We start from the raw sequence: 72089 nt of genomic DNA on the forward strand, positions 1-72089 counted from the left end.
GTAGGTGACCTAAGTAAAATTAGAAAACAATGTTTTGGGCCACATGGAGTGGGTCCTACCTCTAATCCAAACACTTTTGGAGGCCGAGGCAGAAGGATCATTTGAGCCCAGGAGCTGGAGATCAGCCTGGGCAGTATACTGAGACTTCATCTTTACAAAAAGTTAAAAAAAAATAGCCCAGTGTAGTGGCCAGCACCTGTAGTTCCAGCCACTCAGGACTCTTGAGATGAGAGGATCTCTTCAGTTAGGTAGGAGGTGGTTGTAGTGAGCTGAGATTCTGCCTCTGCACTCCAGCCTGGGCCATAAGGTGAGACCCTGTCTCAAAAAAAAAAAAAAAAAAAAAAAAAAAAGGAAGAAGAAAAGGAATAAAGCTAAATATAAAACCAAACAAAAAATTAAAAATGGTATATGAAAACACTGTATTGTACTTGTATTTTTCTGCATTTAACATGCAGAACTTGATATTAACTACCAAATGAATTGTCACTAATATACTCCATTTGGGCTCTTTTTATCCATTTCACACAAACGGTTAGAAAATATCTTCAGATCTGCAGGGTATTTGGGGTTTTGGTGTGACAAACTTATAAACTACAAGATGAGCTATAATAATCAAAACTATTTTTGAAGAATCCTAGGAAGCACCTTCATTAAGACTGAAGTGCTATGGTTATGATGTGATTTTACAGTGTATATCAGTTAAGATGGGGATAGATACAAGATCATTGGTAGTGAGTAGGTCTAGTAACTGACAAGCAGAACTGTTGGAAGGATGCTTTTAATGACATTACTGTGGCATGATTTATGACAGAAGTAAAGGTTACCATATGTGTTTTTTGCAATTGAGCATTTTGAATTTGTTGTATATTTTGAATATTAATATTTTATCAAATTTGTAGTTTGACAATATTTTCTCCCATTACATAGATTGCCTTTTCATTCTGCTAATCATCTCTCTTGCTATGCAGGTTTTTAGTTTGATGCAATCCAACTCGCCTATTTTTTGTTATGTTGCTTGTGCTTTTGGTGTCATATCTAGCATAACTATAATAAAAAAGACAAAGGCTAACAAATGTTAGAAGGGACGCAGAGAAACTGGAACACTTGAGCACTGTACATGGAAATGTAAATTGGTACAACCGTTTTGGAAAACAGTTTGGAGAGTTCTCAAAAAATTAAAAATGAAACACGAGGTCAGGAGATCGAGACCATCCTGGCAAACACTGTGAAACCCCGTCTCTACTAAAAATATAGCCGGGCGTGGTGGCGGGCACCTGTAGTCCCAGCTATTTGGGAGGCTGAGGCAGGAGAATGGTGTGAACCCGGGAGGCTGAGCTTGCAGTGAGCCGAGATTGCCCCACTGCACTCCAGCCTGGGCGACAGAGCGAGACTCCATCTCAAAAAAAAAAAAAGAAGAAATTAAAAAATTAAAAAATGAAACTATCATATGATATAGCAATTCCACTTCTGGGTATATATCCAGAGGAAATTAAATCTGAATCTTAAAGAGATAGGTGCATTTTTATGCTCATTGCAGCATTATTCACAGTAGCCATGATATGGAAACAACCCAAATACCTAAATGTTTGGCAATAGATGAACTGGATAAACACAATGTAGGGTGTGTGTATATGTGTGTGTGTAATTGAATATTACTCAGCCATAAAAAAGGAGATTCTGCCTTTTGCAACAATATGGGTAAACCTGGAGGACATTATGCTAAGTGAAATAAGCCATACACAGAAAGACAAATGCTGCTTGATATCAGGGATACGTGTAATCTAAATTAGTTCAATTTATAGAAGCAGAGAGCAGAATGGTGGTTGCCACGGATAGGAAAGAGGAAATGCTGAGATGCTGGTCAAATGGTACAAGGTTTCAGTTATGCAAGATAAATATGTTCTGGAAACCTAATGTACATCATGGCTACTACAGTTAAAAATACTGTATTGATCACTTGCAGTTTGCTAAGAAAACAGATCTTAAATGTTCTCATCACAAAGAAGAAAGAAAGAAAGAAAGAAACAAAGAAGAAAGAAAGAGATGAAAGAAAGGAAGGAAGGAAGGAAGGGGAAAGAAGAGAGAAAGAAAGAAGAAAGAAAGAAGAAAGAAAAAGAAAGAAAAAGAAGAAAAGAGAAGGAAAGAAGGAAGGAAGGAAAGAAAGAAAACTATGTAAAGTGATGGATATGTTAATTAGCTTGGTTGTGATCATTTCACAATGTATACATATATTAAATGATCAAGTTGTATGCTTTAAATATATGCAATTTCTATTTGTCAATTATACCTCAATGAAATTGAAAAAAAGAAAGCAAATGTGGTTATATTGAGAGACCTGAGAGTTGTTAAAGCCTAAGAACAAGAACAGCAATTAGAGCATATAGAGGAGGATTGAACTTCCCCAAATTGTCTTTGTTCATGTGGGAACACATTATAAAAGTACAGCTATTTATTTATAGATAATAAAAGTATCACTTTGATAGACCTTATATTATCAGTGTTAAATAATTCCATAGGAAACAATTCTTATAACGAACTTCTTAGCCAAGCAAAATATTCAAATCCTGCTGATAAGAAAAAGCAGAAACTATATTTGTTTAAAGAACATAAAATCTGACTCCAAGGGCACATTTGTCTTTGCTGGAAGAGAGATTTACCTGAACAGATGCTCTGGTACTTTTATTTGAAGTAGCAAGTGAGGCCACATGTATTTGCAGAATTAGCACATATAAAAGATGAAAATTGGAAGTTGTACCCATTTTCACTGTTATGGGGATTGTATTATGAGACACTCCAGATGTTACTCTTTGGCAAACAGTTGTTATTTTTTTTTGGTTGGGGCTCAGAAGATTATCTTATGATTCTGGATATGTACCAAACTTACTCTCCAAGTGTCTGGCTTAATTTAGTCAAGCAGATAATATAAATGGACTTCCTCACTAACAAGGTTATGTGTAAAATGACAGTTCACGTGGTTTGGGAATCCTTCATGAATAATGCTGCCTTTCCCATGCAGGCTGATGTACTTCACTGTTTAATGAATGATGGCTGTTTGTTGAACAGAAAGCTCCATGTTCAACACAGAGACAAATTTCTTAATTTATACTGTGTGTTACAACTTCCTTTGGGCTCTGCTTGCTTTTATTATAGTAGGAGATTTTCATAGATGCTGAAAAGTAGGCTGATTTTGATCCAACAGCATTATTTGGTTAGTTTTATTTTTATATACATGTGTAAAAAGTCACATTTTTCCATAACTTCGATTTGTATTTTTAATATTATTTATAATAGCTTTTAACTTATTTGCTTAGCATTCAACCTATTTATTGAATCTTGGCAATAAACCAGATAGGTGCCACACATATATCCATGTTCCGTCATTCTCCCATCTAGGTCCAATATCCAAAGTTGGTTTCATCTAGCCAAAATATGTCATGTGGAAACTTTATTTTTGCCTCACTAATATTCTAAAGAGATGATGCCTCACTTTTCATTCCAAATACTTAAAAGTTATCTAGGCTACTGGATGAATGTTTTCTCACATAGGTCAGATGGCCACATTAAAAGAGCCTGAAGTTGTGCTCATCTGTTTCAATTAAGAAATCACAATCAGCATAACGCCCAGTACTATAATTACCACTTAATTAACATCATACTAGTCCATTTGAATCTATCATGATCCATCTATTTTGGCACAGGTCATGCAGGTAAAATGAATAGAGATATGTTGGGAATCACCACTTTGTACATAAGATTTTAAACGTGGCTCTAATCTCTGCAATGCCACCCTACATGTAGTGTAGCTTCTCTTGGGTAGGAAGAGAAAGCAGTTTCAGGAGTTTCCATTTCACTATTCTTAATGTATGATTCCTACAGATTAGGGAACTAAAATAAGAATTATCTTAACTTCAAAGCATAACCATGCCTATTTGGTACTCAGAATGCAGACAAATAACATAGGTTGGGACTAGAGATTCGTTGGACAATCTGAGAGACATATTTTGGCAACAGTACATATATCAACTGTACTTCAGAGTCTGCCAACTTAACTTGGGGGTCATGGCAGCATTTCATATAATCTAGTATTAGAAACTATTCACACGTGTATGCAAGGACCTTCAAAAGATCTGGGTATTCTCTCTTCCCCCAGAGTATACATTTAGTCTGATAATGACACTGGGTACATTTGGAGAAAGGTTGGGAGAATATTCACTTGTGGTGGCATTATGGGGTTCTTTTTAAAATTTCCATTTTAATTTGATGGTCTCTGACTCAGAACTGACCCAATGTTGGAAATTAGATGGAACTTCCACTCACTAGGGTTTTTGTTGTTGTTGTTTTTTCCTGGTTCTACAATTAAAGTTAGTCATTGTTGCCACCTAGCTATCCTATACCAAGTTTATTAATGGACTCCTAGTTTCCATTTCAACCTTGCTTCTTATGACAGTAATTATATCCACCTTGCTTCTGAAATGTAAGTAGTATAGTGCCTTTGCTTTTCTAAATCCAGAATTCTATATCTCATATTGAACTAATGAGGTCAGTTCCAAGACATCATCTCATTCTATCAATCCTGGGGTTTAGGAGGCAGCGCCACAGAGCTCGTCAACTATGCTGCCACATTTGTTCACTCCTTATTGTCTTAATGAAGAAAGTGTATTCTCTTTTATCCCAAATAAAAAACGCAATTTTAACATGCCCATCAGACTGAGCCTTTAGATGTCTTTACAATACACTAGGACTTACTACTTAAAAGAAATGAGGTGGCACTTATTGTTACGTACCTGGTGAGTGATTAATTTCTAGAATGCCATCACAGAAACTGCTTTTAATAATTTATTGTACAAACTCACTTAGTTTGGGTGTTCCTGAAAGCAGAACCTGAGATAAGTGCTTAAGTGGAGTTCAAATTATTTGGGCTGTGACTCCAGGAAGTTAGAGTGGAGAAGAGGAAAAGTAATTAGGGAAGCAGTAGAGCCAAAGAGTGCATTACTGAGCTACTACCATGAGCAGTGGAGCTCTAATTTACCATACTTCCTGAAGCATCTTCAGAACGCCCACCAGAGGTGTCTGCTTGAAGGGGGGGACGCTTAAATATTTATCCACAACTCCCATTGCCGTTTGTTTGAGCTTTTGCCTTCTGGTCTGTACTTACATGTTGAATGAAGCATCAAGGGAACTCTGGAGGAGAAAACGAAAATGTATGAATGGTCTGCACTTTGGGACTAAATTCTTGGTGCAAGGTAAGTCTGAGTTTGCAAGCAACTATGCATTGGATATGTGACTGAAATAAAAAGTAAGTTAATGTACATGAGGCTAGACACTTTCCTAATGCCAAAGAAATTAAAAAAAAGTTTAATGTAATAACTCAGAGAACACTGTACTTTTGAGCTCTTTTTGAAGAATATTTTATAGGATGAATTTCACTCAACAAAGAAAGAACTGGGAAAACTTTAACAACAACAAAAATTAGCTAGTGAGAATTAAATATATTTGATTGGAGAATCAAGACTAACATTAAATGGGAACAAAGGTGAAAATAGCAAGTAAATATTGTACATCCTGAAGAAAATAACACAACTAGGTAATAGGTGGGAGCTAAAGTGTATCATTTGAATACGACAAGCCAAACTGTAGGAGCCAAAGAAAGAAAGAAAAGGAATTAGAAATAGCAACTAGGAAAAAACTAGAAAACCTTTCAATGCAAAAAAGAAATTGAACCACACGAAAAAAGAATAAGCAAATATGAATAATATGGTAAAGTTTTGAGCAAACATTTCAGTCCTCTCTGTTAATGTAAATAGGTTTTACTCATATATCATGAAAGAGATTCTCATAATGGCTCTAAAAAAGAAAAGCCAGACTCCATTCTGTGTATAATAGAAAGATCTAAGAAAAATTGTTCAGAAATTTAAAGAATAGATAAACGTGTATGTGTACTTACACAAACCCAGATGGTATAGCCTACTCCACACCATGGTTATGCGGTATAGCCTACTCCTAGGCTACAACATGCTTCTGTAAAGCTTGTTACTGTACTGATTACTGTAGGCAATTGTAACACAATGGTACGTATTAGTATATCTAAACATAACTAAACTTAGAAGAGGTACAGTAAAAATATTGTATTATAATTTCATGGAACCATATGTGGTCCGTCATGGACTAAATGATGGATATTTAGGGGCACATTGTTATGTGGCACATGACTCTGTGTGTGTGTGTGTGTGTGTGTGTGTGTGTAGTCCTAGCCTGTTTCATTAAAGAAACTAAAAACCTACCAGCATTAACACCATGATATCAACAGCCACAGCTAACATTCATGTTTTCTTTCTAAATTCAGCTTTCTACTGAAAAGAACCAGGGATTTAGAGAAATGGCTATCAGTCCTAAGACAAAGAAAGAGCAGGGTGAGTCTGAAATAATCTTAGGAGCAAAAGCAACGGCATATTCCAAAAACTGACAGAGGCATGTCAAAAGTTCAAGTGCACCTTCTTAAGGCCTCCTACCTGCCAGATTTCTATAAGTAAAGCATTAAAATAAAAAAAGATGGTAATTAATTAATTTAGTACAAGAGAATTATTAATGAGTCCATGACGATATTCAAAATTAAAGTTGAGAGAAATCCTATTTTTGGAAGAATACCAGCAATAAATATATAGTATAAGGGAATTTTAAAAAATCACCATTTCATATCCATCAATGTAATTAATGATACTGGTAAGACACCAGTAAGGATAATCAATAGATTCTTAAGCCATTCGGTGAAATGTTTGGGAGGACAAATATATTCACATGGTCTCAACTATAACCTATGGGTTACTCATGTATTAATTGCAAAATTGAAAATGTGCACTACCTAAACTAAATCATCTAATTTAACATTATTGACATGGGACAAACTGATATTGTGTATCTCCTGGTGGAATATAATGTCAAGTACAACATGTCACATAAATGGCATTCTTGTCAAAAGATTTAATCTGAAGTTCATTATTAGAAGTCTATCAAATCCAGACTGTGGGACTTTTACAAGATGCCTGGACAAGACTTTTAAAAAAGTCAGTATCATCAATGTATTAGATTATACATATGTGTGTATATATGTGTATATATAACATATACGTTACATATATGTGATGTATTTAGGGAATATAAAGAATGTTTTCTCAAATATATAAGCTATATTTGGGAGAACCTGAAAAATTTTATATATATTGCATATTAGATAATGTTATGCCAATGTTAATTTTTTTGTTTCTGATTTGATTGCATAGAACATATAATCATGTGGAGTGGTATCCTGTTCTTGGGAAATACATGTTGAAGCATCAAGGGAAGAAGCTCCATAGTGTTTTGGACTTATTTTAAATAATTCAGCAAAAAGGCACACACACATGGATGATGTATATGTGTGTGTATTGTTTGTGCACATGTACATACAGAGATTGAGAAAAAGAAGAGAATGAACAAAATGTTAACATTTACTGGATCTAGATAAGATTTACGCAGTTGTCAGTTATATTGTTCTTTCACATTTTCTGTAGGTTTAACTTTTTTTTTTAATAGTTGAAAAAAATTTCAGTGTTAGGAAACACATCTATGAGTAATTTGCTTTATCATCCCACCATGAAAATATCATAATATAGCACTGTGGCTATCCTTAAGTGTTCTCAGTCTAAGTCATCTTATATGCTGGAAATGCTTTTATTTTCAGAAACAGAAAAGGAATTGTGAGCAATCAATCATAGGTCTCTATGCATTTAGCAAATATGTCTTTTAGTTGAAGGACAATGAACTACGTGAGAAATCAATAAAATTTTAATGTTGCAAGCAAAATAAAATAAATATCTTTTAAAATATTTTTGTATTATTCCTTAGCCACACATTTTCTGACATTATTCATACTTTCAGTGAATAAAGCATGATTTCCCTGTGTGGTTTATGCAATACATTGAAGTTTTAATATTTCTTAGTTTATTTTTGATTTTATGAAGTATATTACTATGAGTCTATTAACTCATATAGCCATTAAAATTATGAACTTAATATTAGATATGTATAGATATTAGATATCCATCCTTTGAGACAAATCTCTGCCATTTATAACCTTACTGAGTTTCCTCTCAAAATCTCATTTTTTTTTTCATCTGTAAGATGAGGAAAATAATGTTATCTATATCATATGTGATTAATATTTTTAAATGTCCATCTAAAACACATTGATTAGGATTTAGCACATTATACACACTCAGTAATCTTATCAACAGTTACATATCTTATCAATGGTTATATAGGTATTATTTACCATACCTGTAGTTTGAATTTAACCCGTTTACATATATCCTTATTTGTTCTGTTTTCAAATGTCAAGATAATTTTCACCTATCATCTGTAACAAATGCCCATCTCTAAATAAATAACATAATCCATGTTCAAGATAATTCCATTTGCAGACTAATTATAAGTTATGAAGCTGTTTCTTGCTGGCTTTTCCAGTTGCTGACCACTAGGGTCTTAGATTACACCAAAATCTCTGATCAAGTATTGGGCACTAGAAAGAAGGTTATTGAAACTGCTGGATTGTAATTAGGGCAAAATGTACCCTTAGAGTGAAAACTGCTTCTGTTACTTGACAAGAAACTGAGTAGTTCACACCCTTAGGAATGCTCTTTCACTTCCTTCCTTGTCTTCATCTGACAATTTGGGCGCAACTATTGCTGAGAACAATTACGGTCCTGGTTGGGCAACATGAGAAAACCACTTCAGTGAAGGGACTGCTCATTATCAGCCTACATTCTGCTGGGGCTGCCTGGATTTATTATCTGGATCCATATTTCTAATTTTCTATACCTTTTATCACTCCAGTCTTTTATCTTGGGTAATTGATATATGCCTATTGTCTCAGTTTGGGGTTTCCTTGCTTGCTCTCCAAACAAATCTACCAAGGCTAACTTAGAATAAATATGTACATATATACACATATGACATGTTTGCATATGTATCTCTATATGTGTATATGTGTGCGTATGTTAAAGTAAGCTTCTAATACTGAATAAATTTGTCGAAGCTTATAGAATTGTTGGTGGAGGGAAATCTAAAGATCTAAGTCTAGAATCTAGGGCTATTTTTCTGTGGCCTAACACTGCGTTGTTATGTACAACACATCACGTTGCATGTATTACTCACATAATTTTTGGCCCATGGAAGTTATAATAATAAATTTTGAATTAATGATAGCTTAATCTGCATATATGTTATAATCATAGAACTTGAGGTAGGGGTGGGATTTAAAAGTTATTTGGTCCAATCTTTTCTGTCAAGGCAGGAACTCTGTCTGGCACATCCCTGACAGAAGTTAATTTAAACTTTTATTTATAGTATGCAAGAAAGAGGTCCCTCAAAACCTCATAAATGAACACATAAGAAGAAAATGCTATTCACGTAGAAAAATACTTATCTAATCTAAACATGCACTTTAAACACACAAGATGCCAAGAACACTAGAAGAGAATGAAGGAATACAAAGCTCTTAACCACATTTAAATTAAAAAGCTTCATCATCTAATTTTGCCTCACAGAGGAAGGCTTAAATACATAAATAGCTATTTTCCACCTGACAAATGTGACTACTAACAGAGCACCCTTTATAATTTTAATTCTTACATGAGCTTTCAAGTACCCTGAGCTATAATAAATGACATTTTGGTCTCTGTCTTAAAGCATTTGGAGAAGGGCTTTCTACATGATTGTGCTATTTTTCTTATTTGCTGAAAAATAATAAGCTATGGTGTGTATATATATTTCCCCAAGATTTACAAGACAGATGCCTGCCTTTATCATTCCCAAACACAATCTTTTACAGTACTTATGTTTATCATTATAATGCCTGTCAATTCTTCTTGTTATTATTACATATTTACCTCAAAATTTTGATGCATCACAGAGAGAGCATTTCTATTGAGCCAGACTCAGTTTAAAAGTATAAAAGGAGAATAAAAAGTAAATAAATAATATATGTTTTGTTAAAGATTTTAAATCAAACAGGAGAGTGTGATATGGGCATCTATTCTAAAAAAATTCCAAATATTTCTTATAAAATGTGCTTACCTTTTACTATTGGAATTGTGAAACTTAGGGATTCATTAAATCAATGCCATAGAGGTGAGGATATCTCCTACATTTAAAGAGCACAGAAGCTTTCACATTAGGATATAGTGTATTCATTATAATATACCCTTTCTTCAGCATATCTAAGGCTTTGAACTTCAAATAGTTGCAATAAAGAGGTGAGAAGAAAGGGTTTAGGGAAAAAGTTGACATCTTGCCCATACCGTGGTAGGAAGGGCAGATAAGAACACAATGGACTCCCTTGTTAACAACTATATCTCCTCTAAATAATGGAAATGAGGATCTGATATATTTTATAAGCATTTTATTTATCTCCTTATTCAAAAATCTCAGCAGGATCACATTCTTCCAGAATAAAACACTCTCATCAATACTTAGAACACTGAATAGAGTGACGATACAGTGTAATACAATAAATAATAAGTTAAAGAAAAGATCCCTGATGTAACTATTTTTTCCTACAAAGTAACTTTTTTTTTTTTTACAATTGTGCCATTTGCTGAACATATTTTATGCATTTAAATAGAAGCTGTTGACCTCTCTTACCCCAATAATGTTCACTCACTACCTAATCAAAACCCTCTATGCAATTTCTTACATTTGTTTCTTCCTAGAATTTGTAATTTATTTCTTCTATATGGTGGCTCAAAGAAGAGATTCTTTAAAAAATGTGTGTACTATTAAAATTTTATTTGCAAAATAGTCAAGCAATGTTAATTTTTGAAAACAACTAATAAGTTTTATTTATGTAGTTCAATTGATCACGGAGATGGAATAACATAACAGAAACTTTTGAATTTCAAATTATCTATATCTAATAATTTTGAACTATAACAATATATTACTGTAGAATAAATAAAACACACAATTCAGCTAATGATAAAGGTCTAGTTAAAGGTCATGCCTTCTCCATTGCTCATAAAACATACCCAACCTATATACACTTAAGTGGGAGTTTTGCTGTTGATTTATTTCCTAAGTGGAATTATACTATATATAGTATCCTACCTTTTAATCTTATCCATTTTTAATGGATATCTCTATAGGTTAGTAGATAGAGACATAACTCAATATTTTCTAGTCCCTTGTGCACATAAATTGGTATACATAGTATCACATGGTTTCACACATGTTAATGCATTTAGTTTTCTTTTCTCTTTTATTTTTTTTTACTTTTTTTAAAGAGTTCCTCTCTTCTTTCATCTGCTCAAGCCTTTTTAAAGCCAATTAACCTTAGTTAACAATTCAGTATATATTCTGTAGTACTTTCCAACACATTCAATCTATACTTCTAGAAACATGCACAGACAGTTTTTTTCTTCACTGTGTAATATCTTATTTAAAACAGTCTAATTTTCTATATGGGTCACATGGGTGCGGCATATAATTTGTATTGGTTAGTTCCACCATCATTCTAAATCCTTTCAAGCATGACTTCTTGTAATGAAGCAGTGAAACAGCTGACACCGTGTTTTCCTGACTTCTCTGTAGCTAGTGTTCTGATGTAGGAAAGAAGCTGAACAGAAGGCAGTCATTTTGCTGGCATGTTTCGAGGTGGAGACAGTAAGCTTTTGGAGTGGTAGCTTTGGCAGAACCCTTGTGATTCTTAAGGTTCTTGACTGTGGCTCTCTGACCTTGCCAGTTGAGCAGTGTGGTTTTGGAAATCACTCAGTGGTGTGCTGAAAGCCAGCTCACATCAGCTGATGAGGGCTTATTTTGCATATCTCATCTCTACCTTGTCATATTGGTGGGTTAAAATGGGCCATGGTGGGGGTGTTTGCACTGCTATCTACAATGGACAAATTATATGAGGAAATTACTGGCTTCATGATGTTTTTTTTTTTTTTTTTTTTTTTTTTTTTTTTTTTTTTGAGACAGAGTCTCACTCTGTTGCTCAGGCTAGAGTGCAGTGGTGTGATCTCGGCTCACTGCAACCTCTGCCTCCCGGGTTCAAGCAATTCTCCTGCCTCAGTCACCCAACTAGCTGGGATTACAGGAGCACACCACCACACCCAGCTGATTTTTTTTTTTTTTTTTTGGTATTTTTAGTAGAGATGGGGTCTCGCTATGTTAGCCAAGCTAGTCTTGAACTCCTGACCTCAGGTGATGAGCCAGCCTCAGCCTCCCAAAGTGCTGGGGTTACAGGCATGACCCATAGCACCCGGCCTGTCCTCAGGGTTTTAGTCTTTTAGCTTAATGTGGTTGTAGAACAATGGAGGGGCTTTTTTTTTTTTTTTTTTAAATATTCTGGGATGTAATTCATTACTTCTTTTAGAGATACTGAAACTATAATTAGGAGAATTTGTGTCTCTCTGCATGGAGTTTAATTTTCAGCATCTTCTATTTCATTATGTGACAAGTGGAAAATGAATAAGAAACATTGGAACCCACAGAACTAAAACCATGATGCTTGGAAGAATTGGAAAACTTCAAGGTATTCCATATTCCCAGACTCCCTTGAGCTTCCATTAGGGACAAAAGTGGCCTTTTCTCACCTGTCTGAGGATGCCAGTCTTGTCTTCCTAGAAGACCATATAACAACCATCTAAGTCAATAATCTTGTAAGAGGATACCAACTTCCTTAATGCCCCACCACTACCACCTATCACTAACTCCAGATCTATAACTTGGAGTCAGATCCGTGCACGGCCCAGGGACAAACTATGAAGCATAATTAATTCTGAAGAGGAGAAACAGATTTTCTTAACTTAAGTCACTCTTGAGCTGAAGAGTATATACAGGAAATGAATTTAGAGTTTACTAGACAAAAGTGGATGATATAAAGTAGTAGTTCAGACTGAATTTATTACTACTGATGTACTTCCCAGGGACTACTAATTAATCTATGTGTGATCTCATTATGTGTTTGGCTGATTGGCCAAATCTACACCCAGGGTGGCCTATAATGAAAATAAATTTCAGAGGAAAAAGTTATTTGGTTGTTGTTTAGTGTAGAACACATTTTCTCCTATTAGAATCCACGTGTGTGGTGATATTCATCCACTCAGACCACAGTGTAAAAGTGTGAAGGTGAGATAGGGTGGCTGGAAGTCCAGCATGGCAGCCAGTATTATCATTTTTTATATGGGCCACCACAATGTTGGAAGCCTTAGGAAGCCTCAATTGAAAAATGCATTTGCAAATTTTTGAACATGAGAATGTTACACTGAATTTACTATGAATACTCTGTTATCTGTGATTTAAGTGTTTTCTCTGGAAAGCTGAGAGAAAATTTTCTTTAATAAACCCTAGAAAATACACTGGAAAAGAGAGTACAAGCATCCCTGAAAGAATCTTCCATGACAGGAAAGCAGGTTCATCCACCCTTATTAGTCTGGGAATAAGGGTGGGAGATGTTACCACTGTAATGGGTTTACTGATTTCAACTTGAACAAAAGAATGTCGTGAGCTCTTACAGTACTAAGATCCCTTTGAAGGAAGGGGAGGCAAGTCACAATTGAGAAATGACCTTACTAACATCATACCTGCTACTCTGTAAATGTTTCTTCTTTTTATGCGAAAGGGAGCTGTGCTCTTTATCAGAGTAACTATGCAATATAAAAGAAATAAGCAAAATTTAGGGGATGCTTACAGAGACTGCCATGGTGATGTACTCATGAGAGGAAGGCTTATGAAATTTGGATAGTAAATATAGTTGTGGTACAACCTTGTCTCACGTTGGTTTCAGTGGGATAGAAGAGGCAATGAACCTATCCTGTGGTTATTGCCTTAATAACCATTATAGTTGGTATACATTTAGAATAAATGACATATTCACCCTGCTTCCATGACTCTTTTCTAAGAGCGTGATCAGGATAAAAAGATTCAAGTGGAAACCTCTAGATCATTCCCTCCTTATAAGAATTACTCTGAAGATAAGGCATGTTTTGTTAGAGAATCAGAGAGACTGGGATCATGACCAAAGCCTTGAAACTCACAAGCATAGTGATTGTTATTACATCCATAATTAGCTACCATATTAATACTCAAAGGAAACATGATGCATGGAGAATGGTATTGATAATTGAAAACTGAATCATGTGATGAATCCAATTTCATGTATGTTTCAGATATGTTATCCTAATTGGAGCAAATCAACAGTCTCCATCATCTGATATGTAATTACTGAGTTGGAAATGTTTTTAAATTTACTTTAAAAAATGTCTCCCCAAATTGATTTCTCTGGCACCATTGTGCCTTTTGTTTGCATCAGTTTTCTTTGTCTGTGCCATAATTTAGCTTTTCCAGGTACAACTATTTTCATGAAATAGGTAATAATCATCTCAGTGCATGTTTCACCCTTTTACTTCATGTGGACGTATCCGCAAACATTAGGTATTATTTTAAAATTTGTTATATAAACAGTGGTCTTCTGTAACAGGTTATGATTTGTTTTCCCTTACACAATATTTTTCAGATTTATGTATGCTAATGCATGTAGCTTTACTTAATTTACACTCCATATTTAACTTTTATATTTGTTAATTATATTTATATCTACATATGTATAATTTTAACCATTTTTAATAGGGACACTTTTATTTTTTCAAAGGTTTTATTATATGGATTACACTACAATAAATATTTGTCTCCTTGGGCACATGGGCAAAATTCCTTCTAGATTAGAAAATGAAAATAGAATTATTGGGTCATGGGATATGTAAATATTCGTTTTACTATCACATTCAAAATTACACTTATAAGTGGTTATACAAATTTATACTTACTAGAGTATTGTATAAAAATTCCCATTGTTCTACAACTTGCCAAAATTTTGTATTGTAAGACTTAAATAATTGCCAATCTAATGTGTATGAAGTTTTGTAGCAATTGTATTTGGTACCAATTCACATCCTTTATATATGGGAAATCTGGGCATTCTCTGTGTGTTTTATGTTCATGTCCTTTGCCAGGTCAAATCGTAGTTCTGGTTCTAGATCCTTGAGGAATTGCCACACTGTCTTCCACAGTGCTTGAACTAATTTACATTTCCTCCAACAGTGTAAAAACCTTCCTATTTTCCCACAGCCTCACGGGCATCTGTTGTTTCTTGACTTTTTAATAATCACAATTCTGAAGGGGCATGAGATGATATCTTACCATGGTTTTGATTTGCATTTCTCTAATGATCAGAGATGTTGAGTTTTTTTTTTTTCTTTTTTCATATGTGTGTTGGCTGCATAAATGTCTTCTTTTGAGAAGTGTCTGTTCATGTCCTTTGCCCACTTATGGGTGGGGTTGTTTTTTTCTTGTAAATTTGTTTAAGTTCCTTGTAGATTCTGGATATTAGACCTTTGTCAGATGGGTAAATAGCAAAAATATTCTCTCATTTTGTAGGTTGCTTGTTCACTCTGAGAGAAGTTTCTTTTGCTCTTTAGTTTAATTAGATCCCATTTGTCAATGTTAGTTTTTGTTCTAATTGCTTTTGGCGATTTCATAATAAAATCTTTGCCCGTGCCTATGTCCTGAATGGTCTTGCCTAGGTTTTCGTCTATTGTTTTTACAGTTTGGGGTTTTACGTTTAAGTCTTTAATCCATCATGAGTTTATTTTTGTATAAGGTGTAAGGAAGGGGTCCAGTTTTAACATATGGCTATGCTGCATATGGCTAGCCAGTTTTCCCAGCACTGTTTATTAAATAAGGAATCCTTTCCCCATTGCTTGTTTTTGTCACATTTATTGAAGATCAGATGATAGTAGATGTGTGGTGATATTTCTGAGGTCTCTGTTCTATTCCGTTTGTCAACATATCTGTTTTGGTACCTGTACCATGCTGTTTTCATTACTGTAGACTTGTAGTATAGTTTGAAGTCAGGTAGTGTGATTCCTCCAGCTTTGTTCTTTTTTCTTAGGATTGTCTTGGCTATTTAGGCTTTTTTTTTTTTTTGGTTCCACATGAATTTTAAAGTAGTTCTTTTTTTTTTTTTTTTTTTCTAATTTGGTGAAGAATGTCAATGGTAACTCGATGGAATAGCATTGACTCTATAAATTACTTTGGCCAGTATGGCCATTTTCACAATATTGATTCTTCCTATCCATGTGGATGAAATGTTTTTCCATTTGTTTGTATCCTCTCTTATTTCCTTGAGCAGTGGTTTGTAGTATTCCTTGAAGAGGTCCTTCTCATCCCTTGTTAGCTGTATTCCTATGTATTTTATTCTCTTTGTAGCAATTGCAAATGAGAGTTCATTCACAATTTTACTCTCTGCTTGTCTATTGTGGGTGTATAGGAATGCTTGTGATTTTTGCACATTGATTTTGTATCCTGAGACTTTGCTGAGCTGCTTATCAGCTTAAAGAGTTTTGGGGCTGGGACAATACGGTTTTCTAAATATAGGACCATGTCATCTGGAAACAGAAACAATTTGACTTCCTCTCTTCCTACTTGAATACACTTTATTTTTTTCTTTTGCCTGATCACCCTGGCCAGAACTTCCAATACAATGTTGAATACAAGTGGAGACAGAGGGCATCCTTGTCTTATGTTAGTTTTCAAAGGGAATGCTCCCAGCTTTTGATCACTCAGTATTGCATTGGTTGTGGGCTTGTCATAAATAGCTCTTATTATTTGGAGATATGTTTCATCAATACCTAGTTTATTGAGAGTTTTTAACATGAAGTGATGTTGAATTTTATTGAATGCCCTTTCTGCATCTATTGAGATAGTCTTGTGGTTTTTGTCATTGGTTCTTTTTATGTGATGGATTACATTTATTAATTTGCATATGTTAAACCAGCCTTGCATCCCAGGTATAAAGTTGACTATTTGGTGGTGGATAAACTTTTGGGTGTGTTGCTGGATTCAGTTTGCCAGTATTTTATTGAGGATTTTCACATCGATGTACATCAGGAATATTGGCCTGAAGTTTTCTTTTTTGGTTGTGTCTCTGCCAGGTTTTGGTATCAGAATGATGCGGGCCTCATAAAATGAGTTAGGGTGAAGTCCCTTCTTTTCAATTGTTTGCAATGCTTTTATAAGGAGCGCTTTATAAGGAGTGCTACCAGATCCTTTTTGTTTCTCTGGTAGAATTCAGCTGTGAATATGTATGATCCTGGACTTTTTTTGTTGGTAGCTTATTTATTACTGCCTCAATTTCAGAACCTAGTATTGGTCTATTCAGGGATTCAACTTCTTCCTGGCTTAGTCTTGGGAGGCTGTATGTGTCCAGGAATTTATCCATTTCTTCTATATTTCCTAGGTTATTTGCAGAGAGGTGTTTATAGTATTCTCTGATGGTAGATTGTATTTCTGTGGGGTCAGTGGTAATATCCCCTTTATCATTTTTTATTGTATCCATTTGATTCTTCTCTCTTTTCTACTTTATTAGTCTAGCTAGTGGTCTATCTATTTTGTTAATTTTTTCAATAAACCTTCTCCTAGGTTTATTAATTTTTTGGAGAGTTTTTGTGTCTCTATCTCCTTCAGTTCTGCTCTGATCTTAGTTATTTTTTGTCTTTTGCTAGCTTTTGGATTTGTTTGCTCTTGCTTCTCTAGTTCTTTTAATTGTGATGTTAGGATGTTGATTTGAGATCTTTCTAGCTTTCTGAGGTGGGCACTTAGTGCTATAAATGTCCCTCTTAACACTGCTTTAGCTGCCTCCCAGAGATTTTGGTACATTGTCTCTTTGTTCTTCTTGCTTTCAAAGAATGTCTTGATTTCTGCTTTAATTTCGTTATTTACCCAGGAGTCACTCAGGAGCAAGTTGTTCAATTTCCATGCAGTTCTGTGGTTTTGAGAGAATTTCTTAATCTTGAGTTGTAATTTGATGTGCTATGATCTGAGAGACTGTTATGATTTCAGTTCTTTTGCATTTGCTGAGGAGTGTTTCACTTCCAATTATGTGGGTAATTTTAGGTAAGTGTCATTGGCACTGAGAAGAATGTGTATTTTGTTGATTTGGGGTGTTAAGTTCTGTAGATATCTATTAGATTCACTTGATTCACAGCTGTGTTCAAGTCTGAATATTTGTGTTAATTTTCTCTCTCATTGATCTAATATTGACAGTGGGATGTTAAAGTCTCCCACTATTGTTGTGTGGGAGTTTAAGTTTCTGTAGGTCTCTAATAACTTGTTTTTTGAATCTGGGTGCTCCTGTATTGGGTGCATATATATTTAGAAAAGTTAGCTCTTCTTGTTGAATTGAACCCTTTATCATTATGTAATGTCCCTCTTTGTCTTTTTTTTATCTGTTATGGTTTAAAGTCTGTTTTGTCAGAGACTAGGATTGAAACCCCTGCTATTTTCTGCTGTCCATTTGTTTGGTAAATTTTCCTTTGTCTCTTTATTTTGCACCTATATGTGGCTTCGCATATAAGATGAGTCACTTGAATATAGCACACTGATGGGTCTTAACCCTCTCCAATTTTCTTGTCTGTGTCTTTTTATTGGGGCATTTAGCCCATTTACATTTAAGGTTAATATTGTTTTGTGTATATATTTGATCCTGTCATCATGATGCTAGCTGGTTATTTTGCACACTAGTTGATGTAGTTTCTTCATCGTGTTATTGGTCTTGATATTTTGGTACTGGTTTTTCCTTTCCACATTTAGTACTTCCTTCAGGAGCTCTTGCAAGGCAGACCTGGTGATGATGAATTCCCTCAGCATTTGCTTTTTTGAAAAAAAAAATTATTTATCCTTCATTTATGAAGCTTAGTTTGACCAAATATGAAATTCTCAGTTGAAAATTCTTTTATTTAAGAATATTGAATATTGACCCCCACTCTATTCTGGCTCATAGGGTTCCTTCTGAGACATCTGCTGTTAGTCTGATGAACTTCTCTTTGTAGGTGACCTGGCCCTTCTCTCTGGTTACCTTTAGCATTTCTTCCTTCATTTTGACCTTGGAGAATCTAAAGATTACGTGTCTTAGGGTTTATCTTCTTTTGGAGTATCTCATTGGTGTTCTCTGTATTTCCTGAATTTGAATGTGAGACTGTCTTGCTAGGTTTGGGAAGTTTTCCTGGATAACATCATGAATTGTGTTTTCCAACTTGGTTCCATTCTCCCCATCACTTTCGGGTACTCCAGTCAGTCATAGGTTCTGTATTTTTACATGGTCCCATAGTTCTCGGATGTTTTGTTCATTTGTTTTAATTCTTTTTTCCTCTAATTTGTCTGTCTGCCTTATTTCAGCAAGATAGTCTTCACTCTAATATTCTTTTTTTTCACTTAATCGATTTGGCTATTGATACTTCTGTATGCTTCACGAAGTTCTCGTGCTGTGTTTCTCAGCTCCGTCAGGTCATTTACGTTCCTGTCTAAATGAGTTATTCTAGTTATCAGCTCCTGTAGCCTTTTATCATGAATCTTTTCATCGGGTTAGAACATTCTCCTTTACCTCACTGAAGTTTGTTATTACCCATCTTCTGAAGTCTACTTCTGTCAATTTGTCCATCTCATACTCCATCCAGTTCTGTGCTGTTGCTGGAGAGATATTGTGATCTTTTGGAGGAGAAGAGTCACTCTGGTCTTTTGGGTCTTCAGTTTTGTTGTTGTTGTTGTTGGTTCTTTCTCATCTTCATGAGTTTGTCTAGTTTTGATCTTTGAGGTTGGTGACCCTTGAGTGAGGTTTTCGTGGGAACTGTTTTTGTTGATTCTGTTGTTGTTGCTTTCTGTTTGTTTGTTTTTCTTTCAATAGTTAGGTCCCTCTTCTGTAAGGCTGTTGTGGTTTGTTGAGAGTTCACTTCAGGTCCTATTCATCTGGTTCTCTCCCATGCCTGGAGATGTTACTCCAGGAGGCTGGAGAACAGCAAAGATGGGTGCCTATTCCTTCCTCTAGGATCTCTGACCTCAAGGGGCACCGACCTGATGCCAGTAGAAATGCTCCTCTTTGGGTGTCTGACGACCCCTGTTGGGGGCTCTCACCCAGTTGGGTGGCACGGGAAGCAGGATCTGTTTAATGAAGCATTTTGCCTGTTCCTTGGTGGAGGGGGTGTGCTGAACTGAGGGAAAACCCACTTTTCTGTGCTGCCCAGATTCCTCAGAGCCAGCAGGAGGAAAGAGTTTGCTAGTCTTCAGAGACTATGGCCCCCCACCCCTAGGGGCTCAGGGCCAGGAAGATCAGAGTTCTGTCCCTGAGCCCTGGTTGGAGTTGTTGGAGTTCCTGCAGGGAGGCCCCACCCAGTGAGGAGGGATGATTCAGGATCTGTCCTGAAGAGGCAGTCTGGCTGCCATCTGCCACAGCCAGTGTGCTAGGCTGTGGCGAATACCTCTTTAGGACCAAGCTGTCTAACCTCCCCGGCTCCAGCAAGAGAAAAGCGCGGCCTGGAGCTATAAGTGATGGCTGCCGCCCCTCCCACAAGGAGCTGAGACAGCTGAAACCGCCAGCAGAAGCAGTGGTGATGGCTGCCCCTCTCTCGGGAACTTGGCAGGCTTAGGCAGATTCCAGCTGAGAAGCTGTTGAGAATCTGTGCAGCTCCATGGTTGGGACCCAAGGCCCCAGTGGCCTAGGATCATGAGTGGGATGTTCCGATCCATGGGTTGCACATTTCCGTGAGACAAGCACAGTCTCCCAGACTGGGAAGCATGCTCAGTCACTACCTCCCTTGGTTGGGGTGGGGGCTCCCCGGCCCCATGTGGCTCTCAGGTGGACTGCCACACCACAGTGCTCTTCCTTCCTCTCTGTGGGTCACGCCAGCTGCCTAGTCAGTCTTGATGACAAAATTTGGATACCTCGGTTGCCTGCGCAGGATTCACACTCTGTTTTGGTTCTTTTCTACGGGAGCCTCCATCACCTCTGCTTCTAGTTGGCGCTGCCTCCACCTGGCTTTCAGTTTTTCTCCATACAATGTGATGTTATTTGTGGGTTTGTCACATAGGGCCTTTATTATGTTGAAGTACTCTCCTTCTACGCTTAGTTTGTTGAGAGTTTTAAAAATGAAGCCATGTTAAATTTTATCAAATGCTTTCTCTGCATCTGTTATGATGATCAGATTGTTTTTGTTCTTCATTCTGTTGATGTAACATATTACATTATTGATTTGTGTATATTGAACCATTCTTGCATTCCCAAGATACATCTCACTTGATCATGATTTTTTTTTTTAAATGTGCCATTAGATTAGGTTTGCTATTTTTGTTGAGGATTTTCCCCTCTATGTTTGTCAAGGATATTGGTCTATAGTGTGTGTATGTGTGTGTGTGTGTGTGTGTGTGTGTGTGTGTCTGGTTTTGATATCAGGGTAATACTGATTGTGCAGAATTTGTTAGGGAGAATTCCTTCCTCTTCAATTTTTTTGGAATTATTTCAGGAAAATTGGTGATAGTTCTTCATTGAAAATTTGGTGGAATTCAGCAGTGAAGCTATGCAGTCCTAGACTTTTCTTCCTTGGGAGACCTTTGATTCAGTCTCATCAAACTTATTAAACTTATTACCCTTTTCAAGTTTTCTATTTCTCCCTGATTCAAATTTGATTGATTGTATGTGTCCACGAATTTATTCATTTTTCTCCAGGAGTTTCTGATGATCTTTGTATTTCTGTACTATTCGTTGTAATGTCTCATTGTTTTAGTTTGTTTGTTTCTGATTTTGTTTTGGTTCTTCTCTCTCTCTTTTTTTTTTGTTAGACTAGTTAGTGGTTTATTGATTTTCTTTATATTTTCAACAAACCAAGTTTCTGTTTTATTGATCCTTTTTATTGTTTTTTATTCTAAATATATATTTTTTATGTTCTGCTCTGATTTGTATTATTTCTTTTCTTCTACCAATTTTGGGTTTGCTTTGTTCTGCTTTTCTAGTTCCTTGAAAAGAACAACTAGCTTATTTGGAATCTTTCTACTTTTGTGATGTAGATGTTTATTGTTATAAGCCTCCCTTTTATTACTAACTTTACTGAATCCCATGGGTTTTGGCATGTTGTGTTTTGACGTTCATTCATTTCAAGAATTTTTAAAATTTCTTTCTTGACCTACTGGTTATTTAGGAGTATGTTGTGTAATTTCCGTGTATTTGTACAGTTTCCAAAATTCCATTTGTTGTTGATTTCTGGTTTTATTCTATTGTGGTCTGAGAAGATAATTGATATGAAGTCAGTATTTAAAATTTTGATAAGATTGATTTTGTGGCTTAACATGTGGGCTATTTTGGATAATTTTTACTGTGCTGATGAAAGGGATGTGTATTCTGCAGCTGTTGCATACAATATTTTGTGAATGTCTGTTTGGTCCATTTGGTCTAAAGTCCAGCTTAAATTCAATGTTTCTTTCTTAATTTTTCTATCTGGATAATCAGTATAATGCTGAGAGTGGGGTATGAATGTCCCCAACAATTATTCTAGTGAAGAATGTATTTTCATTATATAAGATAAGATATATCTTATATATGAAGATAAGAATATATCTTCATATATCATGACCATCTTTGTGCCCATTTATTGTTTTCTACTTAAAGACTGTTTATCTAATGTAAGTATAGCTATTTCTGCTTACTTTCAGTTTCTTTTTGAATGAAATCTCTTTTTACATCTTTTTACTTTACTACTATATGTGTTTTTACAAGTGGTGGGAGCCTCTAGTAGGTAGCACAGAGTTAGTTCATATTTTTTTAACCCATTCAGCCAGTCTAATCTTTAAGTGGAAAATTTAATTCATTTACACTCAAAGTTATTACTGATACGTGATGATTCATTTTTGTCTTTTTGTTAATTGTTTTCTGATTGTTTTGTGTATCTCATGTTCGTATCTTTCTCTCTTACTATTTGCATTGAAGTTTGGTGGTTTCCTGTAGGGGTAACATTTTTAGTCTTTCCTCTTTCTCATTTGTGTATTTGTTCTACCACTAAGTTTTATGCTTTTGTGTGTTTTCATAATGGTAGATAGTGATAGCCTTCTTTTGCTTCCAGGTGTAGGACTCCCTTAAGTATATGTTGTAGGGTTGATCTATTGGGTGAAATCCTTCAGTTTTTTTCTGGTCTGGGAAAAACTTTTTCTTCTTCATTTGTGAAGGATAACTTTGCTGGGCATAGTATTTTTGACTGGCAGGTTTTTTTTTTTTCTTTCAGCACTTCGGATATATCATTCCATTCTCCCCTAGTCTATAATTTTGCGGCTAAGAAATCCACTTTTAGTTTGATTAAATTATCTTACATGTGACTAGACCTTTTTCTCTTGCTGATTTTATGATTCTTTTTTTCTATGACTTTTGACAGTTTTAGTCTAATGTGCTGTGATGGTTAATGCTGAGTGTCAACTTGATTGGATTGAAGGATACAAAATATTGATCTTGGATGTATCTGTGAGGGTGTTGCCAAAGGAGATTAACATTTGAGTCAGTGGGCTGGGAAAGACAGACCAACCCTTAACATAGTTAGGCACAATCTAATCATAGTTGCCAGCACTGCTAGAATATAAGCAGGCAGAAAAATGTGAAAAGTGAGACTGGTCTAGCCTCCCAGCCTATATCTTTCTCCTGTGCTGGATGCTTCCTGCCCTTGAATAATGGACTCCAAGTTCTTCAGTTTTGGAACTCAGACTGGCTCTTTTGTTCCCCAGCCTGCAGATGGCCTATTGTGGGACCTTGTGATCATGTGAGTTAATACTTAATAAACTGTCCTATATAGAGTCCATTAATTCTGTTCCTCTAGAGAACCCTGACTAATACACGTGCCTTGGAGGATAAGTTTTTAGATTATATACACTTAGGATTCTTGGTCTTCCTGTATCTGAATGTGTAACTGTATTCTAGACTTGGCACGTTTTTTTGCTAATATTTCATTAGATAGGTTTTATATGCCTTTGGTCTTCTCTTCACCTTCTAGAACATGAAAATATTGAATATTTGGTGACTTTATATTGTCCCTTATGTCATATAGGGTTTTTTTCTTTTGTCTTTTCTATTTATTTATTTTGGTATGGCTGGGTTATTTCAAAAGACATGTTTACATTCTGAGATTTTTCTTCTGTTTGATATAGCTCATTGTTGGATCTCTCAATTGTATTACCCTTGGGCTTCCAAGAGGCACATACTTATAGTAATTACAACTAAAATTGGAATGGTGAGTGAGTCCCAAGCCCCCAGTTGGTGCATGCAGGTAGATGCTGGCAGTAGTGGTAGTTGCAGGCTGGTTGCCCCATCCTCAGGCACCCAGGAGAAGTTCACAGATGCCAGCAGTGGTGGCTGGGTGTGAAGATCCCCAGGCTTCTTGACAGCATACCTAGGCACTGGTAGCAGGTGTTCTGGGCCAGTTGTTAGGGCCCTGGTATTGCACACTCATGCTTGGGGTTACCATAATGGCAGGGCAATGCCCCGATCTCCCGGTGGACTGCTTAGCCACTGAATGGAGGCAGTGCCAAGCTGGGTGATTCTGTCCTTAGACTGCCCCAGTGTTGTGCATGTGTATAGGTTGTGGTGAGCAGTAGACAATTTCCACATGTAGACAATTTCTGCAGCCAGGATAAAGAATTGTAGTGATTTTCTCTGCATGCCATAATCTATAAAAGTGTGAGCAGCACTGCTGTAGGGGATCTGAAAAAATCAATTACTATATGAAAGACAGTATAAATGGATGCACAATTACTTTATTTGTTTATATTTATCAAATAGTGATTATTTAAAATATGTATTTATTAAAATTTATTATTAGATAGTCATTTATTAGATAAGATTTTTTCACAGCACACATTTAAAATTATATATATATGTGTGTGTATTTGTGTGTATGATTATGACTCATTAATGTTTAATAAAGGCATACCTAAACTATATCCCAAGGAAATGAAAATATTGCCAAGAATGTATTTTAAAGTAGCTTTAAAAGAGCAAACCAGAAACATAGCTTAAGGGTAATAACAGTTATCTTACTGACAAATTGGTGATGAATGTTTAACTATTATGTATAAAAAGAAAAAGAAAAACATATTGATTAATGGCTGTTGGTACATAGCTTGGAGAGAAGGAATCTAAAATAGTACTGGGAAAATATTAACCTACTTGACCTTAATTGTTGATGAAAGATTTGAGCATGCCTCGGGACTTCCTTAACATGCAAGGTATAAAAGTAAGGTGTTCTCATGTCTGGGAAATACATTAAAAAACTCTGTATTTTCCCAAGTGTTACAACTTGCTATAATACTATGGTATTTATTATACCTGTAAAAGATAAAAATGATGATTAAAATAGTTATCCACATGATTCTGGAAATGACATGTGTGTCTGTTTTGCTTTAGGTTTTGTGTTGGGTTTTGTTTTGTTTTGAATGAGTGTTATCATATCCTGGACAATAGATTAAATTACTGATTAATTTAATCAATAATTTCTAATTATTGATTAGAAATATGTCTATTATGATTTTTTATCTTACTTATAGGTAAACTTATTTATGGAATAATAGAATCTTAGAACTGGAAGCCAACGTCTGTCTCTGTCCCTTATATAGCTATGAAAATCAAGCTGAAAATAGCTAAAGTAATTTCTTCACTCTTTAACCTCTCTAATTTTTATGTAACCTCCCTTCATGTCATTGAAAATAATGAAAGTAGATCTCCATTTTTTTCAGCACACAAGGACAACAAAACATGAGTTAATATTCATTGAATATGAACATATGCAAGGCACTGTTCAGTTTTACATGTTTTATCATTCAGTCCTAGCAACAGTACTAACAGTTTGAAAATAACATCAATATTTCACAAAAGAGGAACCTTAATCTATCAGTGAAGTTTTGTGTATGATAACTGATTTGTAACTATTTAGTAACAGAGGTAAAATTTGAATCAAAGACATCTGGTTCTCTAGATCTGATTTGCTTTCTACAGTAAAAAACCCTTTCCATGAGCTCAATACGGTATTAGTGACAATTCTTCAGCTACAACCCTTTCTATTCTACTTTTACAGAAGCATATATGACAGTTCATGAACAAAAGTAAAAGTTTAAGATTGTAAGAGTGGTAACTGTGGGGTGTGTGTGTGTGTGTGTGTGTGTGTGTGTTTGTGTGTGTGTGACAGGGAGAGAGACAGAGAGAGAGAGAGGACTAGAGAGATTCATAATTGGAGCTACTTAATTTGGGTTTATTTATCAAAATGATACAAGGCACCAGTTTAAAGTGAGAAATGTGTTTAATTAGAGCTCATTGATTATGTCTGAGTACTTAAAACACCGGATTTTAAGCATAGTCGTCCTTCTCAAGAGGTGATCTGAAACCTGAAGTGTTTATGAAACCTGGGGCCCAGGAGTTCAAGACTGCGGTGAGCTATGAGCTCGCCCGGCACTCCAGCCTGGGTGACAAAATAAGACAAGACCCCATCCTTAAAACAAACAAATACATAAATAAAATTTGTATTAAAAGCTGAGACTTTCATTTTTACTGATTAAAAACTTCTACCTTTGAGATTTAAAACGCTGATTCTTCACATTCCTGTTTACTTTTTTATAACCAGAATCCCAAAATTTCCAGATGATTCGTTACCACAAAGATGTTTATTACCCTACTCCTTTTATATTATTTAATCTGGTCCTAGTAAACTTCACTTTCTGCTAGCCCAAACCTTTCTACTCTGACCTCTAAAGTGCAATATATTTTTCCGATTTTCTTTTCTGCTATGGTGACAGCTCACATCTTAACACAGCAAGGTCAAAACAGTGACAATTAGCTGGGTAAGACCATTCCACTTGAACATACGAACTCACTCGCTTGGTGCTTTCTGGAGAAATATGTCACTGGAGAGGAAGAGTATTCTAACACAAAAGTAGTATTCTCAACTACAAATCCCAAAACACTGAAGTATACGTTTTTTCTTACTTTTAAATGGTGAAAGAGAGATTTCCAGAGAGTTGTTCTTTTTACATACAATGAACACTTTGGTAGTTGTGGAAGAGACTGTTGCCCTAACAGTAGAACAGAATTCCAAATCATCCCAGATAGTTAGATTGGTCAATCACCAATATTCTTTTAAGGAACTGGCTTTTTTTGTATGTTCTTAGTCTATCCCATATGGTATACACACATGCACACACACACACATACACTTTAAGTTACACACACATTGTGTATATAGATGTGCATGTGTGTGTATGTACAGGCCATTTGGCCAATTAACTTCATTTCCTTCCAGTCTACATATCTATGATAGAATAATAGACCCTATCATCCTATTATCATCTAGAATTGTTTCATCCCTAAAATTCACCTCTAAAACTATTCTTCCCCCTCCCTGGCCATTTCACTGTCTATCGGTCTGAACCTCATTCTAATTATACTTGTATTATTCCCATACCCTAGAACTGGACTCTTTTTTTTTCATAATCCGCACAAAGCCCCAATGTACCATCAGTCCAATGGCTGTTTTGCTAATACTTGTTCTCCTTAACTCTGGTGTTCCATTATTTTACCAGAAAGAATCTCATTCCCAATTGATTCAAGTTTCATCATATGTGTTTTTTACACATAAATGATAAATGCATCAAGAGGAAATTACAAAGTATATATATATTCAAGGTTTTAAGAAATATAATTTTAATCTATATGATAAAATAATGAAGAAATGTAAAAACAACCTTGCTATCAAAAACAAGAAAGTACATTAGTTTTCTCAGTTACGTTTTATTTCTTTTTTTTTTTTCTCATTAAACTTTTTTAATGGGTCTCAAAATTCTGTGACACATTTTTTGGTCAAGTTATTTCCATTAAAAAGTACTGATTTTAAAAACTAATAACTTAAAACTGCCACACGCAAAAAAGAAAACCAAAGTGGTCCACAAAACATTCTCCTTTCCTTCTGAAGGTTTTACGATGCATTGTTATCATTAACCAGTCTTTTACTACTAAACTTAAATGGCCAATTGAAACAAACAGTTCTGAGACCGTTCTTCCACCACTGATTAAGAGTGGGGTGGCAGGTATTAGGAATAATATTCATTTAGCCTTCTGAGCTTTCTGGGCAGACTTGGTGACCTTGCCAGCTCCAGCAGCCTTCTTGTCCACTGCTTTGATGACACCCACCGCAACTGTCTGCCTCATATCATGAACAGCAAAGCGACCCAAAGGTGGATAGTCTGAGAAGCTCTCAACACACATAGGCTTGCCAGGCACCATATCAACAATGGCAGCATCACCAGACTTCAAGAATTTAGGGCCATCTTCCAGTTTTTTACCAGAACGGCAATCAATCTTTTCCTTTGGCTCAGCAAACTTGCATGCAATGTGAGCCGTGTGGCAATCCAACACAGGGGCATAGCCAGCACTTATTTGGTGTGGATGGTTCAGGATAATCACCTGAGCAGTGAAGCCAGCTGCTTCCATTGGTGGGTCGTTTATGCTGTCACCAGCAACGCTGCCATGACGAACATCCTTGACAGACACATTCTTGACATTGAAGCCCACATTGTCCCCAGGAAGAGCTTCACTCAAAGCTTCATGGTGCATTTCGACAGATTTTACTTCAGTTGTAACGTTGACTGGAGCAAAGGTGACCACCATACCGGGTTTGAGAAGACCAGTCTCCACTCAGCCAACAGGAACAGTACCAATACCACCAATTTTGTAGACATCCTGGAGAGGCAGGCGCAAGGGCTTGTCAGTTGGACGAGTTGGTGGTAGGATGCAGTCCAGAGCCTCAAGCAGCATGGTTCCACTGGCATTGCCATCCTTACGAGTGACCTTTCATCCCTTGAACCAAGGCATGTTAGCACTTGGCTCCAGCATGTTGTCACCATTCCAACCAGAAATTGGCACAAATGCTACTGGGGCTACTGGTTGTAGCCAATTTTCTTAATGTAAGTGCTGACTTCCTTAACAATTTCCTCGTATCTCTTCTGGCTGTAGGGTGGCTCAGTGGAATCCATTTTGTTAACACCAACAATTAGTTGTTTCACACCCAGTGTGTAAGCCAGAAGAGCATGCTCTCGGGTCTGCCCATTCTTGGAGATACCAGCTTCAAATTCACCAACACCAGCAGCAACAATCAGGACAGCACAGTCAGCCTGAGATGTCCCTGTAATCATGTTTTTGATGAAGTCTCTGTGTCCTGGGGCATCAATGATAGTCACATAATACTTGCTGGTCTCAAATTTCCACAAGGAGTTATCAATGGTGATACCACGTTCCCGCTCAGCTTTCAGTTTATCCAAGACCCAGGCATACTTGAAGGAGCCCTTTCCCAACTCAGCAGCCTCCTTCTCAAATTTTTCAATGGTTCTTTTGTCGATGCCACCGCATTTGTAGATCAGATGGCCAGTAGTGGTGGACTTGCCTGAATCTACGTGTCCAATGACGACAATGTTGATATGAGTCTTTTCCTTTTCCATTTTGGCATTTAGGGGTAGTTTTCACGACACCTGTGTTCTGGCGGCAAACCCGTTGCGAAAAAGCAGTTACGTTTTATTTCTATATAAAATGTAAATTACCTTTGACTGTTATTACTTCTATTTTCAATGAGGTATGTTCTCAGATTTTCTGAGAACACAGCAGAACAAGAGAGACAAATAGCATTTACCCTCAAGAAGCTTAGAATCTATGAGGAAACAGAGGTACTTTTAAAGGATAGAAATTATAAAAATAATTATTCATTTATATATAATATATATATTTATATATAACATATATAAGTTCCTCAAAGCAAAAGCAGAGTGTACAGTGAGAGCATGAAATATAGATGACTGACTTAACCTGGGGTAATTTCCTGAAAATTGATGGAAAAAAGTTGCTAATTAGAAGGAAAATATTAAGGGGAAGGAGAAAAAAATATTGCAACAATTAAGCTTAGCATGTAAGAACACAATAAAACAGGAAGGAGTTTGCGGCAAACAAACAAACTAGGCTCCTGGAAACAGTGATCAAGGAGAAAGGGTGTTTCCTGAGAACTCTGGGTGATTGACAGGAGGCATGTTGTAAAGTTATCTCTACACTTTTTAAAAATTTGGAACATGTAACAGGAAGATATTTAACGCTATAAGCATTTGAATGAGATTGAAATATCTACATGTTAGCAATTTAATTATAACTATTTCAGTGACAGTTATTGGTTTGGAAGAGAAGACAGGATTACACAGGTAGAAACTTGTTAGTAGATTATTGCAATACTTCCATTAAAAAAATGATAAATTGTTCCTTAGAGTGCAGATAGTGATGATCTTTCTTTTTCCTATGTGTACCTGGATGTAATGCCTGAAACAGCTGCAGCCATCCTACAATCGGCTGAGGATGAAGCCACACAAAGGATGAGCAAGCAAAAAGAAAGAAAGAAAGGACCTAAGTCCTGTATAATGTCATTGAGTCCTAGAATCAATTAAGCCTGACGCTGCACTAGGATTTCTAGCAACCAGAATTGAGGCCCAGTAAAAAGACCTCTATGGTAGAGTACAGACTTTAGTGAAAGCTGAACAACTGAAATTTCTTTAGAAGTTAAGATTTCTTCTTGTGCTAGAAAATTCCTTAAAGAGTTATAAGCAATGCCTTGAAAGTTTAGAATTTGAACTAATCCTATTCAAATCTAAAGTATCAAACACTGTCTTGATCAGAGGCTCAGGCTTGATCTTATAAATGAAAGGCCATTTATAGGCAATTATAAAGAACATTGGTTTATAGTTAGAGATTAATAAAATATATTCTTTCTATCTGAAGCTCCTATATAATGAAAGACTGAAAAAATATATATTGGATATGTCAAAATCCAAGAGAAATATTTGATGATGATAATGACATGATTTAGTTCCTGATTTAGTACAGAATTACCATGAAACAAATACCTTGCACTTTGCTTGGTTTGCTTACAATAGGGAGCTATTCTATATTTGTTGTTCAGGGCAATCTTCCAGATCGTGAAGTTGATGAACTCCTCCAGATAATCAGGGTCCAACAGAAGCGCTGATCTAAACTTATCAGAGAAGAATTAGCACAGCTAAAAAAAATCAGAGATTGAGTGAATCTTAGTAAGAATCGATGAATCAAGAGGACTCAATGAAGAAAGAAAGATTTGCAGAGAGCAATGACACTAAGTCACCAAGAAATTGACATGGAAGATGAAGAAGCAGGTCTCCATGAAGGTATTTAGTTCAGTATGCAAGGTAGTTTCAGAATATATTTCCATATAGTTTCACAATGTGTTTAAAGATACTTCACAGACATCAGGTTTGAATATTATTTCAGAAGAGCTACAGAAGAGAAGATAAGCCTACTTAGAAAAGTAATTACTTTAAAAAATTAAAATTATAGATTGATAGATAGCTAAATAGTTAGAAAGCTAGATACATAGATACATAGATGTTGGCTTGGGAAATAATGGCAGCAATTGATCTCTGGCCAGAGGAAATTGATTGGAAAGGAGCATGAAGAAGCTTTTTGTTGTGATGAAATATTGTGTGCCTTGATCGGATTGGTAATTTTATTGGAGCATAAATTTGTCAAACTCAAACTGTACAATTAAACTATGTACATCTTAGTATGTAAATTCTGCTTCAGTAAACAAAAATTTTGAAAAAGTTAATTTATTTCATGTAAAAAGTTGACAAAGAAAGTGAGGGAAAATAAGTATGATTCAACTTTTGTTGCCTCAACAACTGTTCTGAAGAGTAATTTCAGTGAAGAAAGATAAGGCTTGGTGATATGTAGTAGATTAGGAGAGAGGATTTTTTCACTTATTGAACTTTTTGTTCCTGAGATTATACGGAGACACATAAGGAACTGGATCTCAGAGAAAATTGTAGTTCAGTTATTAACCTGGAAAGACTGATGTATGTGGTAATTGACAAGATAGGGATAATGTGTGTGTTGAGTGTGTCTAGGGTTAGAATATAACAATGAACAGAGAAAAACACCTAAATTTAGATCTGGGGGACTTTTACCTTTTTAACTTTAGGCCATAAAGAGAGACTAATTAGGCAGCAGCCATAATGATGAGAGAAAAACAATTTAAATCTCAGCTTTCAATAAGGAGAAAATGACCAAATCAATTAGGTCTAATAAAAATACAGAATTAATGAAGACTGAAAAGTGTCCATTACATTTAGGAAATTGGAAGTTATTGATGATTTCAAGTATAGTAGCTGCAAGGGTATGTCATATACAGGGAAGCCTATAATTCTTAAGTCTGGATATTTAAATGCTGATGGAAATTATCCAGTATGAAGTAAGAGGATTACAGATACAGGATAGCAAGAGATAGATAAAGGTTTAACCTTGTTGAAAGAAAACAAGGGGCTGAGATTCAGAAGAAAGGTAACATATGAGACTGGAGATCGGCATTTTTTTTTTCATTTTTTATTAGAGGAGATAATAATGATCAGTAGAGATTAAGGCAAATGTATTGATTTGAAGCCAAACTTTTAGAAGTTTTAAATGGATTACTTTTATTTTCTAAATGAAGCACATTGCAAGGTCACCTTCATAGTGTATGGTTAGAGAGTGAACATAGTACAGTTGGTGATAGCTCCAGGGAGATGGGAGAGTGAGCTAATGACAGATTACCTTGTAGAATTGAGGATATGTTTGAATTCTTCAGTGAATTTCTTTTCATTTTTACAACACATAAATACACGGGGATAAATGCAACTAAAGTTCAAGTGTGGCTTTTTCTTAGGCAATAACATTTTAGTTACCTAGAATTTCCATATAGAAATAGAAAGATTTGCTTATCACACTAATATTTTGTACATACTGACTATTTATAATGATGTGTTAAAAGTATATCTGGGGGATTTTAATGGAGGCAACCGAGTGCCAACATGAAGAGGTCAATGCCATTGAAAGAAGATTTTATTACTCACATTTCCCAAAAGAAGGGGACATGCCATGCCATATAGGACCGCAAAGGAAATTCCAGGTTTGGTCAGCCAGAAGCAGGAGCAAGGGAGAAGCCTGCACCCAATCCTTTATTGGGGTTTCTGCAGGAAAGATAAAGTGTGGCAAAGTAAACTGTTAAGGATTGGCTGGCTTGAATAATTTCCATGGGCAGTAGGGGTGATCTCTACTGGAACCTAGTCCTGCAGTGATTTAGGGCAGGGGATATCTTGGGGGGTGAGAGTTAAGGAAGCGGTTTGGACTATAAGATTGGGATTGGTTGGTTTGCATATAAAAGACATGCTCCTACTTGGCCAACCCATTTGCCATCTGGAATTGGCTAGACCTGAGAGTGGTAGTCTATCAACTGATAGCAAGTTCTTTTAGATGTCAAAAACATAAAACACAGAAAATTTAAAAACATAATTAATTTCAATGGTGTTAATTTACATTTTTATGTTAGTTTTCTCAGAGAAATTCTAATCATTTGTTTTAAGTCAAAAAGAAAATGGGTAATTGATCCATTCAACATTTTGAATTTTCCAGGAATTCTGAGGACAAAGAGCAAAGGATTTAAAATAATTTTCAGAGAAGTGGTTACACTGACAAAAAGTGAAATTTAAGGTAAGTAGGAAGAGGCTGTTACACAAGGAGATAAAGGAGAAAATGACAGGTGGGTTTCTGAGTAAGAAAATTTGGAAGGTTAGAGATTTTGTTCAGAAAATGGGATGTTTGACTTACTGATTTTGTGAGTGATAAGTTTTGAATATTGACATTTGGAAAGATTTAAGAAAGGATAACTTCATTGAAAAGAAAGTGTCCAAGGATATGAGAGGTTAGAATTGGACACATCATCAGTATGGAATTTGAAGACATCTAGGATGATGACAGAAAAACTGTGGTAGAGAGAAAAGATTATGACTGAGTGATTGAAGTTTTTAAATAATGAGAAATGGCAAGAAACTATGTATCAGAAATAAGAAGACAAATATAATTTTATAACCTGGAGTCTCAGTGAAGTATGGGGTAGATAAGTAATGTAATTAGAATGACTTTGGGATCTAGACCTTGATGTACATATGATGTGAAAGAATGCACTTGAAGCAACACAGGTAAATGGTGTAAGACGGTCATCATTTGCATTTCAGAGGTGGAAGTAAAATTCAGAGATGGAGAGGAAAGAGAACTTCAAAAAATATTTCCAGTAGGAATTCTGAAAGACATAAAGAAAGATTTAGCCAGGAGATGAGGAAGTAGGAATTGGATACAGGGCAAGAAAGACCAAATCATTTAAAGGATTGCACTAGACTGGAATATAAATGAGAGGAAGGGGTGTTACTACAGTGGTCATTGATCCATAAGAGATGGATTAGAGTCAGTGTAGATTCTTTCTTGATGATGTCTTGGCAGGTTTGTATTTATGACAAATTGTCTACATTCTGTGAAGGAAGTCCTGCTGTTTGTTATGAAGTAAAGTGTGACTATCTTCTGTAGGAGCTGGCATCTGCATGGGTACAATAACTATGAGAGGATGACATAAATGCTTATTGGTCACTGGAAGAAACAAAGTTCTCTAAGAATATAAGCCTTAACTTCAAAATAAATTCAAATAACATTGTTGTCAATGAATTACTGTTAAGACTCCATCTGCTAAATATTATTGAAATTATAAATCATTCCATTTCAACATAGAATTTGTTAATCCTGTCTTGATGTCAGCTTCTTGGAGGATTCAAGCTAACAAGGATATCAATTTTCAAAACACTATTAGAGATAAGAACACTATAGATTCTAAAGAATATGATGTCATTGAGTTTTAACATTGGGCATATGTTGTATGTCAGAGTAGGCATATACTTTTGATAATATTCAATCTCTAAATTTGTCACTAAATAAACCATGTTTATATTACTATATTTAAATATAGCTTTCAAGCAGTAGAAGAGTAATGAAATTACAGTTTTATCCTAAAAAAGTAACTAAATTTGCCAAAATGATCTTCAGTAGGTGTATACGTGAAATCTGTCATGACAGTCAAAAGATGCTATATCATTTATTGCCAAATAATGTATTAGAATATTAATTTAGGAAATGTGTAATTTTACAAATGTATTTTTTGTAAGAATGTCATGGAAACTAAAGCAAATATGTCAAACAGTTGATATATAATACATCCTCACAAAAGTACGTTTTATTGTGTCCTTTTATGTAAAAATTGCTTTTTTTTGAAGCTAAAAAGAAATCATGGGGGTCAAAAATAAGATAGGCATGGAAAAATAAACTTTGTGAAACAAAATGTAATTTCCACAGGAAATATTTGCAAAAGATATCTGATAAAAGACTGTTATCAAAAATAGACAGAACCCTTAAAACTCAATACTAAGAAAACTAACAACTCAATTAAAAATGGGCAAAAAGATCTGAACAGACACCTCATCAAAGAAGATATACAGATGACAAATAAGCATATGGTATGATGCTCCACATTGTACGTTACTAGGAAAATGCAAGTTAAAACAATATGAGATATCATCACACACCTATTACAATGGCCAATATTCGGAACACTGACAACACAAAATGTTGGCAGGGATGTGGAGAACCATGCACTCTCATTCATTACTAATGGAAATTTAAATAGGCACAGCCACTTTGGAAGAAAGTTTGGCAGTTTCTTCTGGAACTAAGTATCTTCTTATCATATCATCCAGCAATTGAATTTCTTCCTATTTGCCTAAATAAGTTGAAAACGTACGTCCACACACGAAAAAACACACAAAGATATTTATAGAGGCTTTATTTGTAATTGCTAAAACATGTTAGGAACTAAATGCCTTTCAGTAGGTGAATAGATAAATAAATTAGGGTACATCAAAACAATGGAATATTATTCAGCATTAAAAACAAATGGCTATCAAGCAATGAAAAGATGGATTAAACTTAAATGTGTATTACCAAGTGAAAGAAAGCGTATTAGTCCATTGTACATGGCTAAAAGGAATACCTGAAACTGGGTAATTTATGAAGAAAAGTTTATTTGACTAGCAGTTGCGCAGACTGTACAAGAAGCATGGCGCCAGCATCTGCCTCTGCTCAGGATTTCGCGAAGCTTTTACTTGTGGTGACAGGTGAAATGGGAGTAAGTGTGTTGGATGGCAAGAGATGGAGCAAGAAACGAGGACGAGAGAGATGCCAGCCTCTTAAATAACGAGATCTCCCATGAACTCACTACTGCAGGGAGGGCAGCAAGCCATTCACGAGGGATCTGCCCCCATGACCCAAACACCTCCCACCAGGATCCCTTTAACATTAGGGATCACATTTTAATATGAGATTTGGAGGGGACAGGTATCTAAACTGTATTAGAAGGCAATTTGAAAATGCTACATACTGTATGATTAAAACTTTATGATATTCTGGAAAAGGCAAAACTAGGAAGACGGTAAAAGGATCATTGGGCCAGGTACGGTGGCTCACGCCTGTAATCCCAGCACTTTGGGAGGCTGAGGCGGGGGATCACGAGGTCAGGAGATTGAGACCATCCTGGCTAACAGGGTGAAACCCTGTCTCTACTAAAAATACAAAAAAATGAGCCGGTCATGGTGGCAGGTGCCTGTAGTCCCAGCTACTAGGGAAACTGAAGCAAGAGAATGGTATGAACCTGGGAGGCGGAGCTTGCAGTGAGCGAGATCGTGCCACTGCACTCCAGTCTGGGCAACAAAGCGAGACGCCATCTCAAAAAAAAAAAAAAAAAAAAAAGGAATCATTTGTTACCAGGGGCTAGAGGGAGGAGAGGGATAAAGAGGTGGAACACAGAGGATTTTTGGCAGTCAAACTATTCAGTGTGATACTATAATGGTCGAAATATGGTAGAAACATGTTACAAACACTAAGAGTGAACTCTAACATAAAAGTTTGGGTGATAATATGTCAATGTAGGTTCACCAGTTGTAACAAATGTGCCACTGTGTTGTGGGATATTAGTAATGGAGAAGGCAGTGCATATGTGGGAGGAGATACATGGGAACTCTCTGTACTTTGTGTGCAATTTGCTGTGAACCTAAAAAGGCTGTTAAAAAAAAAAAAAAAAAAGGTCTATTAAGAAATCAGTCAATAAAGATAATCCTCTGATAAAGTAGGGTTCAAATACACAAATCAAAACGTAATCTATGCCATTATATATAAAGCACCCCTGAAACAAATGGGTTGTTCATGAAAAAGCTTAGAGTGAATTAACTGGAATGGTAATGTATCATAGTTTAAAAAAAAAAAAAGAGGCTGGGCTCGATGGCTCACACCTGTAATCCCAGCACTTTGGGAGGCTGAGGTGGGCAGATCACCTGAGGTCAGGAGTTCAAGACCAGCTTGGCCAACATAGTGAAACCCCATCTCTACTAAAAATACAAAAATTAGCAGGGTGTGGTGGTGGGTGCCTATAATCCCAGCTACTTGGGAGGCTGAGTCAGGAGAATACCTTGAACCTGGGAGGCAGAGGTTGCACTGAGCTGAGATCGCACCACTGCACTCCAACCTGGACGACAGAGCAAGACTTTCATCAATAATAATAATAATAATAATTGCCTAAAAATTCATTCTTCTACCTATCTAAATATCAAATTCAGATAAACAGTATTTAGAACTGTCTCATTCTCTCCACGATGCAAGGAAGGAAGCATTAGTTGTACCTTTGAAAACTGTTTTCTTACCTCTAAATATCTGTTTTGCAATTATGTCAATGCACACCTACTGCATCCATTACTGAATTAAAAATGCAAAATGCAGGCTCTGTCACAAACATCCCTATTCAGATTTCAATGAAATAATCCAGGATTTGAGCTGCTTTAGATGTGTATTGTTAACTTAAAAAATAAATTGGGAAAGGAGATGAGGCTTTATTTTCCATAAAGGGTTACAGCCTGCAAGGCAGCCATCCTGCAGGTGGGAAGTATAGCCTCCAGCAAAGACCAGAGACAGGCACTTCAAAGGAGGAGCGGTTAGGATAAGAGTTTTATACTGAAAAAGTTTGTTCAACATACATATTCAACAGGTTATAGAAGAGGCTATGAATATTCATGAAGGTGGTCCTGACACATGCATATTGAACAAACATGCATGTAACATATGACCCATGTTTACCTTGGGGTGGAGACTTAACATTCAGATATATTACAAATAGGCCCAAGAAGGTATTTTCAGGACATGAAGGCACATAAGTGTGCAGCCTCTGTAAACTGGCCAGAAGTGGTCCGTGGTTGGAGGTCTTCTTATCAGGAGAAAGTTACTGAAATCACTCTCTTGTGTAATTATAGCTGTAGTTATGACTGGTGGAACAGGGGTTCAGTTAACACCTATGAGTTGCTTAAGTTGTAATTGTTTTAATATTGCTTATCTTGAGGTCAGTGCTTATTTGGTTACTACAGAAAAGGAAAAGCCTCGTAGCAGTTAAAATAGTTTATTTATGTGTAGGAGTGTGTGAATTAACCCTTGCCTGGACATGGTCTCAGGTCTTGTATATAATTTGGCATCTTACTGCCACAAAAAGTATCTTCTGTCATTGTTATGGCCTCTGTTTGAACATGAATGCTGGTCAGTTGTTGTGTCTAAACTGGAAAAGGAAGGGCCTCCTGTCCTGTCATAGGCAGGAACTCAGTTTTAAAGATGTTTATGCCCAAGAGGGGGTCCATCCAGTCGGTGGGGAGGGGGTTAGGATTTTATTTTTAGTTTTAGTTTACAATATGCTCATCTAATTCCTTTACCTTTTTCTTTCTGTTCCATGATAAACGCACTCTTATAATATTACACTTGGTCATGTGCTCTGTAACATGTTTTGGTCAATGGCAGATTCCACGTATGAACTTGGTACCATAAGATTATAATGGAGCTGAAAAATTCCTATCACCTACTGATGTAGCCATCTTAATGTCACAGTGCAATGTGTTACTTGTGTTTGTGGTAATGCTGTTGTAAACAAACCTACTTCACTGCCAGTCATATAAAAGTATCGCACATATTATTATGTACAGTACATAATACTTGATGATAATAATGCAAGACTAAATTACTGGTGTATATATTTACTATTTATACTTTTATCATTAGCATGTACTCCTTATAGATATATATAAAAGAGTTAACTGTGAAACAGCATCAGGCAGGTCTTTCTGGAGGCATTCCAGAAGAAGGCATTATTATCATGAGGTGGCAGCTTCATGCATGTTATTGCCTCTGAAGACCTTCCAGTGGGATAAGATGAGGAGGTTAAAGACAGTGATATTCATAATTTTGACCACGTGTAGGCCTAGGCTAATGTCTTATTGTCTGTTTTTAACAAAAAAGTTTAAAAATTAATAAAAGTAAAAATGTAAAGATAGAAAAATTTTATTAAATAGGATATGAATAAAAAATATTTTGATACAGCTGGACACTATGTTTATGTTTTAAGCTGGATGTTATTATTAAAGAGTCAGAAAGTTTAAAAAATTAAAAGTTTATAAACTAAAATGTCATAGTAAGCTAAAGTTAATTTTTATTTTAGATAAATGGAGTGTAGCCTAATTGTACAATGTTTATAAAGTCTCCAGTAGTATAAAGTAATGTCCTAGGTCATCACATTCACTCACCACTCAGACTCCAGAGCAACTTCTAGTCATGTAAGCTCCATTCATGGTAAGTGTCCTACACAGGTGTACCATTTTCATCTTTTACACTATATTTTAACTGTATCTTATTTATGTTTGGAATATTTAGCTACATTAACACTTACCATTATGTCACAATTGTCTACCATATTCAGCACAGTAACATGCTATACAGTTCTGCAGCCTAGGATCACTAGGCTATGCCAGATGGTATAGGTGTGTAGCAAGCTATAATATCTATGTGTAAATACACTTTGCGATGTTCATGCAATGATGAAATCACCTAATGACACATTTCTCAGAATGTATCCCCATGTTTAAGCAATGCATGAGTATATTTTCATATTGTGTTAAGGAAGCCGTAAAAGCTAATTGCATAGGTGAATTTCTATTGCCCATAATATCAGGTATTAATTCTTCTGATGCGACTATTTACTGAATTAAGTCATGGAGATCTTTTAGCTAAACACCTATCTTTTTTCATTAAGTTCTAGATGCCACTTGAAGTTTCAGGTTGCTGACTAAATGGAATATCTTCCTCATTAGTGTCTCTCAGGATATCACTTTCCTTATTAATGCCTTAGACAAATAGAGCATTAAGCCATTGATTGCATTTGCTCAGTTTAAATAAAAGCACACGTAATAGAAAGGACATTTTGATGGTGTATAATATAGAATTATCCTAGAGCTTAATAGGGACAGTTCTGTGCTTATCATCAAGAATGCCATGGTATTGAATTTTGTCTAGGATAAGGATAGAATGAGCTATCAAATAATTTACAAAATGCTATTTATAACCTCAAGTTTAAAACCCTAAGATCGTCCCCAGGGCCAGCTTGTTTAGAGTTAACTTGTAAATTGATGACAGAGACCTGATTTAACCAGTTACAAAGTCCCACTTTGCTGCATAATCAATGGGGCATAAAAGATCTCACTGAAAAATCTTGCTCAAGCTCTTGAGAAACCAAAATTTCTCACACTCATCTTAGTGGTTTATACTCCAGAGACAAAGTACGTCCTGTGTAACCGAGAAAGAATCCTGTGGAGCTGTGCCGGGACGTCTCTCAGCTCCTGATGCCTGCCTGTGCTTTCTTTCTCCTGCTATACTATATTTATTACCTTGATTCAAGCCTATCATTAGTACCCCCTGAGAAGTCTTGCGACTCCTTCCAAATACCTGACCCTGGTGAAATTGTTGTAGACGGTGGCTTTAGAAAAAATAGCTAATAATTTCTTTAGTATTGATCTCCAAGTACATTTCTCCCAATACTAAATTTCCATTAGAAATAAAATATTTTGGGGCTGGGCACAGTGACTCAAGCCTGTAATCCCAGAACTTTGGGAGGCCAAGGCAGGCAGATCACTTGAGGTCAGGAGTTGGATTTCATTCAATGCTAAGTATACAGGTTTTGTTCAACTAGATAAAAGTAATCTATCAAAAAGGACAAGAAGAGAATTTTAAAGAGAAGGATGAAAAGGAAGAAGAAAATGGAGAAAAACAAGGAGAAGAATAAATAAAGCCCTGATTACAACATACTTATTGGTAAAGGGCAGAATGCTTTCTCTAAAATCAGAAACTAGGTAGTGACATCAATTTTCATTACTGCTATACATCATCATACTAGAGATCCTATCCAATTCAATCAAGCAAGAAAAAGAATGGCAATACATACCATGTTTACAGTTTGAAAGACTCAATATTGTTTACAGGACAATCATCCACAAATTTATCTATAGATTTAAGGCAATACCAATAAAATTCCTGTAGTACTTTTTTAAAAAAGAAATATCCAAGTTTATATGGAAAGATAAATGAAATAAAAATGAAATAACTACACAGCAGTTTTGATGTGGAAGAACTAAGTTGGAGGTTTCACAGCACAGCATATGCACTAGTAGAAATCCTAAGAGAATATGGTGCAGTTGGAGAACAGAAGTTTTGTTGTATGGCAGAATAATTTGGTGAGACTGACAGAGTTTTCAATGCAATACCACTTGTATGCAAATGATTTTAAAACCTGTATCTCCAAACTAGATTGTGCTTCTTAGTATCAGAGTTACAGATTTATCACTTCTGAGTTAGCATTTTCCTCTGTGACCAACAAACCTCAGAGATGTCGGAAATTTGTTTCCAGACAGCATTAAAGTAAATGTCTCAATAAAGTGAGTGATGTATTTTTTCCAGTGTATATAAAAGTTTTTACAATATACTATAGTCTCTTCAGTGTGTAATAGCATTTTGTCTAAAATAAAATATAATATACATACCTTAACGAAAGTCGGGGTGGCTGTAGCAATTTATTAAAATAAGAAAGAGTGAAATTTGGCACATCAGTTGACTCTTCCCTCCACAAAAGATTTCTCTATAGCATGAGATGCTTTCTGACAGCATTTTATCCACAGTAAAAATTTCTTCAAGTTTTGAGTCAGTCCTCTAAAAACCTGCTGCTGCTTTATTAGTGAAGTTTACATAATATTCTAAATCCTCGGTTGTAATTTCAACAATGTTCACATTATCTTCACCAGGAGAGTGTCAAGAAACATCTTTCTTTGCTAATCCATAAAAGTCACTCCTCATTCATTACAAGTTTTATCATGAGATTTCAGAAATCCTAGTTATTTTGTGATTTCTACAACGTCTGCAGTTACATTCTCCACTGAAATATTGAATCTCTGATAGTCATCCAGGAGGGTTGGAATCGACTTCTTCCAAACTTCCATTAATGTTGATATTTTGACCTCTAATGAATCAAGAATGTTCCTAATGGAATCTAGAATAGTGAATCATTTTCAGAAGGTTTTCAATCAGCTTTGCTCAGATTCATCAAGGAATCACTATCTATAGCAGCCATAGCCTTAGGAAATGTATTTCTTAATAATAAGATTTGAAAGTCAAATTATTCCATGATCCATGGGCTCCTGAATCGAAGTTATACTATCAAGCATGAAAACAACATTATTCTCCTTGTACATCTCCATCAGAGCTCATGGGTGACCAGGAGCATTGCCAATGAACAGCAATATTTTGAAGTGAATCTTTTATTCTGAGCAGTAGGTCTCAACAATGGGCTTAAACTATCCTGTAAACCATGCTGTTAACAGATGTGCTATCATCTATTTGTTGTTCCATTTTTAGAATGCAGGCAGAGAAGATTTTGTATAGTTCTCAAAGGCTCTAGGATTTTCAGAATGGTAAATAAGCATTGGCTTTCACTTCAAGTCACCAGCTGCAATGGCCCCTAACAAGAGAATCAGCCTATCCTTTGAAGTTTGAACTAAGACATTGACTTCTCTTTTAGCTATGAAAGTCCTAGATGGCATCTTCTTCCAATAGAAGGCTGTTTTGCTTACATTGAGAATTTGTTGTTTAGTGTAGCTACCTTCATCACTGATTTTAGCCAGATCTTCCGGAAGACTTGCCGCAGCTTCTACATCAGCACTTGCTGCTACAACTTGAGCTTTTATGTTATGGAGTTGGCTTCCTTTCTTAAACCTCATGAACCAACCATAACTTTTGACTTTTCTTTTATACCTTTCTCACCTCCCAGCTTTCAAAGTATTAAAGAGTGTTAATAACTTTTCTCCAATAACTTTTCCTTTGCATTCACAACTTAGCTAACTGTTGGGTACAAGAGGCCTAGCTTTGTCCTATCTTGGCTTTCAACATGCCTTTATCATTAAGCTTAATCATTGCTAGCACACACTTCAGGGGCATTGCAGGGTTATTAATTGGCTTAATTTCGAAACTGCTCTGTCTCGGAGAATAGAGAGGCTTGTGGAGAGGGAGAAAGGAGAATGACTGGTTGGTGGAACAGTCAGAACACACAAAACATTTATCAGTTAGGTTCACAGTCTTACGAGGGTGCAGTTCATGGCACCCCAAAACAATTACAATATTCACATAGAATAACACTAATCATAGATCACAATAGCAAATATAATGATGGTGAAAGAGTTTAAATATTGCAAAAATTTCCTAAATGTGATACAGAGACACAATATGAGCACCTGCTGTTGGAAAAATGATGCCAGTTAGACTTGTTTGATGCAAGGTTGCCACAAGCCTCTAATTTATATTTTAAAAAGTAATCTGCAAAGCACAATAAAACTTAAATGCAATACAACATGATATCCCTATATCTCAACTCAGTAGCTCTAAATCTTTGTCCAATCACCCCTGCTCTCAACTTCTTCTTTTACTATTTTCTCACTGCTGAAATTAGAGTATATCAAAACAAAAGCAGAGGAATATTTTTTTACTTCTGCCAGCTCCACATGTTCTTCTCCCTAATTTTATTACTTTTATGTAAGCTGTAAGTTTATCTTCTCTCCATGTGTCTCTCCTCCTAGTTTAGACCTTCATTGTTTTACTTATTTATTATAAATATCGGTAGAACTTGTAACCTGCCTCCAGTCTTGTTTCCTCTAGTAACCTTTCATAGTCATGTAACTCAGTCTTCTATCTAGATACCAGAATGTGTTTGTGTATGTGCGTGTGTTTATATTATTATAAAATACTACCCTACAACTCTGAATTTTAAAATCTCTCAATAGAGTACATTCTTTTTCAAAATACAATTTGTGTCGTGACATAAAATATCCTTTATGATAAAATTCCTGTCCACATTTTGATGGTTCACTTCTTTTTGTTTTGTTTTGTTTTGTTTTTTTAGACTTTTTCCTCTTTCTTTTTATTTATTTATTTATTTTTTAAATTATACTTTAAGTTCTAGAGTACATGTGGATAACGTGCAGGTTTGTTACATATGTATACCTGTGCCATGTTGGCGTGCTGCACCCATCAACTCGTCAGCACCCGATGGTTCACTTCTTGTGCTTGCTTATACTATATGAATACCGAACTATACCCCATTTTTTGTTGTACCATAAACTGGACTTTTACACCTATATATTGAATTAATCCTCTTCCTAGAACTGTTTTCTTTTTTCTTCATTATTTTATTGTCTAACTCGTCTTCATATTTCAAGCTACAGCTCAGCTTGTACTATTTTGAAAGTCTCCAATAATTCCCTAATATGAACTTTGATTTAAATGGTCTGTCACAATTTAGATGGTTTTCTAAGGATATTGATTAATAACTCTGAACTTAAATTTCTTCATCTGCAAATGAAGACTCTTCCATGAAGAAATAACTCTGAGAAGTTAAATGAATATGGATTATAAAGTTGTAAAGTTTCTAATGTGGTGCATGATGTTGTTTTCCAGTGGCAAGGATAAAATTGGAAATAAAGCTTTTAACAGAACAGTTCTAGGAAAGTGTGTGTTCAAGTAGTTAGCCAGAAAATGTAGCTATGGTTTGCTATGGGGCCATGTATTGGAGACAAAGCTGTCAAATTCTATGTTTAAAAAGTATAGTTGAAATCGTAACATTGGATAAAACTATTAAAAGAGATTGTGTGCATGAAAATGGCAAACCCAAAACAGAATTAATTACAGAACTGGAAGGTCAAGACAGGAAGTGAATAGAAGTATCATGGATAATAATAGTTATGAAAAAATACACAAAAAGAATAGGTATAAGGACAGTCCAATCTCTTAGAAGATTGGGGAGAACAGAATTTCAATAAAAATAGAAGAGAAATAGTATCAGAAAATGGTGAATGGTCAAGGAAGAAAAAAGCAAAGAAGAATATTAGCTTCAGCAAATAGAATACTGATGACTTTGGTCATGCTTCGTTAACTAGGGATGCCCAATACGTGACTGAATCTGCTTAAGAAATGAATAGGCTTAAAGGGTTGGAGACAGGCTTATAAAATTTTTACTATGAAAGAGATGGTGGAAATACAATGCTAGCCAGAGAGACAACAAGTGAAAATGTTTTGTTTGTTTGTTTTAGAAAGATCTATTCAATTTCACAAAGTGGAAAGAGATTATATTGCACAGAAATTAAATTAAATGAATGTATGGCATTGATACCATTTAACTTAAATCCTAAGATTCTTCATGACAATTTTAGATTTTTGTTGTTTAGGATTCGCTGCATTTTTTTTTCTTTTTGTTGTTGTTTTTTAAACATCTTTCATACACTTGGAATACTACTTCAAGAGTATGCATACAGTTTCATATTTGGAAATTGTTCTTGAACTTTCTAAAGACTTTCAAATTTATAAGATGACTAAACGTCAAAGACATATATTGTTTGTAAAAAAAATTCTTGTATAATTTTCAAAGTTGAAGAAGGAAGTGATTGCTAATATATTCCAGAACCATCTTGTATCACATGGGCCAAATTATCAAATAGAAGCTTTGAGGTGTATTCTAAAGTCTAAACTAGCAAATTAAACATTATATAAAATATAATTCCATATGTCATCACAAAAGACATTAGCCTCTGGAACATGTTCTTGCCCAGGCCTTGGTAACTGTGTAGAAGTGATGAGACCAGACTGTTCATAGTGAGAATCAAACATGTTACCAAAAGCTTAGTATCTTTACATTTGTTTGACAGCTTATGTCTCTGTTGTAGGAAGTGTCTCTTAAATTCAAAATACTAAATATGATTATATTTAATAAAGAGGTTGAGGTTGTCATTTTCACTTTACCTGAAAATACAATATAGGAAGGCTGAAATTTCTGTAGAGCAGAATTTGTCAAATTTTAATATGAGTATAAATCATATCTGGAATCTTTTAAAATACAGATTATATTTCAGTAGGTTTGAAGTGGGACCTTAAATTAGTTACTTCTAATAATCTCCCAGGTGATGTCAGTGATTTTGTTTTTTGGGCCATACTTTGTAAAGCAACAGCCTAATACATCTTGATTATCTAAATGTCAGCCATCTGTACAAATGTAATAGAACACATTCAAAGAGGAGAAAACTATAAAGGAACAGTATATTTCAGTCTCTTCCTACTCCTTTCTGCTTCCTAGTCCTTGCAAAGCACATCTACAATATGCCTAATATGCCACCAGGTGGAGTAGAGCTATGAATTCCAAAAGCCTGTTTAAGAATAAAAAAAAAAAAGAAAGAAATCATAAATATATCTCAATTCACAATCTTGAGAATAATTTTATTCACAATCTTGGTAAAAACTGGCACAGAGAGTCTCAAGATGCTATTTTCTCATCCACTACATGTTTTAACTAAGTTTAAATTATAATTTCTTAGACAAACTTCATTCCAGTTACATTAATGACAACAACAATGTTACTGGTTCTGTACTAAGCTATTTCAATAATAATACTGTAAAGAAGACAATACTATTATTTTTATTTTACAGATGAGGAAATTGGGAAATGGAGATGGTCAATGGCTTGTCTAAGATCTTACACCTAGTAAAGAGGAATGATTGATCTGAGGGCTCAGTATGTCATGATAATGAAATTGTATTTTATTCTGTAGGGTATGGGAAATGAAAGATGAATTCCTGTTTTAAAAAGGTCATTCTGGGTGCTGTTTGGAGGATGGTTTGAGACAGAGAAAGAAAAGAGGCAGGAAGATCAGTGAGGCAGATATTAAACAATCCAAGTAGAAAACAGTAAGGCTGGAACAAATGACTTGACTGAATATGGGAGACACACTCATATTCTGGAGATGCTAGGAATTTACGTAAGACTGGATGACTGATCGGTCCCAAGATGTGAAGATAAAACAGACATCAAGGATGACTGATGCCTTCTGTGGGCAAATGACTATATGTTGGCAGCCTGCATTCTGAATTGTTATAAGAAGACCAGTTATAGGTTGGAAAATATGGGGAAATGGCAATAATGAGTAAAGCTTTAGACATGCTAGAATTAAATTGCCTCTGAGACTCAAATATAAGTATCCAGTGAAGAGTGTGATATAAGTGTTTGGGACTCAGAGGAAAAATCCAGTTGACTGGCAGATTTAAGAATCAACAACAGGGATATGGTAGATGACAACTGGATGTAAATGAAATCACCCAGAGATAATTTAGAGACTATGAAAAAAAATAATGTTTGAAGACTGAACTACCAACATGTCTGATGTGAGGGTCCAATACCCTGTGAAAATGACATAAAAACAAAAAAAATTAAGAGCGGAGAACATTTCATAAGGAGGTTGTCAGCAGTGTTAAATTTTGAGTCTGATGATCATTTTAGGTAAGAGTAAGAACCAGAAAATTTTTGTCTGTTATTAATTGCAGGCAGTTGACAGATGCTATACTGAAGTGGAATAAGGAATAACTGGAATGACAGACTGTTGGACCATGAATATTAACTACTAATTACAGCTATAACAATGGAATAGCAAGTAGAAGACCATTTAAGATAGTAAAAACCTGTGTGTGTGTGTGTGTGTGTGTGTGTGTGTGTGTGTGTGTATGTATGTGTGTTGTCAAAGAAAAACTGCATCTAAAGAGTTATATAGGCAAAGAAGACTTTATTCAAGGCTCTTGCAATAACGAGTCAAGGTTATTGCAATAAGGGAGAGAGATTGAACAGAAAGACACTGAAAGAAAAGACAGGAGAGTTTTTAAATACTTGGGTAAGCTAATGGAAAAACACTGGAGGGCATTAGGGGGAGGTTGGTCAATGAGATGAAGGCATCTACATTTGATAATTGGCCCTTAAATTAGGCTCCTACTTTCCCCCAGGCACTGGGAAATAGAGGCCCTGTTATTACCTTTTTTGATTTTTACACTTCAAAGAAATGGTTCCCAGATCCTTGAAAAAGACATTTCTGTGTGACATAAGATTTACATCTCAAAGGAGAAAGGAAAGATTTACAATGGCAAGTTTTCTAAGTCAAATGCTCTACAAAAATAGAAGTCGGGATCCAATAGTCAGAAAGAGATATGTCTCAAGTTTAGTTGGACTGAGGGAAACCTTAAGGTGGTCTTGGACAGCGAATATGTGTGTGTGTGTACAAACTAAGATGAAACATCTTAAGCTAAGGGACTAGTACCTGGATGGAAAGTTCTTTGGAGTGAGTTTTCAAAGGAAACAAGATGGTGTGGGGGTCAAGATTTGGCAGGATAAGAACAATCTATTTCTTTGTCTGTAAGAAAGCATGAGAGTGGGTGCCAATATAGTGACTTTTATCTAAAAAGGCAGAGGAAGTTCCCAGTGATGAGCCTAAAAATAATTTTACTTCAATAGTAACCTATGCTTAAGTGTGAACCTATTTAAACTATTTCCTAACTTCTGAGATCATGCACAAAGAGACAAAGGTTTTAGATGAAAAAAAAAAGAGGTAATTTTGCAGTTAGAGAGGTGTCTGATAGATGCAAAAGCTTTATAAAGCCCTAGGCCAAGATGGAAGAGCAGTTAAGTAAGAAAATGGAAAAACTTACAGGAAAAAATAAGGAACTTAAAGGAAAAATGAATTAGTTAATTCAAAATATATGAGGCTGAAATAAATCAGAATATTTTCCTGTAAAATATGTTTCTTTGACATATTTTGAAATGGCCGCTGCAGAGTCAGCAAACTGAAGTGGCCTTGCAAATCTGTCTTTGTGGGGAAAATTTGTATCTTTAGAGAATCTCCATTAAGACAGCCACACCTCTCCTTTCTATTTCTTTCTGGGATCCAGAGAGATGGAGAGTCTGACATCTTTAAAAGTCTGAAAATAAACATTTACCATCTGTTCTCTCTGAGGGAAGCTTCATCTACATAACAGGGCCACCATTGATAGTCAAGCTTCTCCCTTACTTTCTGTGATAATCCATTTTGCCAATAAACCTGATTTATCAACATAACCTGTTTGGAGCCGTGCTCTGAGTCTGCATTCTTTACTGTGGTCTCAGGATGGTATTGTAAACCAAAAAGTATCTGAGTTAAGTCTCAATCAATTTAGAAGTTTATTTTGCTAAAGTTAAGAACATGTCCATGGCACAGCCTCGGGAGGTGCTGACAACACGGACCAAGGAGGTCAGGCTACAGCTTGGTTATACATTTTAGGGAGACATAAGACATCAATCAATACATGTAAGATGTACATTGGTTTGACCTGGAAAGGTGGGACAACTCAAAGTGGAGGCTTCCAGGATATAGATGAATTCAAAGATTTTCTGATTGGGAACTTGTTGAAAGACTTTGTCTAAAGACCGGAATCAATGAAAGGGAGTATCTAGTTTTATTCTGAAACTCCTGTGTATATACACTAAATAAATATGATTGCCCTCTCTCCTTTTAATCTACCTGATGCCAGTAACTTTTCAGTGAGCCTTTAGGGGTTCAATAGCCATGGCCCCCACATGACCAACTAAGTGTAACCAGGCTATGTGCAGGGAACATAGATGGCTAGGAGAGAGACGGACAAGCAATGAACAACAAATTGTGCAAAACAAAAAATCATTTGGTTATATTGGGATGAGGGTTACATAACAGAAGAGGATAAGAGGGCAAGATTTTTTCCTAGAACTGAATATTATACCTTTGCTTCCCATCAGAAGAGAAAAGCTGGAAAAAAGCAATAGCTGTTTAAAAAAAAAAAATGACCAAGCCCTTGATTGCTTATTATGCCTTCTTATACAGATTACCCCATGTCCATCACTCTGTAAGAGCAGCACAGATCTGTGAAAGAAGAAGAATTAGCTTCATTTAATTAAATGATTTCTTTTTCTCCTGTTTCCCTCTTTCTTGTCCCTGAGTAATGTAAGGGCAGGACAGAAGTAATTCAGGAAACCAGCATTTTGATTATGTCACTAAATAATGTGTAATTTTCTATAAATTCCCTAGGTTATTTGTACTGTAGTTTTGTTGTCTGTAAAATCAGGTGTGGGCTAGGATGCTCTCTAAGGGAACCTTTCATGTCTGAAACTTTGTGATTCTTGCTATCCACATATCTATGTATTAGTGCTGGCCCATGATACCTTCAAAGAAGAATCTGCTTTTCTAAATATAGTACTTGTACCTAAGAATACTATGAAGACTATAATGTAATAAATTAAAATTAGGTTGTAAATCTTTCAGTCCTTTTGGTAACCAATATCTCAACCAACAATCACTAAATTTTTTTTCCTTCCTTCTTTTTAGTCTCCTTATCTTTGAATAAAATTTGAAATGCATCCGTCTCAGCCTATGCCACCTAAAGATTTTAATTTTCACAGAATAGATGAGACTATTTTCTGGTGTTAGTCTTTTAACCAACCACTGGATGAATATAAAATCTCTACCAAAGCTGTGTACAAAGTAAATATAAATGTTTTAATGCTGGTAATGGTTTAACATAAAATCTTCTACAAATTCACTACACAGGTTTAAAAAACAAGAAATGAAAAAAACAAACAAGCAACCATAAAACCCAAATCAAAGCAAACCAAAAAACCCTTGAAGAATTAGCATAAATCATCGAACATGGTTTGAGTGTCCTTTGTAACACTAGATTATAAGGTGGTTAGTTAATAATAGATAAAATAATAAATCCAGAAGAAAATTCTGTTCCTTTAGGAATCAAGAAAATAAGTTTTAACATGGTGGGCACATTCAATCCACTCTATTGCTCTAGGTTGTAGACCTATGAGAGGACTATGATGGTATGACAAGTAAGCTTCAGAGGCTGCAATTGCTTATGATTGTGCAGCTAGAAAGATTAAAAACAAGTCGTCCCTGAAGGGCTCAGAGTGGAAGAGAATGAAGGAAATAATTTGTTGAAATGGTTTAAGAACCTTTCGAAAGAAAGAGAGAGAGAGAGAAAGAAAGAGAGAGAGAGAGAAAGAAAGAAAGAGAGAGAAAGAGAAAGAAAGAGAAACGAAGAGAAACAAAGGCAGGCAGGCAGGAAGGAGAGAGAGAGAAAGAAAGAGAAAGAGAAAGAGAAAGAAAGAAAACAAAAGAAGGAAGGAGAGAGAGAAAGAAAAAAAGAAAGAAAGGAGAAAGAAAGAAAGAAAGAAAGAAAGAAAGAAAGGGAAGGAGAGAGAAAGAAAGAAAGAGAAAAGAAAGAAAGAAAGAAAGAAAGAAAGAAAGAAAGAAAGAAAGAAAGAAAGAAAGAAAGAGAAAGAAAGAAAGAGAGAAAGAAAGTTAGGTATGGTGGTGTGAGACTGTGGTCCCAACTCCTCAGGAGGCTGAGATGGGGGAAGTTCTGGACCCAGGAGGTCAAGGCTGCAGTGAGTCATGTTCGTGCCACTGCCCTTCAGCCTGGGCAACAGAGTAAGACCCTGTATCAAAAACAAAACAAAATATTTTTCTTGCTAAATTTCATTTGGTAACATGGCATAAACTTTCATCCGTGTAGAATTGTTTTTAATTAAAATATCTGAAACTTTTTGAAATAGCTTTAATAAAGATGAGCACAAAACAAATGATTTCAGTTATTATTTTTTGTTACATACATCTTCTCTCTCTCTCTCTTTTTTTTTTTTGTCTTTGTATTTATAACAAAGTCATTTATAGTGGACTTGCCATTCAACTTGTCTTGGGTTGTTTTATATAACGATATCTACTGACTTTTCAGTATTTTCAAGCTTTGTTCATGAACATTAGTATAGATACCTATTAAGTATCCTGTGTTGTCTTGAATTATAGAAAAGAATGTGTGTTTAGACAACAATTAATAAGGGCAAAATACAATGTTTAAAATGTTTATTTTATAATCTTATTATGTTACTTCTAAAGGAAAGGTTTATGAACGGTCCTGGCATTTCCCCAAAGGGTAGAGTGTTTAGAAACCTCTGGTAAAGCCATGTTCTATCAGTCCTACCTACTCAGTGCCCTTCCTTTTAGTAGGATCTCACTTTAGAACTATTCTGGACTCAGAGCTTCTCGAATGTTTGGAATGTAAATATTTCTGAAAGGAATTATTTACACAGAGGACGAAGCACGCATCTTGACTTCTTTGATGTAATTCAGGCTTTTAATTTTGAGCTTCACGATAGCGCAGTAACACCCTACTAAGCCAAGGAGGCCCTTGGTTGAATATCGCCAGGTTCTGTGTTTACCTCGTTCTGATGTTTGTCCTTGCTTGCTTTGATTCTGCAGTGGGATACTCTCACTAGCACCCTTTGGTTTCTGTAAGACTATCGCTTTTTATGCCTTTCAGTTACTCTTTGTAATGAGAAAGGCTGTTATTAATGTGAGTAGCCCAAGATCAATTAATACGTATACAATAGGCTCTTGTATAATGGAAAGCCTCGAATTATTCTACATTTCGTTTGTTGCATGAATAGAAGCTTAAAATAGCTTAAGAGGCCCGGCGCGGTGGCTCAAGCCTGTAATCTCAGCACTTTGGGAGGCCGAGACGGGCGGATCACGAGGTCAGGGTATCGAGACCATCCTGGCTAACACGGTGAAACCCCGTCTCTACTAAAAATACAAAAAACTAGCCAGGCGAGGTGGCGGGCGCCTGTAGTCCCAGCTACTCGGGAGGCTGAGGCAGGAGAACGGCATAAACCGGGAAGACGGAGCTTGCAGTGAGCTGAGATCCGGCCACTGCACTCCAGCCTGGGCGACAGAGGGAAACTCCGTCTCAAAAAAAAAAAAAAAAAAAAAATAGCTTAAGAACTTGTGATCTGAAACCACATGACCTGGTTCAAATTGTTACTCTGTGAGTAGCTATAGGAAATTGGCCAAATTGGCCGGGCGCGGTAGCTCACGTCTGTAATCCCAGCACTTTGGGCGGCCGAGGCGGGCGGATCAGGAGGTCAGGAGAGCGAGACCATCCTGGCTAACACGGTGAAACCCCGTCTCTACTAAAAAATACAAAAAACTAGCCGGGCAAGGTGGCGGGCACCTGTAGTCCCAGCTACTCAGGAGGCTGAGGCAGGAGAATGATGTGAACGGAGGAAGCGGAGCTTGCAGTGAGCCGAAATCGTGCCACTGCACTCCAGCCTGGGCAACTGAGTGAGACTCCTTTTCAAAAAAAAAGAAATTGGCCAAATTGCTTAATCTCTATGTCCCCGGGTGTACACATCTATAAAATTGGGCATGAATAATATAACATATTTAATAGGTTTTTATAAAAGTTACCTGAGTCAATATTTATCAAGCACTTAAAATGACATTTGTCACAAAATAAGTACAAGTAGGTATTTTTATCTACTTAAATTGTACTGAGATTTTTGCTTTTCTTCTGTTTTCCCAATAGTATTTAAAAATTAGAGCTATCAAAAAATGCTTCTGCTAAATTTTATTATAATGCTAAATAAATGTCTCTGAAAGTTATTTAAACTGCATGCATTAGAATTCAAGGAAAAGAAGTTCTCTGAACTGTAAGTGATGAACAGCTATAAGGCAACTTTAGGTAGTTGTCTTTTCTTACAGAATATGCTTGTGTCTTTTCCCTCACTAGATTGTGAGCTTATTGATTATGTGGACTTTTCATTTCCTTTTATGTGTTGTAAATTTTGGTAGGATTTATCAATTTTAGTGCCTTCCTTGCACATGGATTTCCTTCATGAAAAACTCTCCTGCCAGTAGCCCTGCTTTTCTGAAGGAACAAGCTAAACAAATGTGTTTTGTAATGTGAGTCCCTGAGGACATGGGTACATTAGTTGTAAGATACAGCCAATGACCAAGATCTTTGAACAAGGTAGGATCGAGATATAGGCATATTGGTTAAGGACAGGCCAATTAAAGACTGATGATGTGACCTGGATATAAGAGCTCTCTCCAAAGGGAATGCTGATGATTAGCTCAATTCATTATAATTTTTTTTTAAGTATTTGAATTGGGATGTGGGTCTGCCTGTTAGAGTCTCAGTAAGAGTTGAGGGAGTAAATATAAGCCCAGCTTTTCTTCTTACTCTATTTTTAGGTAGCTGCTTAATTTTACTTACTAGTAATAATTTGAATAGACGTTTGTTAAAAATGTCTTTTATTACCTCTACTTTGCAACAAACAATAAGACATGAACGGGGAACTCATGATGCATTAGTCTGTTGGTTTAACTCCTTAATATATAAAAAGCTTTTCAGTGAAAATATTTAACCAAATTCCTGACACAACTATATTCCATGGCTGCCCTTCTACCTTTCCATGTGGGGATTGTAAGCTCCTGAAATATTTTTAGGAACATATTTTATTAACTGATTCAATTTATTCAATTAAGTTTGTCCTAATCGGAGTTTTTATGTCTTTTGGTCAGGTTTGGTAAATTGCACCATTTCAAGAATTTGTTAATTTCATCAAAAATGGCAAATATATTGGCATATAATCATAAACAATTCCTCTTATAATGTTTTAAATATTTATAATATCTTTAGTTATGCTATCTGTTTCATTCATCTTTTGGTAACTTGGGTTTTCTCTGTTTTTCATGAAAAATCTTGTAATATAATTTTGAAAAAGTATTATCAACTAAAGTCTACATTTTACTCAGATTTCCTTGATATTTACCTACGTGGCATTTTCTGTTCAGAATCTCATGCAGGATAGTTTATTACATTTCGTTGTTACATTTCATTATCCTCCTACAGTTTGTGACAGTTAGACTTTCTTTGATTTTAATCACCTTGACTATTTTAAGAATACTGGGTGGTATTTTGTAGGAGATCATTTACTTGGGATTTGTTAGATGTTTTCCTCATGATTACAATGGGATTATGGGTTTTGGGGAGGAAAACCATAGAGATAAGGTACCTTTCTCATTGCATCACTGTTGATGTTAAACTTGATTGCCTGGTTGATGTAGTGTTTGTAAGGTTTCCTCTGTGTAAAATTACTCCTTTTTTTCTCCTCTTTCCATACTACATGCTTTCACAGGAAGTCACTACCTGTCATCTACAATATGAAATAGGAAGTTAGGCTTCACCCCCTTAGAGGATCTCTTAGTATTTCCAGTCTCTGTGTTTTAGTAGGTTTTGTGCTGCTATAACAGAACATCACAGACTGGGTAATTTGTAAAGGATAGAAATTTATTTCTCACAGTTCTAGAGGCTGGGAAGTTCAGTACCAAGGTACTGGTATCTATGAGGGCTTTCTTGCTCTGTTCTCACATGGCAGAAGGCATCGTATGGTAGGAGGACAAAGAGAGGATGACAGAGACCACACCTGAAAGTTCTTTTATTAAAGCATTAAATCCAAACATGAAGGTGGAGCCCTCATGTCCTAATCACCTCTTAAAGTTCTCACCTCTTAATACTGTTGCAGTGGCGATTACATTTCAACATGAGTTTTGGAGGAGACATTCAAACCATAGCACCCTGTGATTAAATTTAATGAAATACTATAATGCAATTCAGACAGGACTACTTGTGGTCCAAACCCTTTATGAATTTGCCTAGTTTGGGTCACCTCACCAGGTAATAAACTGTGATGAATACTGAGGGCAAAGGGAAATATGGAATGGGTAGTGGAAGGAGATAGTTATAAATAAAGGCTAACAATCACACAACCAGTTACAGAAACTAGAGCTGTAACTTACATGAATTTTTTAAATTTAATTAAAAGGATGCCATTGCATATGTGTGCAGTAATATCTTTGTTTTCTACCCTCCTTTATCCTCTTATGTAACATAAAATGTATTGACTGTACATCATGTATTTGAATATTGTACATATATTTACATTGCGTTTAAGTTATAGGCTATATAACTTAACATTGCTTTTAAGTTATAGGCTATAAAGGAAAAGAGTAAATGTTGTTATGGACTTTGCATCATTTTCTGGGGACCTAAAGCACTTTTTTTGTAGGCAGGGTAGCTATATCATGTTAGGTGAAAGTATGAATTTGCTCTTTTTTTATTTGTAGCTTAAGTATGATGTAAGGAGATGAGTATGGGTGGCACACTGACAAGGGCCGGACATGTGATGGTTAATTTTATATCAGCCAGCCTGGTCTATGTGGCTCAGATATTTGGTCAAACCTTTTTCTGGATGTTCTGTGAAAGTATTTTTAGGATGAGATTAACATTTAAGTCAGTAGACTTTAAGTAAAGCAGATTATCCTTCATAACGTGGGTAGGCCTCATTCAATCAGCTAAAGGCCTTAACAGAACAAAGACTGACTTCCCCTGAACAAGAAGGAACCCTGATACCAGGCGGCTTTTGGAGTTTGCTCTTGACTCTTCTGTAGATGTCCAGCCTGCTGTCTATTACTGCATATTTTGGTCTTGCACCTCCACAGTTGCATGAGTTGATTCCTTAATTTTTCTGTCTCTCACCATACATACATATATATGTATATCCTGTTTGTTCTTTTTCTCTGGAGATCCCTTATGAATACAGATCCCTTAATATATTAATCGTATGTGTTTTGAATTATCTATCTGATAATTTCAAAATTAGTGTCCTATGAGAGTTGGCTTTGATGATTGCCTTGTCTCTTCAGGCTGTGTTTTTTCTTGCCTGTGTCATGCTTTGTAATTTTTAGTTGAAAGTTGGGTATGTTATATGAGGTAATAGGAAACTGAGATACATAGGTCTTTAGTGTGAGAATTTATATTATTTTGATGAGGATTTGGGCTGTACTTAATATTTGTTCCAGCTACAGATACCAGAGGTTTCAAATTCATCTAATGTATTTCTTTCCATCTGCCCTCCTTATCTTGACCCTCCCTGAGTGCTCCTCTTCAGAGAGTGTCTGCATCTTGCAGCCCTATCATTCTCTGTTCAGCTATTGGTGTGGTTCTTGGTGGTATGCTGATAAGGTGTGAGGGAAGAGGGGCTTTCTAGAATCTTCTGATGCAGTCTCAATCTTTGATTGGCTTGTGTCTCAGGGCTGCAACTAAGAGAAGAGAGAAAAAGGAACCAGTTAGGCAGAGAGCTACAGCAAGTCCTTGGTCGAATTCCTTTTTTAACAAAGGAACAGCTTGAAAGACCAAGCTGCAAGCAAAGATAAAGGGGCTAGGTCCACCATAAAAAAATGCCTTTTGTATAACTAACAAGGGTCACAGACAAGGGGAGTTGCACAGAACCAGGCACATCTATCCATCCACAGTGGAGAACTGCACCCCCTAACACATGCACAATAAGGGAAATTAAGCAACATGGAGTAACTTAGGCTAAGAATCTGCATGCACACTAAAAGGACAGGGAGGAGCTCTCAGGAATTCGCACCTTACGCAAATGAAACACTTAACCCTAACCAGTTTTTTATACCTTATGTGAATGAAACATTCCTTTCTAGTAACCTGTTTATAAAAACCCTTGTATGCAACTGTAGAATGGCATCCCTTTTGTCGTCTTCACTGCAGAGAGCTTTCTTCTTTCACCCATTAAATTTTCACTCCATCCTCACCCCTGTGTCCATGCTCTTTAATTTTCTCTGTGATGAGACAAAGAACTGGGGTCCTACTTCAGATAACAAAATTGAAACATTGTGGTGTATTGGCAAGACTGCAACATAACTTTTCACAATTGTTTCTCCAGTGGTGTGGCTTGTGCATTCCCTGTCTCTTACTCCCTACTTTGGCTGCAGCATTCCAAATATAGTTCCTGGAATCCCTGATTCCTGCTGATTATACTTTTCTTCCTCTGCTTCCTTTTCCTCCCCACATTCATCCCCTCACCTCCATAGGTGAGATAGCAAGGCTGGAAAGAGCTGCGGTATTAAGTAATTTTCTCAGAACTGTTCTCTGTGCAAAGTCCTTTTTCCTGGAGATTAGACTTTCATTATGGGGAAGGTTGTAGAGCTATTGTACAATGTTTACTCTTTCCCACCGCCTGCCAGAGCTATGAGGGGATCTTTCTTGGCTCTTTATTGTGAGAACCAGGTAGGGTTCATTGAGGGAAAGCATGGGATCCTGGTGGCTCCCCTAAGACTGAAACTCCCCAAATTTTGTGTCTCTCACTCTAGTCTACACTCAGCCATCATCAGTAGGAATACATCATAATTACAATTTAAGTTTATGGCTACAAGGGCTTCTCTTCTGGATAAGCGGATCTGGGCTGTGGTGTCTTTCTGTTTTTACCTGTTCCTCCAGGTTTTGCAGTACCAGTTGGCCTCACAACTGTAGTTCTGTGATAGGTTTGAAAAAATTAGTTTGTTTGAACTTTTCTCATTTTAAACACAGGAATGATGACTACCAAGTTCTTTACATGATGGAAATAAAATAGGAAGAGCTAGGAAATATTTCCCTGTGGTCAAAGAAATAATTCTGAAATAATTTAGTCCTTTCATTTTTGTTGATGTGGGGTTTACAAACCAGCTTATCTTCAATTTTGTGCATTTTAAAAGAATGTAAATTCTGTATTCTCCATTTGGGGTGTGGTATAAATTAGATCAAGTTTTTAATTATGTTGTTTAAATTTCCTAAATCTTTACATGAGTGTTATTCATTTTTTCTATTATTTATTGTGTTTAATATATATTTATGAAGTTGACTATTTCAATTTTACTACATTTCCTCAGGATAAAGAGTTCATGCCTAATGCAATATATGCAGATTTGCAATTATTATATGTGTTGTTGTTGCATGAATCTTTATCCTTAGGAAACTTCCCTATTTATCACTACTTACAATTTTTAACTTCAAATTTTATTTGTCTGATATTTATATAGTAACAATTCTGTTCAATGCTTACTGGCATAAATTTTTTCATAATTTTACTTTTGGTCTTTCTTTGTCTTCATACATTTATGGAAAAGGCAATTGCATTTTGTTTTTGTTTACTAGTTTGTTTTAATCAATTTCCATCATCTTAGCCTCTTATTTGGAATATTTAGTCTATTTATATTGCTAATTTTTCTGATTCAAGATTTATGCCACTTTTGTGTTTATTATTTCTTGAGTTTATAGAGACTTTTAAAATTCATAGGTTGGTATCTTTCTTCCATTGTGGAAAATCCTTGTTCATTATCCCTTTAAATATTACTTCTATCCCATTCTCTCCTCTCTTTCTGGGAGCTAAATCACACATATGTATGAACATTTCAAAACCACATCACAAGTCTTTACACCCTTATCACATTTTTTCATTTTTGTCTTTTCTGTGAATCTGTTTATATATGATGTATTGATCTATTTTTTAGCTCACTAATATTGTCTGTACTATTTCAGATTTATTTTTAAGTCAAATTTTTAAGTTCCATATGGAATGTTATATATTTCAAGTTATGAAATATTTTATTCTTTTGTCTAGAGGTAATATTCTGATGAAATTAGTCTTTTTCTGCCTCATATTCTACTCTATTTTCTTCTACATCTTGTCTGATGACTCTAATAGATGGTCAAATTTTTGTTGTTTCTACTGTCAGTTTTTCTCTTGTTTATCCGCCATATGACGCTGTCTCTTCACAAGCGTGGTAATTCTTGATTGAATGCTGGGAAGCATTGTTGTATATCATGCTATCTTTCTCCAGCAAGGGTCCACTCTTTCCTTTGTAAGCAGGAAGCTGATTAGGTTAACTCTATCAGGTATGAAGCTGAGGTAAGGCTGGGAATTTGTTTTGATAAGAACTCATCTACCACTACATTTTTCCTTTGTTTATACAGAATGTCAAGGCATTCATTTTATATGTTCACCAGGATGCCTCTCCCTGGAAGAATCTAACCTCTCATCTTTTCTCCTCAGCACAAGAAAATGATGGTCTAATTTCCTGAGATTGTAATGTTAGCCCTTTGACCTCCTGTGCTCTGTAGCATAGGAATTTGATAAATGTCTTGAGGTGTAAAGTGATTGTATGTACCAATTTTGTTACTCCAGCTCTATAAAACCACTAAAAAAAAAATCATCCTGGTCCTGCTGGCCCCCAGTTGGGGCCCTCTGTCTAGACAAAGCCTAGACTGTCATCAATTTGCCCTCACCAGAAATAGAAAATGTCTCCAGGGAGGAAATAGATGCTGATAATCAGTGTACCAATTTGTAATTCTCACATTTCAGAAATGTTAGTCCCTTTTATTGAATATTGCTTCAAATATTTCTGATGTTTTTAAACACATATCTTTAAAAAGTTTTTAAAATGTCTTTTCCTGCACATCTGCTGGACACTTTGCCATTATATTAGGCAATAGAAATCTGTTCGTATAACCACCACCATTTGGTATCGCCAGCAGGGCCTGAAGCCTGCCCTGACCTAGGTCTTCTGGTAACCAGTATCTTTTCTGGTTCTCCTTATTATTTTCCTTTGCATGATCCTCTCCAAAATTAAATATATTCATGTCATTCTTTCACTTATACTCATTTAATTTTTTAAAAATCTATGCTTCAAAGCATTATTCAACCACAATAACTATTTTCTAGGCATTGACTTTACTGTTGTAAATACAAAAAGGAAAAAAAACCCCACAATCTCTGTATTCCCATAGATAAATCTATGTATATGAAATAGTATATAAACTCGACATCTCACTTTAATCAACATTACTTTCACCATGACTACTCCTCATTCTGCACCATACTATGTGTGTTAGGCCATTCTTGCGTTGCTGTAAAGAAATAACTGAGACGGGGTGATTTATAAAGAAAAGAGGCTTAATTGACTCATGGTTCTGCAGGCTGTACAAGGAACATGGCACCACCATCTGCTCAGTTTCTGGAGGGCCCTCAGGGAGATTTTACTCATGGCAGAAGGCGGAGCATGCAACTCACATGGGGAGAATGGAAGCAAGAGGGAGTGGGAGGAGGTATTTCATACTTTAAACAACCGGATCTCTTGAGAACTCACGACTGTGAGGACAGCACCAAGCCATGCAGCATCTGCCTCCATGAACCAAACACCTCCCATCCAGTCCCACCTCTGACATTGGGGATTGCATTTCTACATGAGATTTGTACAGGGACAAATATCCAAATTGTATCACTGATGTCTCAAATTATACTTTTGTTTTCTAAAAGTGTAAAGCTTATTTTGATCTTACTGTCTTTAGTGTATAGATCATATTTCCCCACTCTCTATATAACTTTTATTCTTCCTTCAAAATTCTGCTTAATAAACACAACTTTAAATCTCATCTCTTTCTTCCTCTCATCCTTCAGTATGCTGAAAAGTCAGGAAACAGCAGGTGCTGGAGAGGATGTGGAGAAATAGGAACACTTTTACACTGTTGGTGGGATTGTAAACTAGTTCAACCATTATGGAAAACAGTATGGCGATTCCTCAAGGATCTATTAGATGTACCATATGACCCAGCCATCCCATTACTGGGTATATACCCAAAGGATTACAAATCATGCTGCTATAAAGACACATGCACACGTATGTTTATTGCAGCACTATTCACAATAGCAAAGACTTGGAATCAACCCAAATGTCCATCAGTGACAGACTGGATTAAGAAAATGTGGCACATATACACCATGGAATACTATGCAGCCATCAAAAAGGATGAGTTTGTGTCCTTTGTAGGGACATGGACGCAGCTGGAAACCATCATTCTCAGCAAACTATCACAAGAACAGAAAACCAAACACCGCATGTTCTCACTCATAGGTGGGAACTGAACAATGAGATCACTTGGACTCGGGAAGGGGAACATCACACACCGGGGCCTATCATGGGGAGGGGGGAGGGGGGAGGGATTGCATTGGGAGTTATACCCGATGTAAATGACGAGTTGAGGGATGCTGACGAGTTGATGGGTGCAGCACAACAACATGGCACAAGTATACATATGTAACAAACCTGCACGTTATGCACATGTACCCTAGAACTTAAAGTATAATAATAATAATAAATAAATAAATTTAAAAAAAAGAAAAATAATCCTTTCAAAATAATATTTATTTCAAAAATTCACAACTGTTTAGGAAAAATAATTATTTCTACTACGTATAACAGTTTGTAATTTGCATCAAATTCCACATAATAGCGAGAACAGAATAGCTTCTCTTAAGAGCTAAATGGAAATCATATTTTTAAAGTCTTAGTTAATCTCATTATGTCCTTGGTATAAATTAAGTCACATTTGGAAAAGTATGAATAATTGCCAAATACATTAAAATTATATTTTCTTTTCTTAACAAATTTATGTAAAATATTTATTTACAGCAATATACTTAAATAGGTTATTCTACTGACAGATAAGTCATACTGAATACTAACTTCTCGGGAAAAAACAACTATCTTCAGTTTAACATATGGAGTAGCATTTTATGACTCTAAAACTTATTTACAAAATATTTTTGCATATTAACTTGAAGACCAGATCATTGCTACCACAGTAATAACTCCCCCTATTTTAGGTGTCATATTTGTCTATGGAATCAAATGCTTTTTGTAATACAAATGTCTCTGTCTTCAATAAAGTGAGTTCTGTGGGTTAAGTTCTATGGGTTGAACAGTTTCTATGCAAAAAAGGTTTTTTTTTTTTTTTTTTGCCTTATCAAAAATATACGGTCAAAAACGTATTTTTAAATTTTTTTTAATTTTTATTTTATTTTTTATTTTCTCTTTTTTATTATTATACTTTAAGTTCTAGGGTACATGTGCACAAAGTGCAGGTTTGTTACATATGTACACATGTGTCATGTTGGTGTGCTGCACCCATTAACTCGTCATTTACACTAGGTATATCTCCTAATGCTATCCCTCCCCACTCCCCCCATCCCATGACAGGACTTTCTTCACCGAATTGGAAAAAACTACTTTAAAGTTCATATGGAACCAAAAAAGAACCTGCATTGCCATGAACAGACACTTCTCAAAAGAAGACATTTATGCAGCCAATAGACACATGAAAAAATGCTCATCATCACTGGCCATCAGAGAAATGCAAATCAAAACCACAATGAGATGCCATCTCATACTAGTTAGAATGGTGATCATTAAAAAGTCAGGAAACAACAGGTGCTGAAGTGGATGTGGAGAAATAGGAACACTTTTACACTGTTGGTGGGACTGTTAACTAGTTCAACCATTGTGGAAGACAGTGTGGCGATTCCTCAAGGATCTAGAACTAGAAATACCATTTGACCCAGCCATCCTATTACTGGGTGTATACCCAAAAGATTATAAATCATGCTGCTTTCAAGACACATGCACTCGTATGCTTATTGTGGCACTATTCACAATAGCAAAGACTTGGAACCAACCCAAATGTCCATCAATGATAGACTGGATTAAGAAAATGTGGCACATATACATACTATGCAGCCATAAAAAAGGATGAGTTCATGTACTTTATAGGGATGTGGATGAAGCTGGAACCATCATTCTCACAGCAAACTATCACAAGGACAGAAAACCAAACACCACATGTTCTCACTCATAGGTGGGAATTGAACAATGAGAACACTTGGACACAGGAAGGCGAACATTATTTTTAATATTTTGTTACATCCAATAATTTGGCAGGTAGATGGGAGATGATGCATCTAAATCAAGTGTACCTTTCATAGTTCTGTTTCATATACAAGGGGAGCTACTGAAACCAAGGCATGTAAAGGTAAATTCTTGCTTATTGGAAGAAATTTAAAAGCAGCAAAACAAAACAAAACCCACTGTGCACATATTTCCCCACTGTTACAATGTAACACAGAGAGATATACCTCAACTGGGTATTGCGGAGCCAGCTGAACCATAGAGAAAGCTTCAGAAGAGGAACCTAATCCGCATAGAACTGCATATTTGTAAATAGAACAGGGCAGAAAACATCTGGGAGACGGGGAGCTCCTTTGTCTAGAAAAAAAAAGGGGAACTTCTGCAACTCAGTGCTTCTACCAAACTGTTTTACATTGAGCTAACTCAGGTTTGCTGTGGCAGCTCCTTGATAATCAAAGAAAGGGAAAGCAGTGAGCCTTCAGGGCATCATTCTGATCTTTATATAGCACTGAATTTCATTTAAAAACCTCTAAAATGCAGTTTTTGATAATTTCATAGTGCAAAGTTATGGTGAGTAAATAAGCACATGTATAAATATGTGTTCAACATCTATACCTCTTTAGCCAGACTAGTTTAGATTAAGGTGTTTGGCTAATTTATTATTTCTAGTTCATTGAGGACTAATTCATTTATGAAGATAAATAATTTTCATTGCGACTGTATAAAAGAACAAAATGGAAGCAGTGTAATTAAAATTCGCTTTGGAGATATTTTCAATAAAGGGAAACTGGTTATTAAAATTTACAATATAAATAACAAATTAGATCACTTTGAAAAGAGAGGTTTGGGAGGTTTTCTTGAAATTGTGTTATGCATGGCCAGTCAGTTTCAATGAGATTGTATATATATTTATATATACAAAATACTTTTAAAAACCCTAACAATGTTGGGTATAATTTTATTCAATAAAGAATTACATTGCTTAATTCACATATTAAATTCTAGGAACTTAGATCACTTCTGAGCCCTGCATTTTCTGCCAGGCATCTGGTACAATAAGATCACCAGAGTGCTGTCATTGTTCTTACTTCCTCTTTTTCTCATACTGGGTTATCTAAATGCTCTCCCATTCTTGAAAAATACAGATAGTATTTTCTTTTGTATAGGCAGACACATCCATTAGAAAGTGCCTCTAAATTGATATTTACCTCCCTTCTCAATCCTCAATTCTAGCAAAGCTAATTAGCCAATCTTGGCATCTGTGAAGAGAGCTCTAGCTTCTGAACACAATCTGCAGAAAAGTGATCTATGCTGTCCTGGAGATAGTAACAACTGTGTGTTCCAGAAGTTCAAGAGAACTTTTGGGACAACCTTTATTAGTCATGAATTGCCAACTTGAGTTCTAGTTTCTTTTCCATGTTGGTGTCTAGGACTTGGAAATCTTTACAGCATTCTGAGGCCCCTGAGAGGGCACTGGAGGATGTTCCTATAGATTGTTAAATTATACAAAGTGGTTGTTGTTTTAGGCTCTTTTTAGAGTTTACATTGTCACCAAATAAATACCATTACAGCTCCAGCTCCAGTGATTTTCCTGATACGCAATGAATGCTTTGATTTTTTTTTTTTTTTCCAAAAGTGCATTTCTAAAGAATATGTTAATTCCAGCTATGGTAGTTCTTTGGTCTCTTTGTATTGCAATCAGTGGAGGGCTTTTTCTCCCCCCCCCCAAACATTTATTTTAATATCCATAAAAGATGTCTTTTCTTTTCAACGAAATGGTGGACCATGGAGTTGAATGTAATGTGTCCTTTATTTGTTCAGTGTGAGAGCAGGTAATAGTTTTATCAGAAGAGAGTAATATATTGAATTTATTTTCTTTTTCTTTCTTTTAAAAATACATTTTCAGATTTATTTTTGAAAATTTTCTACTAGATGAATTTAAACTATTTTTTCATTGCATCCAAAATGGAAGTTTTGGGATAAGTTTTCTTATTTCTTAAATTAACACAGGGATTTTAAGAAAATACCATAAGAGTTTTCAAGGCCAGTATTTTGGAAAGTGTTCTGCCACACCTCATGTGCAGATCATGGATATGCAGCTACCCATGACAGAAAATTAATAGACCATCTTAATGACCCTCTGATTTTTCCTGTTGCTCAAGCAGCTGACTCCATCCCCAACAGCTATAATTCAACAGAGCAATCTGTCAAGGAAGATAGCTGTTCTTGTTAATTTGGTAAACCACCATATTCGCTTTTCCTATTCTGCTCTGTGGCTGTCACACAGTCTTTACAGCTTTTTGCCAAAGCAAGCTGCCAGGCATTAAAACTCTAAGCAAGCAGCCTGTAGAATACAGTTGAATATGCTGGAGAATTGTGGCATCACTTCGCTATTTTCAGTTTTGAAACTAGATGTTCTTGGGGGCAAATACAATAAAGAAATATGATTATGTTTTTAAGTTGAAAAAAAAATACAAGTTTCTAGCATTATGTTGTTGTCTTCTGTAACTGAGTCTCACAATGGATCAGTTGGAAGCTACTCTTTCATAATACTGGAGAGAGGTGCGTCAAGCAGTTCGTTCACGTGAAAACTATTATCAGGTAAGTCAGATTCTCTGGTTAAACGGACACCTCTTATTCTTTGGTGCCCTCACAGCTTTCCTCCATTATTGCCCTCACCTATTGTCCACTTTGAGCAGGCAAGTCCTTCGTGTCTGAAAACCAACTTATACGACACAGAAATAGTTTAATTCAGAAACAGGACCAATGCATGTGCATACGTGTGAACATAGAGCAAAATACTTTGCAGCACAGTTACCATGTAATATCTATATTTCGGTTGTGGTAGGTAAATAGCAGTAACAATCAGAAGAAAGTTAACACTTTCTAGTTAAAATAACCTCTAAGAATTTACACAATGAATATATACACTTGCTGAGTTGATGTTGCAGCCATAGATTTTATGGCATCCTTATCTTTTTGATTGAGATTGTCACAAATAAAATTAGAGTTATGGCCGGGTGCGGCGGCTCACGCCTGTAATCCCATCGCTTTGAAACACGGAGGAGGACGGATCACGAGGTCAGGAGACGGAGACTATCCTGGCTAACACGGTGAAACCCCGTCTCTACTAAAAACACAAAAAATTAGTCGGGCATGGTGGTGCGCGCCTGTAGTCCCAGCTACTCTGGAGGCTGAGGTAGGAGAATCTCTTGAACCCGGGAGGCGGAGATTGCAGTGAGCGGAGATTGCGTCACTGCACTCCAGCCTGGGCAACAGAGCGAGACTATGACAAAACAAAACAAAACAAAAAACAAAACAACGACAAAAAATTATAAAGCCCACTTCTTTCTGACTACACATGTATACAATTATTATGCCAATTAATTTACAAGCGTTAATAGTTAATCTCCTTTGTTTTTATTCCTCTTGTTCTTCCTTATCTGTAAAATTTAAGCTCTCAGGTAATGACAAGTGTAGTATCATTTGTTTTCCTTCTTGTCTTCTACTACCACAGTTTGCCATCCAGCTATTGGTTAATTTCTAACTGCTCATCACATTTTTTAAAACAAGAAAATAAAGCAATTATTGGGTGTAGAAATATGTTCCACATCTCTTGAAATATTAGAATTCAAAACCAGAAACTCAAAAAATTGCACTCTCTCTGTGCAAAAGTTTGTTCTTAACTTTATGTTAAAAATCAGAGCTCCTATGCTTTGTCCCATTTTAAAAACATCCTCTTATTAAAAATCATTTTATTAAGAATGTTCCATTATAGGAGAAGAAAACTGGCCCTCTAAATGAAATATATGTGTTTCATACATTTTCACTGGCAATGGCTGGACAGGAAAATCAATTTTAATGAACATTTTCTGGGCATTTCTGGGTCATTGTGGCTGTACTTTGGTTGTAAGAGCTAGAAAAATATGTTGGCAGACACAAAGTGACACGTAAATTTATTTTTTATAAATAATTTAAGAAATGCTGCATAAACTTTAATCCCTAGTAAGATAAATCCCCCATAAAGCAATTTTATACTACCTGGTACCCTGATTGCCCAAGCAATAGACTTGTATGAGTAACGAGTGGCTTATTAGTTATGCCACTGTGCACTTTAATGTTTCTTAAGTATCCTGAATGAAAAGATAAATTTTAGAAAATTTCTCCAGAGAAAAAATTTATGTTGGGAAAAACGTGAAAATTGTGTATGTATGGTATCCATTGAAAGCATGATGAGCATTTTACATTACTTGGTGACCTTTTAACTGAAATAACAAAGGTGAAGATATTCAAAGACAATAATAATCCAAAAACAATAACCAGAATTCAAAGACAATAATCAGCCAAATAAATTTAGTTGCTTTTGTCTATCTCCAAATATCTTTTGGTCTGTTTCAATCATTTTTGGACACTTCTCTGTTTTATTGCTCCAATTTCTTGTCATTGCTATGGAATTAAACACATAAAATGCTCTTTTTAAGCCTAAGTTATTGGGGTGAAATTTCAGAGTATTGCCAAGAAATCTGTGGGATCAACTGGGGAAGATTTGATTATTAGAAACCCAGTGTCAGGCTTGACACTTTTAGGCAGGTGGTAACTTTCCAACCAATCATTCCAATTCATCCATTACTTGGATCAATAAAAAGAACCCTAGGAAAGAGAGCATCTGTTTCACCACTTTATGTCACATGCTCAACCCTGGACTTCAGATGGGCAAGACGCTTCAAATATGGAACCACCCTACTCCCACAAAATGAAATGGAAAAGAGAAAGGAGGTGTGATGTACGGAAGTGGGAGTGAAAAGAAAGCTGTATAACCAATTAACAACAGCAATATCCAACAACAAATATTCACTGTGCTGTTTCTGAGGTGAGTTTAACAATATGTTATTTAATATTAAAAAATACTTAGCTGCTTTTTATTTTGCAAGGGTGAGGTTTCTGAGTTTTAGAGTATTTATTTAGAGAATCAAGTAAGAGGAATACAAAGGTCATTTTGCATAACCCTAAACAAGAATCAATAAAATAACCCCCCTCCTGCCAAATGCTTTGCTTGTATGTAGAGTCTTTTGCTATTTACAAAGCATTTTAGCACCTGTTATCTTGTCTCTATTCAATCATAAGTTTAGTGGTAAAAGCATGGCTTTTTTATTATTTTACAGATTAAATTGTCTCGATAATCAGAACAATAGGTCTAAATGTAGAAAGGGCAATTCAAGAAATAGAAACAATGCTGTCTTCTTTTCACAGAGGTAGTGGAAATAAAGCAGAGAGGGCTGAATCACTGGGTGCTCCAGGAGCCTCTAGCATGCTATGTGGTTTTGCAGTTACTGAAGTGTTCATGCAAAGACAAATCACAGACAATCAGAAACGTTTAGGGTGGCTTAGCATAAAGACAAGACTTTAAATGAAGAGAATGTTATATTCAAACTTTAAATTACTTGGCTAGGCAGGATGCAGTGGCTCACACCTGTGGTCCCAGCATTTTAAGAGGCCAAGGCGGGTGGATCGCTTGAGGCCAGGAGTTTGAAACCAGCCCAGAAAAAATGGCCAAACCCTGTCTCTAGAAAAAAAATTAACTGGATCTGGTAGCATTTGCCTGTGGGTCAAGCTACTCTGGAGACTGAGGTGGGAGGATCACCTGAACGGGAGGAGGTTGCAACTGTAGTGAGCAGAGATCATACCACTGCCCTCCAGCCTGGGCACAAAGGGAGACTCTGTCTCAATAAATAGATAAATAAATCACTTGGATACTTGGATACATGAAACTTTGATCTTTTTTTTTATTTTTCCATCCATGAAGTCCATCTTAACCAGTATTGCTTTTATAACTTTCCTTGCATGCTGAATATATTCTGTAGTCTTTCAGCATGTTTGTATTTTGTATATTATATAGTCAAAATTTAAGATGGAGAGTATTTTCCAGATGAGAAAATATAAATCTATATCCAATATATTGTTGAAGATATAAGTTCAGATGGTAGCCAAAACCCAGAAGCGATTACTTACCCTTGACTGATTAGTCAGAAAACAAATTTCCAATCTTTCTGGGATGTAAGACTAAAATCCAAACATTTGCTACTTTTAACAGAAAACTGAATTTCTCCTTGATGTTACATAACATAGAACCAAATACACGCTTACTTTCAAGCAGATATGTAACTGATTTTGCAGAGAAACTACCTTTCTGATCAAAGTTTCAATTTTTAAAGTTTCTAATTTCAATATTGAGTAGACACAAAGTGCTATTTATAAAATTTACGTAATTTAGAAAGAATAATGTTACAATGATCAGCAATGTACTTACCACTTCATTTAAATTAAGAGACTATTATCATTTTTGAAGATCCTTTATGCCCAGTTCCAATCTACTTTGTTTCTTCTTCAGAGGTAACCATTATCCTAAATTTTACACTTTTTATTTTTTGCTTTTCTTGGTAGTATTATCACATACGTTAGTATTATTACATGTCACATATGCTAGTAGCCCTAAACACTTTTTTTCATTTTTTGCATTTCTAACTTTATAAAAAGAGAATCACAAGGCATTCATTATGTAATTTTTTTTTGACTGAGCATTCTTTTTTAGATTTTTGCTTTATGGTACTTATAACTATAATTCTTTAATTTTTCCAGCTGGGTAGTGTTATGAAGTCAATAATTTATTTATCCTTTCTCATTTTTCCATTTATTTGCTAACACAAAATGGAATATTGTGAAATTTTTGGAGGTGTCTCCCAGGGCACATATGAAGTTGATCCTCTAAAGTAAATGCCTAGGATTCAAATTGCTGTTTTATTGATATTCACATCTTCAAATTTTGTTTGAAAATAACTATAATAGTTTGGATTCCTGAGAAGCAGGCCATGAAACAAGGAACAAAGTATGAGTAGTTTATCTGAAAGGTGATCCCAGAAGAAAGAGATATAAAAGGAAACAAATTCACTGATTATTCAGCTAGTAATGGGTGAATTTTCAAGGAAGTTCCCATTGTGGGTAACCGGTGCTTAATACTATTGAGAACCTGTCATAACCAGTGTAGCATGTGGCTGGGCTTCAGAAATATCCAGCCCCAAGTGTGAGGGAGCTGAAGTATTTACATACCAACTTTCCTGTTACTGGTTGAACGCTGCTCCGAGGGCCATTAATTCTCTAGCACTGCTGGCCTGCCCTGCCTGTGTGCTGTGCTGTGCATTCCTGGAGTGAGTATATGTAGATAAAACTCTCATGCAAAAATATGCAGATGCTGGCAACTGGAAGCCAAGTTTACTTACACCAAAATGGCGGGGCCAGAGAAGATAGCACAAAAACATCTGTTAAGCGTTAATTTTCTCTTTCTCCAAAGCATTGTAAAAAGCCACATGTTAGAAAATATTCAGATTATGCCACATTGTCAACAACATTTGACATTATCAATTTTTTCTATTTTAAATCTGTTAAAATGAAATTATATTAATCCCTGGATTTCCATCATCACTTAAAGTTTTATTGTGCAGTGACAGTACAGACAATATTTCCAAGATGACGTTATGTGAATAGAAGGAAAGCAATCGGGCAGGAGAAAGAGATAAGAGAAATACGCGTAAAGAGGTTTTTTTTGGTTTTTAAAAGTGGGATAAACAACAGTATGTCTGTTTCCTTTTAAGAATTATCCAGTAAAATGGGAGAACCTATGATGCAGGTCACAGAAAGAGTCGATGGAAAGATTTCCTTGGTACATTAAAAAGATGGGATGTAGTGCACCAACAAAAGTTTTGTTTTTAGCTAGGAGCATGGGTAATTTTCACTTAGCAAATGGAGGAAATTCCCCAGTCAAGCCATCTGAACCATGATTTTTCTTTTTGGTATGATTTTAAAGTACACATTCAATCTTTCATAAATTTAGGGATATTCAAGTTATTGATTTCTCTTCAGTGAGTTTTCCTGATTTTTCTCTTTCAAGGAATTTGTCTGCTTCATCTCAGGTTTTAAATGTATTAACATAAAGTTGTTTATACCATTATTATTATTTTTAATCTCTGTGGAATCTGTTATGGTGCCCAATATTCTTTCCCTAATATAGGTTGAGTTCCTCTTATCTGAAATGTTTGGGACCAGAGATTTTGGGTTTTAAATTTATTTGTGGATTTCGGAATATTAGTGTAGACAATATGAGTTATCTTAAGAATAAAACCAAAGTCTAAAAGTGAAATTCATTTATGTTTCATGTATGCCTTATTACACATTGCCTGAATGTAACTTTATACAACATTTTAAATAATTTTATATATGAAACAAAGTTTGTTTGCATTAAACTATCAGAAACTAAATGTTTCATTATCTCAGTCACCCACGAGGACAATCTGTGGTTGTGTGACATCACCATCATTCCTGACACTGAATTTATATGTTACCAGTAAGCAATCATTTTCTTACAATAATTCACACATAAGTATTGAACAGTAAAAAATATGACACACCACTAATACAGTGAAAAAATAATAGGTGCAGGGTCACTAAGCAGCACAGTTGCATATCCAGAATCCCTGTGTCAGCTGTCA

At 35.8% G+C, this 72089-nt stretch overlaps 1 pseudogene across 1 annotated transcript; it reads right to left on the bottom strand.

Moving 5' to 3' along the window:
* Positions 1-27668: 27668 nt before the first annotated feature.
* LOC100424689 (elongation factor 1-alpha 1 pseudogene) lies at positions 27669-29436 on the bottom strand (annotated as a pseudogene). Its single transcript, XR_092247.4, has one exon. The product of XR_092247.4 is annotated as an elongation factor 1-alpha 1 pseudogene (transcript).
* Between the last annotated feature and the right edge of the window lie 42653 nt (positions 29437-72089).

This window comes from Macaca mulatta, chromosome 7 (assembly GCF_049350105.2).
Source record: "Macaca mulatta isolate MMU2019108-1 chromosome 7, T2T-MMU8v2.0, whole genome shotgun sequence".
Lineage (NCBI taxonomy): Eukaryota > Metazoa > Chordata > Mammalia > Primates > Cercopithecidae > Macaca > Macaca mulatta.